We start from the raw sequence: 72089 nt of genomic DNA, 5'->3' as shown, positions 1-72089 counted from the left end.
AATAAAGTCCATAGACAGATGAGTCCAAGGACGCTCCGGGATCTTCAAAGGTAAGAGGGCCCCAGACGGACGGGTATGTGAGGTCTTAGAGCGCGCACAAACCCCACAGGACGCGACAAAAGTTACCACCTCCCTATGTAAGTTAGGCTACCAAAACCGAGGAGATCCACCGTTGCTTTACTCCCCGGGTGTCCTGCAAAAACTGAGTTATGGTGTGCCTCGATCACCTTTTGTCGCAACTGATCTGGAACAAACAGTCTCCCTGGAGGTCCAACAGGGGCGTCCCCCTGAGCCTCCAATACCTCCTCCTCAAGCTCAGAGCATACTGCCGAAACCACCACCCCCTCCTGAAGGATAGGAACCGGGTCGTCCGTATTCCCGGCCCCAGGGAAACTACGAGATAAGGCATCCGCCTTTACATTTTTTGACCCAGGACGATATGTAACGACAAAATTAAACCTGGTAAAAAACAATGACCACCTAGCTTGTCTGGGATTCAGACGTTTAGCGGACTCCAGATATAGCAGGTTCTTGTGATCGGTGATGACGGTGACCGGATGGACTGCCCCCTCTAAAAAATGGTGCCACTCCTCAAAAGCTAACTTAATGGCCAAGAGTTCCCTATTGCCGACATCGTAATTCCTCTCAGCGGACGACAATTTTTTAGAGAAAAAGGCGCACAGATGCCACTTACCAGGGGACGAACCTTGTGACAATACTGCTCCCACCACTACCTCGGAAGCGTCTACCTCTACAATGAATGGCTGTGACGCATCAGGTTGAATGAGTATGGGTGCTGAGGCAAAACATTTTTTCAAGGAGGAGAAAGCTTGACAAGCCTTGTCAGACCACCTAGAAAAATCCGTCCCCTTTTTTGTCATGTCTGTGAGAGGTTTAACCATGGACGAGAAATTACGAATGAACTTCCAGTAATAATTAGCAAACCCCAGGAAACGTTGTATTGCCTTAAGATTCTCTGGCAGATCCCACTCAAGAACTGCCCGCACTTTCCCAGGGTCCATACGAAAACCGGACGCTGAAACCAGGAAGCCTAAAAACTGGAGTTCCTGTACGGCGAACACACACTTTTCCCATTTGGCATACAGTTTATTATCCCGCAAGATCTGTAACACCTGCCTAACATGCTCCTGATGAGACACCAGATCCGGCGAGTAAATTAAGATATCATCCAGATATATGACAACAAACTGTCCCACCAGGCGGCGAAAAATGTCATTAACAAAGTGTTGGAACACCGCCGGGGCATTAGTCAGACCGAATGGCATGACAAGGTTCTCATAATGCCCCTCCGGAGTGTTAAACGCCGTCTTCCACTCATCCCCCTCCTTCATCCTAATCAGATTGTACGCCCCCCTGAGATCCAACTTAGAGAACCATTTGGCGCCCATGATCTGATTAAAGAGATCGGGAATAAGTGGGAGCGGATACGGATCTCGGACCGTTATCCGATTAAGTTCATGGAATCCAGGCAAGGGCGTAGGCCTCCATCTTTCTTCTTCACAAAGAAGAACCCCGCGGTCACCGGTGAAGATGAAGGTCTAATATGCCCCTTAGCCAGACTTTCAGAAATATAATCCTTCATGGCCTGCCTCTCAGGACCAGAAAGGTTATACAACCTAGCTTTAGGCAACTTGGCCTCAGGGAGCAGTTTTACAGAACAGTCATACTCGCGATGAGGAGGTAGTTCCTGACACCCTTTCTCCGAGAATACATCCTCAAAGTCCGCCAGAAATGGAGGTAAGACCCTAGGAGTAACCGCACCGAGGACCGTATTCATGCAGTTTTTATTACAGAATTTACTCCATTGGCTTATCTCTCTAGATTGCCAATTAATAACCGGGTTATGCTTAGTTAACCAAGGAAGGCCCAACACTATAGGAGTGGGAAGACCCTCCAACACGTAGCAAGACAACAGTTCCTTATGTATCGCCCCCACTTGAAGTTTTACGTTATGCACAGCTTGCAAAAAACTTCCCTGACTGAGGGGCCTGGCATCGATCGAGAATATGGGGATGGGTTTAGCCAACTCACTCAATCGCATACCTTGAACCCGGGCAAACCGAGCGTCCACCAGATTAGCCCCGGCCCCACTATCCAGAAGAACAGATATCCTCTCAGTTCTTGTACCCACCACCACCTCCGCCGGTACGAGAAACTGAGATGAACCTAGGGACGAAATACCTACTCCCAGATTGCCGTCCACCACACAACCTGGGATCAACAGTTTTCCGACGACTCTTCACTCTGCAAGGGACGGGATGGACAGCCCCCAATAAAATGTCCCTTTCTCCCGCAGAAGAAACACCTTCCTGTCTTATGGCGCACCACCGGTCCCCTCCCCCGAAATGATGTCCCTCCTAATTGCATAGGCTCCTCTGGACTGACCAGGGGACCCTCCATATAAGGAACCATTGTAGAAGGTGGAGTCATCACAGGGGGCGGAGTTGCCCCGCACCTCTCCCGAAGCCGTCTGTCAATGCGAATAGCTAGGGCCATAGCGGCTTCCAGCGACGCGGGAGGGTCATACTGAGCCAACACATCCTTTAATTTGTCGGATAAACCTTGACAAAACTGGCTCCTAAGAGCCGGGTCATTCCACTGGGTGTCCGTGTCCCACCTACGGAACTCCGAACAGAATTCCTCCGCCGGACGATCTCCCTGCTGGATCCTACGTAACTTAGATTCAGCAAGGGAGATCCGATCCGGGTCATCATATACGAGACCCAGAGCTGCAAAAAACCTATCCACTGACTGGAGAGCCGGGGAGCCTGGGGGAAGAGAGAACGCCCAAGATTGTGGGTCCCCTTGTAGGAGCGAGATGACAATTCCCACCCTTTGTTCTTCACTCCCCGACAACCGAGGCCGCAACCGAAAGTACAACTTGCATGCCTCCCGGAAAACAAAAAACTTGTCCCGCCCCCCCAGTGAACCTGTCAGGGAGAGCTACTTTAGGTTCTGGTCTGGCTTGCTCCTGGGGATACAAAACCTTGGACCTAACGTCCGCCAGCTCCATGGACAAACTCTGCAACTGCCGAGCTAGACTGGCTACTGGATCCATGGTAGCTGGAGAGAATCTTAGTGGGTCGGTGAAAATGTCACACTGACACTGCGTACAGGAGGTCAGGGGCCTAAGCTGACCCTAAGCTGGGGCCCTGACTAATCCCTCTACCTGGAGGTACTGTTAAAGGTACAGAGGTCCAGGCCGCCAGCGTAACCCCTACCTCCTGAGGATCCCTGCACCTCAGTAATCTAGTCCTGAGAAGGACCCCGATCACAACAATAGGGGACAGGAAATAATATGCCAACACACAGTACTTAGACGAACGGGACAGTACAAGGGTCAAACCAAAAACCACCTTGCATACAAAAACTACACCACAACTACAGAGGGAACACCAACGGGAAAGGAGATAAATGATAAAGCGAGGAAGGGAAAAACCACACCAAATACACTTAGCTCAGAACTCCAAAATACCACGATCCGCTCTGTTTGTCTGTATGAAATGCTTTCACCGACACTTCCCTAACAGACCGGCAGGCATTTGAAGGAGTCCCACTACTGCAGCATTGATTGCAGCTGGGCGAGGCTGGACCTCGTCTAGCACAGAGAGAGAGAGTTAACTCCCTCACTGCCGAAAAACACAAAACACCAAAAACTCAGCTGCGAGAAGTCAGGCTGTGTAATCGTGACGATCTCCGTGGCGACACACCCGTGACAGAGATGTTGTGATGCTGCAGATGTATTACGTGTTGTGGGGCCAAGAACGTCCCTAACGTGTTCCTCAATGCGGTGACTTAAAGGGGTACTCCCATCTCCAAGATCCTATCCCAATATATAGTAGGTGTAATAATAATAATATTAGCAAATGCCTCTAATTAGGAATGTATTACATTTCTCTGATTCCTCTTTCCTCATGTACAGGCAATGCAGGACCTTAGGTATCCATGGTTACAACCACTAGCAACTAACTAACTGTCACTATATCAGTGGTCGTAACCATGGATACCTAAGGTCCTGCATTGCCTGCACATGAGGAAAGACACAGCGAATCAGAAAGGCTATACTACATTTCTAATTGGAGATATTTTCTCATATTATTATTATTACACCTACTACATATTGGGATAGGATCTTGGAGATGGGAATACCCCTTTAGGTTCTGACCGTGCCCCCCACATATTGCAGCAGACAAGCTTCACATTGTATGGTGTCAATGACGTGTGGAGCTACAACTAATGAGATGTCGGATATTATAGGGTTTATTATGGTTAGTAGATGCAGACATTTTTGCTTTGTGCACAGACTTGCACAAACCACATTTATTTCTCCCACATTCAATGAAACCTTTGGTGTTTGTCCTCCACGTGTCAGTTGTCTTTCTTGTTGCTGGATCCTTGTCGGTGTATAACATAGGTAAATGTTTTCTGGTAATATTCACTATATTATAGGAATCTTCTCTGCAGCCAGTATTGAATGTATCTCTAGACTGATGGATGTTTCCTTCTTTGTGTATTTTCGGTAATGTATGAAATATTGGACATTGTGGGTGATTTTCCTTTAATCGTTCTATTTGTTTGGCATTAAGTACAGCCGATACCAAACCCTCCTCCAAAAGACAATGTAAGGGGGTATTGTATGAATTAGTAGGATCTCCATCTAGAGTGCGGCATATATTAGTATCGTCATCCATGTTCATAACCTCCGGCTCATACAACCACTATCCAGAGCTGTAATCGAGCCCCCTTTATCTGCAGCTCTAATGACTTTATTAGGGCTGTGCTCAGGGCCGTATCTGGCATTCATGCTGCCCTAGGCACTTTAAGTGATCACGCCCCCTACTGGTAATTCATACTAGAAGTGCTCATACCCTTTAGGCCCCCTTCACACGTACCGGAGACACACACGTACACCCATTATAATCTATAGGCTGCGCACATGGTCACACGGACCGGACATGTCCGTTTTTTGCCTGCAGCTCAGACGTCAGTACGTCCTGTACACAGATGACAAAGTGTGACATCCGCACACACGTCTGTGTGACACGTGCCGGAAGAGAGTGCAGAATAGAAATGACAGATATTTAGGTGTTAGATGTGCAAAGATCGAGATAGATGATCGATATCCGTGAGATATATAATTAGTGCCCTGTGTGTGGAGTTTACTGTACTTGTGTTTAGCTAATAAATGGAAAAAAACGACGTGCAGTCCCTTTCTTCCCAGCCTAAAAATTCCAGCCCTCAGCCGCCCCAGAAATGGCGCATCCATTACATGCTACAATTCTGACGCTTCGCACGGCTCTTCCCGATTGCCCTGGTGCGGTGGCATTCGGGGGAATGGTAGTTGGGGTTGATGATTTGTCAAAAATCACAGCTGTCTTCAAGCCCTCGGGTTAGTAGTAGAGAGGGGTCTATCAGACGCCCCCATTACTAACCCGGCAATAAAAAAAAAACACATAAAAAATACTGTGAGTAAAGACTCCCCGCACTATCCCTCATTCACCAATTTATTGAAAAAAAAAATCCCCTGCAGGTCCGCCGTATCCCACCGAATCCGATGTAGTCCAGAAATGGAAACCTGAAAAATATAAAACAAGAGAAATAAAAACGAGAGACAGTCCCTCATTCACCAATTTATTACCAAAAATTTTCCCACAAAGCTCCGATGTCGTCCACGTTCCCTGAAACTGGCTCCGGTGTCTGTGAATAGCAGTAAAGTGACCGCTATCCACAGGCGCCAGGTACAGACTACAACTCTCATCAGAGCCGGCGGGTCTCGCTGAGCGCAGTGTGAGCCAGCGACTCTTTAAGATGCATCTAAACCGGCCAATAATCGGATACAGATCGGCCGATCTAAACCGGCTGACAGTCACCCGATGTACGAGCAAAACATTAGTTCATCAGGTGAAATCATTAAGCTTAAATATCACTGCTCTGGGCAGCAGATCATCCTGTGTAAATGTGCTGCCGAGATACTGCGCAATATGAAAGATCTGACTCAGATTATTCAGGAGGATCTAAAGAATTTCTCTACATTTGAATCCTCTTGGATGAGTAAATTAATAATATTCAAAATGTGTCTACTTCCCAAAATTTTAGGGCGATTCCTTTACTTTATCCACTTAAATGTATTAAAAATCTTCAAGATCTGTTGAAAAAATTAATTTGGAATCAGGGTGAACCTAGAGTTTCAAAAATTACTCTTACGAAGAGCAAATCAACAGGAGGATTTGGACTTCAAAATTTGGTAGCATATTATCACACCAATTTGATTAAACCAACACAAAACTGGTTTAAAAATAATTATTTATCGGCTTGGGTAGACTACGGATCTTCTCTAAGTGAAAAATTACCACTAAGCTCTCTTGTGCTATCCTTTTTATTAAAATCTAACTTTCCAATACCAATCTCACAAACTATCCTTGCTTCATTGACTGCTTGGATCTTCCATTAAAACTGATCATTATAATAATTAACAAGGATATTTTGTCTTCATGGAACGGACTAGGATTAAAATTTATGAAAAACGTTCATGAGAGTTCAAGAGAAATGAGAGCGACCCTTGATGGGCCAGAGGCTGGATCAGTAAAGGGCTGAGAGCGCCACTCCGACTCAGACGCCAGCAAGGTGGAGGTGGGATACTGGTATGGGCTGGTATCATCAAAGATGAACTTGTGGGACCTTTTCGGGTTGAGGATGGAGTGAAGCTCAACTCCCAGACCTACTGCCAGTTTCTGGAAGACAACTTCTTCAAGCAGTGTTACAGGAAGAAGTCGGTATCGTTCAAGAAAAACATAATTTTCATGCAGGACAATGCTCCATCACATGCATCCAACTACTCCACAGCGTGGCTGGCCAGTAAAGGTCTAAAAGAAGAAAAAATAATGACATGGCCCCCTTGTTCACCTGATCTGAACCCCATATAGAACCTGTGGTCCATCATAAAATGTGAGATCTACAGGGAGGGAAAACAGTACACCTCTGGGAACAGTGTCTGGGAGGCTGTGGTGGCTGCTGCACGCAATGTTGATCAAAAACAGATCAAGCAACTGACAGAATCTATGGATGGAGGCTGTTGAGTGTCATCATAAAGAAAGGTGGCTATATTGATCACTAATTTTTTTGTTTTTGCATGTCAGAAATGTTTATTTCTAAATTTTGTGCACTGATATTGGTTTACCTGGTGAAAATAAACAAGTGAGATGGGATTATATTTGGTTTTTATTAAGTTGCCTAATAATTCTGCACAGTAATAGTTACCAGCACAAACAGATATCCTCCTAAGATAAACAAATCTAAAAAAAAAACACTCCAACTTCCAAAAATATTAAGCTTGGATATTTATGAGTCTTTTGGGTTGATTGAGAACATAGTTGTTGATCAATAATAAAAATAATCCTCTAAAATACAACTTGCATAATAATTCTGCACACAGTGTATGACCACCACACCGTTTCTCCATCTGCTCTAGATGCAGACAATATGGCGCCGTGCTAGTGGCAGCCCATTGCAGCAGCTCCCTTGTTTGTTCTAGTTACAGTTTGTTTGTTTTTATGTTTCTTTTGGAACTTTTTTCTTTTTTTCTGAACCTTTCATTCTGAGCTTTGGATCCTCTGGAATTGTTCTATTCTGTGGATTGCACTGTACCTGTGTGCTGGACGGTGGTGGGATGGAGGAAACCAAACACCCTGGGGAGGATGGAGGAGAGGACAAACAAAGCACGGTGGAGTGAACCAGGGGGTCAGGAGAGAGCCAGGGTACCGCGAGAAGGTGGCACAGTGAGACTGAATACCAAGCGCTACCTGCACCTGGGAAAGCACGGTATGGAAGAACATGGCCGCACTGATGCTATATCCAAGGTGAACCCCAGGAAGTTGCGGAGCGGCAAAGTCCAGAAGAAGATGGATTAAACCTGTGGTCCCGTCCATTATCATGGGTAATGTACCCTCACTTGGAAATAAGTCAGATGAACGGCTGGCACTGATTCACACCCAGAGGGATACAGAGAATGCCGTCTGATGTGTTTTACCGAAACTTGGTTACATGGAGAGGTCTCTGATTCAAATGTCTCGGTGCCAGGGTTTCACATGGTCCGGGCGGATAGAGACATGAGGAGCGGCCAGACGAAGGGTGGTGGGGTGATACCCTACATAACCCACAGATGGTGTAATCAGGGGCTTGTGACTGTAGAGAAGCGTCACTGCTGCCCAAATATTGAGCTGCTAGCTGTTCGCCTCAGGCCTTACTATCTACCTAGAGAATTCTCTCTTGTAATTGCATTAGTGATGTATGTACCACCATCAGCGAACCATGAGGCAGCTGGGGAAGTGCTGTCAGGGGTTTTGGCTCGGCTCCAGGCGAAACACCCTAACTCTGTAACTGTAATTTCTGGGGATTTTAATAGAGCTAAGATCTCAACTGCTTTATCAAAGTTCTATGAATACTTCAGATGTACGACACATGACAACAGGATATTGGATCTCATCTATGCTAATGTTAAGAATGCTTATTCGTCATCTGCCCTGCCCCCCATGGGGAAATCCCACCACAAGCTTATACTATTGTCACCAGCTTATGAACTAGTTATTAATAGACAAACTGCTACAATTAAAAAAAATCTGTAATTGGTGTCCGGAGGCAGAAGAAGCGTTACAAGGATGCCTTCATCTTACAGACTGGGACTTGTTGTGTGCAGCTGGGAGAGAGGATGTTAATGAAGCTGATGTAAATGAGGTGGTTGGTAGAATTACTGATTGCATTAGCTTTTGTACTGATATGCTGGTGCCTGTAAAGGAGATTAGGTGTTTTGCAAAAAAAAAGCCCTGGATAACAAGAGAATAAAAATACTTACTAAACAGGAAGAAACTGGCATTTAAAATGAGGGACAAAGAGAAAATTAAAATGATACAAAGAGACTTGAAGAACAGAATAAAAGATGCTCGGTAGGCGCTTTCAGAATGAAAGTAGAAAGTAGTGTTTTTCAAAAGATTAAGCAACACATGCGCAGAACCAACAGGGAGGGGAGATGGAGCTAGGAAACGATCTGCAACATTGATATTGGGGGACGAACGGACTGATTTCAGAGTCTCCTAAAATCATGTGAGGAGACAGTTTAGGAAACTAAACGTAGGCAAAGCAGCAGAGTCAGATGGACTCAGTCCACGTGTCCTTAAAGTGTGTGCAAACCAGCTGTGTACTGTATTTCGGTACCTGTTTACCTTGAGCCTACAATCACAGAGGGTACCAGTGTTATGGAAGACTTCCTGCCTGGTTCCGGTTCCCAAGACTACTTTCCCAGCATCCCTAAACGACTATCGCCCTGTAGCCTCAACATCGCGTGCGATTAAGTCCTTGGAAGGATTAGTGCTGCTTACTTGAGTCCGAGGGTGAGGGTTTTTGCTGACCCCCTATAGTTTGCTTACCAGCACAGATTGGGAGTGGACGATGCTGTTATGTCTCTGTTACATACAGTACATTCATTTTTGGACAATGATGAAACCACTGTACGTGCAATGTTCTGTGACTTCTCCAGTGCGTTCAATACCTCACAGCCACTATGTCTTACTATGCAAAGAGATGACTGATATGAAGATGGAGGAGGGGATAAGAAATTGGATAACGGACGACCTGTCCGACGGGCCACAGTGTGTACAGGTGGGAGTAGTTGTGTCTGACAGATTATTGAGCAATGTAGGTGCCCCTCAGGGAACCCTGCTGTCGCCCTTTCTTTGCACGTCGTATACAGCAGATTTTTTCAGTATAAATCTGATTTTTACAATCTCCAAAACTTCTCGGATGACTCCGTGGTAGTTGGATGCAACAGGGGGGAGGGGCCGAGGTGAGGAGAAATATGGGAAGGTTGTATCGGATTTTGTGGATTGGTGCCAGGCTGACTATATACAACTAAACACAAAGAAAACTAGGGAGCTGGTGGTGAACTACAGCAGGAGAAAGGTGGACGGTTCACCGGTCACTATTGCTGGTCAGGAAGTGGAGCAGGTCGAGATTTACAGATGTTTGAGGGATGAGCAAACTCTACTTCCTACGGAAACTAAGGTCATTCAATGTGTGCAGCAAAATGTTAGAAATGCTCTACCAGTCCGTAGGGGCAAGTGCCATCTTTGTTTGCAATCATATGCTGGGGAAGTCGTGTGCAGGTGTCTCATGCTAAGAAATTGAAAAAATCTTATCAAGAAGGCGAACTCCACTGGTGTCCGCCATCTTGACGCTTTTGAGGAGGTAGTGGAGGAAAGAATTCAGAAGAAGTGTTTGGTGATAATAAGCAATAACGCACACCCATTATACGAGCTGTTGTTCATGAGGTAGAGGAGACCTTCAGTCACTGTCTAATCCTACTAAGGTGTAAGAAGGAAAGATACAGGAATCATTGTGCCGACTGCTACGGGAATGTGCAACAACTGCCTAAGTGTGAAATTCTCCAAGTGACTGGTGTATTATTGGCGTCTAATTGTATATCGCACTGACCGCTCATCAATAGGAAAGTATGAGATTATACCTGAGAAATTCTACTGTTATGTTGTAATTCATGTCTATGTTCTGCTGTTGTGATTTCCCTCGGGATCATTAAAGTGTATAATATTGTATCGTATAAACTATGGCCGCCACTCTGTCCTCTCTTATGAACAATAACTGTCAAACCATCACCCCCTTAACAACTATGGACACACACGGTCCATCCTACACACTACACCTACATTATTACCTATAGCCTCCACACTGTATCCATCTGCCGTGCCCCTCCCCACAATGCCCCCTCTCCATACTGTGCCCCATCTTCACACTGTACTCCCTCCATACTGTGCCTACACAATGTCCCTCCTTATATACTACCCCCTATACTGTGCCCTTAGTGAATATTCAGCTCCACTTAGGAGCACTTAGCTTCTCCTCTTTTTGTGGCGCTCTATCACACAGCCAGTACCCCATGTACCCCCCAAATACAGCCAGCACCTCATGTACCCTCACATGTATCCAGCACCCCATGTACCCCCACACAGCCAACACCCCATGTACCCCCCTAGTAGCCAATACACCATGTACCCCTTAAGCAGCCAGCACCCCATGTACCCCCCGATGTAGCCAGCACCCTATGTACTTACTACACACATCCAACACCCCCATTAAACACCATCCCAATGCACCCCGCATACAGCCTGCCACCCACTATGTACCGCCCTTATACAGCCTGCACCCATGTACCACCCATATACCAGCTGCACCACATGTATCCCCCAGTGTTAGTTTTCTGCCACACATGGCATTTTGCATTCTTCTCTAATTGGTGCTCTCCTGGCTTGGGATGTCAGGTTAGGTGGACGGCCATGTCTTGGTGGGATTGCGGTTGTGCCATACTCCTTCCATTTTTGGATGATGGATTGAACAGTGCTCCATGAGATGTTCAGAGATTGGGATATTTTTATAACCTAACCCTGCTTTACTCTTCTCCACAACTTTATCCCTGACCTGTCTGGTGTGCTCCTTGGTTTTCATGATGCAGTTTGATCCCTAATGTTGTCACACAACTTATGAGGCTTTCACATAACAGCTGTAGTTATACTGAGAAGAAATCACACCCATGTGGACTCAATGTACTAATTATGTGACTTATGGAGACAATTGGTCACTCAGGACATTATTTGAGGGCATCAGACTACAGGGGGCTGAATACAAATGCTCAGATTTATATTTTTTAAATACTGTAAAAGCCCTGTACCATTTCCTTTATACATCACAAATACTTGCAACTAAGTGTTAATATCCTATAAAATCCCAATAAAATACATCTTCTATTCTGCTATACCCCTAAATAAAATCCTGAGTCACCAATTACCTTTAAAAGTCACATAATTAGTAAATTGAGTCCCTCTGTGTGTGATTTATTCTCATCATAACTAATATGGAGTTGTTGTACGGAGAATGTCCTTATAGACAGTACTGTGTGCGCAGACATCATGAGCCTCTGTGCAGCAACTCCAATCTAGTCATCTCTGTAGTGAGACAGCGAGAATGGAGTTGCTGTATGGAGTTTGATTATTCCTTGGGAGACAATTACACAGGATTACTGCCCAGATACCATGGCTGTGAAGTCAGAGTCGGTGTCCATTTTGGTAGAGTCAGTACAAAATGGACTGACTCCGAAAATATATAATAAATTGGATTCAGTACAATGCAGCATGTGCTGTAAATGTTTTCATAAGAATTTGGCAAACTTATGAAATGTCCTATAAATGTCTGTTCTATTCCTGATCTAAGGATCTCGGCTTTTAGTTGAGATAAATCTGTGCTGCACTTTATGTACATGCTCAGTAATGAGGCAGTGCTGTGGAGTTGGAGTCGTGAGTAAGGGAAATTGAGGAGTATGTGCCGATAGTTTGGCTTATCGACTCCACAGCCCTGCCCGATACATGAAAACTGACATTTAACATGCCAGTAGACACGAGCGAACCCATGGATGTTCGGGTTTTACGAATGTTTCACGCACGTTGCCTAAGTTCAGATAGGGGCGAGACCGGTTACATGAATTTGTTGGAATCCTGGGAGAACCGTTACTCAGGGCAACCATAGGCTGCAGCTTCTCTCAGGCACACGATAGATTCAGTTGCTGACCAGACAGATCTGACAAGAGTTCTCAGAAACGGTAGAACAGTAACATTTAATGAGGCACGGCCAGTGCAAGGTAAATGTCTCTTTGAGCAACAGGCTCCAGTAATAACAGTACAATCTCCTTTGCAGCACAGCAGTACACAGTCTATTATCCTGAAGCACAGTACAGCACAGCTTTAATGCATACACAACCACAGGCTTTTCCTTCACAAGGACTCAATTGTACACAGCATTCTTTATCCTGCATGGAGATAGAGGGGGGAGGGTTTTATGAGGCAGATGATCTCTGTGACACAATTCCTTCCAGTCCTTATCTTCCTACCCGATGATAGACTTTCTGAACTAAATGTGCAGGGTATCTGACCTGTGTTGAGCTTCACCCTGGACTTGAATCCTGTTCTCTTTCCTGCACTTCTGTGAGATACAGATCACACACACCACTTCTCCCTTTGGCTGCAGCCAGAATGTAAACAACTTCCCCACAATCCCCCTGGGGCTCTGCTAAAACACGCCCCTTCTCGTGTGACTGTGTTAACCCCTCTAGTTGCTGAATGCTGCTGGAGCACAACACTTCCTGTCTCATGTGCTTGTGTTACTTCTAATAATTGCTGAATGCTTTTAAAGCAACAGCGCTACTTCTGCATGTCACACTCTTCCCTCCTTTTTGAATGTCGTCCTCAACATTCGTCTTAATTGGTCAATCTGACCAATTCTGAGACAGTGGTGAAAGTTGGATAACTTTATATACTAATTGGTATTGTGAAATTGGTATAACATTCATAAACATTGATAACAACCTAATCTCACAGCCTTTTTCTTGTAGGACGCCTGTAAGAAATAAACAATTAACACAATTACAACAATCAGTATCTCTTCAGCTGGAGCTTTTCGTACGTCTTCAACCAGCTCTCTCTCTCTATGCTTTAACAGTTCTTTGTTTCTACAGAGTCTTTTAAGGAAAATCAAAGCATGAAAACAAGTCTTTCCACCAGGCAACATCTTCCATACTGCATTTCGATGGTGAATACCACTCAAGTGGGCTTACCTGGTCCGCAGGCAGAGATACCTGTTTCCTGTCGACAGTCCTTGGCACTTGACTCGGTTCATCAAGTGTCTCATACGTCAGCATCACGGGCCTCCTCACTTCTCGAGTCGACATACTCCTGGTGGGTTGTTTGTCAGAGACCACGGGTTCTTGGGTCACAGAAGTTTCTTCTGCCACACTCATTTCCCGTGCTTCCTCAGATGCTCTTGGAGCTGTCTCTGTAAGTTCCTGTACTTCTCCTGAGTCGCTTGTTTCCACATGGTCTGGTAATTCCGCTCCTCCTAAGTGTCGATTGGTCTCTTCAGGGGCCGGTGTTCGATCATCAGATCTGAATTGGACTTCATCTGTACTCCTTTGTACAAACTCTGGAGCCTCAGGACTTAGTTCACTCTCCTGAGGATGGTACATCCCTCTCCTTGCCGGTCTGAGAAATACAACGGTGTGTTCTTCTCCATCGGAACTTTCAAGGTCACTATCCACCTCTGGAGCTTCAGTCTCTGGTGGTCCCTTAGTCGATCTCGGACGATGTCGGTCTACTTCTGGGAAGTCCTTGTTGTGGTGGGAGATAATCGCAGGGTAGCAGTAAATTCTGATGGACTATTCTGGTTTTCTTGTCTCCCGTTTCCAATTGGATTTCATACACTGGGCTGTCATAAGCTGTCCTCCTTACGACCACATACACCTTGTCTTCCCAGTATGAACGAAGTTTTCCTGGATCGCCTTTCTCACGTACGTTCTTGACTAGTCCCCGGCTTCCCGGTGCCAATTCTGCTCCATAACATTTTCGATCATAGTACTCCTTACTCTTGCTCTGTCTTTGCGTAGCCACTTTGGACGCTATGTTGTTTGCCTCTGCCATCCGTTCCTTCCATTTCCAAACGTCCTCCGGATACATTCTGTAAGTCTCTGACACCGGAGTATCGAACATGATGTCGATTGGCAGTCTTGGCGATCATCCATACAATAGGAAGAAGGGTGAGTAACCCGTTGCAACGCTCTTTGTACAGTTATAGGCATGTACCACTTTTGACAGAGAACTCTTCCAGTCTTTCTTCTCATCAGCTGTTAAAGTGCGCAACAATGACAATGATGTCCGGTTAAAACGTTCCACTTGTCAATTACCATATGGGTGATAGGGTGTTGTGTGGGATCTCTGAATTCTACTGTACTTTCCTAGCTTTGCATAGAGCTGGTTCTCAAATTCTCTTCCTTGTTTGTGGTGTAACTTCGAAGGGAACCCAAACCTCAAAGCAAAATCATTGAAGATCTTCTCTGCCGCTGTTCGACCCAATTTATTGGTGGTGCCATATGCTTGAGCAAATCAAGTGAAATGGTCCATCACCACCAAGATGTATTTGTAACCACCCTTGCACGACTCGAGATGTAGAAAGTCTATTGAGACCATCTCAAACAGATACGTAGTTTGGATGTTGCCCATAGGTGCCCGGGTTGCTGTGCTGGGACGTTTATCTTTCAGACACCCACACTCCCTGGTCACGTACCTCTCAATATCTCTCTGCCTGTACGGCCAGAAGAAACGTTCATGGATCAAATTTGTTGTCCTTTCCACTCTCAGGTGTCCCATGTTTTCATGGAGTTCTTTGAAGACCAACCTACGGAATACTCTGGGTAGTACCAACTGCTGGTTTTGTCCTCCTTTACTATACAGGATACCGTCTTCACTGAGGCAGAGCTTCGTCTATTCTTTAATTAAAACAGATACTGCTGGTGACTCATTGTCTCTCTCCCGTTTACTTGGAAACTGATTTTGGTCCACATAAAGAAGTATTCTACCAATTATCTGATCTTCCAGTTGTGCTTTACAGATTTTCCCTTTTGGTAGTTGTTGAATAGACAGGGGGTGATCTTGTTCTCTCGCTTTCATGGTGGTTTCCACCATCAACGGACATCACAATGGTGTGTCTTCCTTCTAATAAGCTTGTACTGCTTAGGTAGTGCTCTCAATTGTGTCCAGACTGACTTCCTCCAAGCATTCTTGCATGAACTTCTCAGGCTCTAGTGGCCACGACAATCCGTCAGCATCCGCATTGCATTTTCCTGGCCTGTACTTGATGATGAAATTGAAGTCAGCTAGTTCAGCGACCCATCTCTGACCCGTTACATTCAGTTTGATAAAACTGAAACCAGCCGTACTATGGTGGCTGCTCCATCTCCAACCGATTAATTATGCCTATAGACAAGTGAGTAGGGCATATGTGGAAGGCTGATTACTGGTTTCAGTTTTATCAGACTTTATCCTATATCCATCCATTTTTTTATGCGTGTACATATTGATGCTATCCAACTAGGTACACTTTCTGGTGTGTTTAGGGAGCACGGTAGTACGGTTTCAGTTTTTCCTTTCTTTTCAGGACAGGTTATTCACACAGAGCCTGTGTCACTACCAGCAGCTGCCCACAGTTCAAGCAGTGCAGCGCAAGCGTGTTTTTATATATTATTTGTTGTTTATTCTGTGTGACACACTCTGCAGCACGCACGTGGCTATTAATTCCCTGTTTGATGACAGGGGCAATAGGATCAGGCATATCCATGATTTTTTTTACCCAGAGCTACCCACCTATGGTAGAGACCGATGAGGCTGAAGCTCTACTTAGATCCCTGGAACGTCTTTTATTTAGTGAAATGAGAGACCTATGGGAGGTGGCATCATTAGAGAGATACCAACAAGTAGGGGTTGTCCCCAGAGGTTTGGTGGTGTCCAAAACACTTGCCAGTGATTTTGGGGATCCATCTGTTCAGAGTGAGAGGGAGGAGATGTTCTCCAGTTTTTCAAGTAAAACACTTCAATTTATATTAGATAAACGATGGGATCATTTAATCAAAACTGGGACTCGTATTTCCCAGTTGTTTGAACAACTCAAACCTTTCAATCACCTTAATGAAATTCAGGACCTTTCAACTAGCATCATGAATAGGTTGAAAGGCACGGAGAAAACAATCATCCAAAAAAAATTAAAGAAATTCTCCCGGGACAATATAGCCCATGAGGTACACCCCCATTCACCTTACACCACCACTTCGCCGGCGATACCAACCCATGTCCAGAGCAAATCGAGAGAATTGATTGTTCTGGACGAGTATAATGCCACACCAGTACATAATGTGTCCAATATTTCAATAGTTTTTTCCACATGAAAAAGTATTTGCGCAATTTAGCTCTTAAAAATAATTTATGAAAAAAGAGAACCATAGTACTGGTTTTACAGACACTAATCAGAGGGACAGATTTGTCCACACTACGTTGTCCAAGAATTCAATCTTTAATCCATTGAATGAGTATTCCGGCGCATTTGTCACTTTTGACAACATGGTTACCTCCGACATCAGGAAAATTAAAAAGAGAGACCCCAAGTATATCCTTCAGAACCTGAGTAAAAAAGGAAAAATGGCAATTACGCAATTACAAGATCACCATGATATAGCTATTCGACCAGCCGATAAAGGAGGCGGGATTGTCATTTTAAGTAAAACCATGTTTGACGATGAATCTTTACGTCTCCTAAGGGATTAAATTACCTATAAAAAACTGCTAAGTGACCCCACTGCAAAATTTATAAAATAATTAGGTGAATTAGCATCCAAAGGGAAATCCTTGGGTGTTTTAAATAAAAAGGAGTATTATTTTATACTCAATAAAACTCAGAGTCTAGCGGTGTTCTATCACATCCCCAAACTCCATAAGAACATCACATGCCCACCGGGTAGACCTATAATTTCAGGTATAAATTGCCTTACGGCGAAATTATCAAAATATGTGGACACACATCTACAGAAATGTGTTCCACTTTTACCTGCATTTCTAAAGGATACTGGTCATGTTCTTCAAATCTTAGACTCACTCAAGTGGAAAAATGGATATACTTTAGGGACTTTGGATATTAAATCCCTATATACAGTCATTGATCAACAAAAAGGGTGTGAATCAGCGGGTTATTTTCTGCATAAGACCAATATATATGAGAACACCCAAATTCAATTAATTGTTGATAGCATTAAATTCATCTTAACACACAATTATTTCGTGTACAACCGTCAATTTTATTTGCAAACGTGGGGGACCACAATGGGGACGCGTTTCGCCCCGTTATGCAAATTTATATGTGGCCAAGTGGGAGGAAACCTGTATTTTTACTAACGGACAACTACAGAACAGCTTAGTTACGTGGTGAAGATTTATTGATGATGTCCTCTTTATCTAGGATCTCAAACTAGTCCAACATTCATTACTAGTTTAAACAAAAATAGTTTTGGAATTCACCCCGACAATAAGCCAAGTTGGTGTAAATTTTTTAGACCTGACTATTTTTGTAGATCAGGGTAGACTCATTACTAAATGTTTCCGTAAACCTGTGGACTCCAATAGTTTCATACATATTACCAGCTGCCACCTACCAGTATGGTTAACTAACATCCCGAAAGGACATTTTACACGCATTCGGCATAACTGCACTAAGGTGGAGGACTACATTGTGGAAACTGATTATTTGAAACATCAATTTTTAAGTAAAGGGTATGAGGAGCACCATCTGGAAAATTCTATTCAGGAAGTATTACACATTCCCTGTGAAGATTTGGTGTTCAAACAAAAAGGGTACACCAAACTGAACAACATCGCTGAACAGATTAATGAATTACCAATAATTACTCAATAACATTCAAACCACCGGATATTATTAGCAAATATTGGCCAATCTTAAAACAAGGTAGATCCATAGGCCACTTATTACCGGACCACCCTCGGTTTGTGTACAGAAAAGCTCAAACTATTGGTAATCTTGTAGCCCCGTTAATAAAAGTAAAACCTAAAGCTGGGAGTATCGAATATAGGTTTTACTCCATGTGGAAAGTGCCCCTGTTTTACCCCCACGAAAATGCATAAGAGAGTTCAGAGTACTTTTTTCTAACTTTAATGAGACTCGGCTCTTTTCTATTAAGGAAGCCATCTCCTGTTACACAATGGGGGTAATCTATATGATTCGTTGTCAATGTAACAAAATATATATAGGTCGAACTAAACGGAAACTCTCGGTACGTATTAAAGAGCATTTGGACAATGTTTAAAAGGGGTATAAGGTACACCTGTTATCTCGCCACTTCTCCGAATATCATGGTCGATCATGGATAGGTATTTACTTTTGTGGGATTCAAAGAGTCCAACCAAATTGGGGGGGGGGGGGATTTTTTAAAACAAATCTCAAGGGTGGAATCCAAATGGATTTTCACACTATACAGTTTGGCTCCTAGAGGACTCAATCATGAGATCGAATTATACGCTTTTGAATAGTATTGTTAACTATAGGGCCCTCTTTCCGGGTCGTATTTTGGGGGAACTCCCCTCCTCACTGCTTGTCTTTTATTATATATATGTACTACATGGTTTTATTTACCCTCTTGTCTTTGCAGGATCAATAAGGGTGATTACGGATTGATCCATCTAGTGGCATAATACCACTTTTTATTATATTTTTTAATCATCCTGCAATGGGAGTTGTTTAAGCGTATAATCATACTGATGAATAGTACAAAAAAACTAAAACAAATCCAGTCCATATTTAGTAGGGATTTTTTAATCGTTAATTATATAATTTTATGTACTTATTATAATAAAGAATATTTTGTAACAGTAAACTTTTTTTATCAGTGTTTACAGTGGGGAAAAAAAGTGTTTAGTCAGCCACCAATTGTGCAAGTTCTTCCACTTAAAAAGATGAGGTCGGCCTGTAATTGACATCATAGGTCGACCTCAACTATGAGAGACAAAATGAGAAAACAAATCCTGAAAATCACATTGTCTGATTTGGAAAGAATTTTTTTTCAAATTTTGGTGGAAAAATCTGGTGTGTTTAGGCAGTGTGAGTGTGGTAGTACAGTTTCAGTTTTTCTGATAAATAATTATTTTTAAACCAGTTTTGGGTTTGTTTAATCAAATTGGTGTGATAATATGCTACCAAATTTGGGAAGTCCAAATCCTCCTCTTGATTTGCTCTTCATAAGAGTAATTTTTGAAACTCTAGGTTCACCCTGATTCCAAATGAATTTATTCAACAGATCTTGAAGACTTTTAATATATTTAAGCGGATAACGTAAAGGAATCGCCCTAAATATATATAAAATTTTGGGAAGTAGACAAATTTTTAATTTACTCATCCAAGAGAATTCAAATGTAGAGAAATTCTTTAGATCCTCCTGAATAATCTGAGTCAGACTTTTCATATTGCGCAGTATCTCGGCAGCACGTTTACACAGGATGATCTGCTGCCCAGAGCAGTGATATTTAAGCTTAATGATTTCACCTGATGAACTAATGTTTTGCTCGTACATCGGGTGACTGTCAGCCGGTTTAGATCGGCCGATCAGTATCCGATTATTGGCCGGTGTAGATGCATCTTAAAGAGTCTCTGGCTCATGCTGTGCTCAGCGAGATCCGCTGGCTCTGACGAGAGTTGTAGTCTGTACCCGGTGCCAGTGAATAACCGTCACTTTACTGCTATTCACAGACGCCGGAGCCAGTTTCAGGGAACGTCGACTACATCGGAGCTTTGTGTTTTAGTGATAAATTGGTGAACGAGGGACTGTCTCTCGTTTTTATTTCTCTTGTTTTATATTTTTCAGGTTTCCATTTCTGGACTACATCGGATTCGGTGGGATACGGCGGACCTGCAGGGGATTTTTTTTTTCAATAAATTGGTGAATGAGGGATAGTGCGGGGAGTCTTTACTCACAGTATTTTTTTCTGTGTTTTTTTTTTATTGCCGGGTTAGTAATGGGGGCTCTGATCGATGCCTCTCCACTACTAACCCCAGGGCTTGAAGACAGCTGTGATTTTTGACAAATCACAGCTGCCATCAACCCCAACCACCATTACCCCGATCGCCACCGCACCAGGGCAATCGGGAAGAACCGTGTGAAGCGTCAGAATTGTAGCATGTAATGGATGCGTCATTTCTGGGGCGGCTGAGGGCTGGTATTTTTAGGCTGGGAAGGAGGTGTGGACCCCATGTAGTTTTTTTTTTATTAGCTAAACACAAGTACAGTAAACTCCACACACAGGGCAGTAATTATATATCTCACGGATATCTATCATCTATCTCGATCTTTGCACATCTAACACCTAAATATCTGTCATTTCTATTCTGCACTCTCTTCCGGCAGGTGTCACACAGACGTGTGTGCGGATGTCACACTTTATGTCATCTGTGTGCAGGGCGTACTGACGTCCGAGCTGCCGGCAAAAAACGGATATGTCCGGTCCGTGTGACCATGTGCGCAGCCTATAGATTATAATGGGTGTACGTGTGTGTCTCCGGTACGTGTGAAGGGGGCCTAAAGGGTATGAGCACTTCTAGTATGAATTACCAGTAGGGGGCGTGACCACTTAAAGTGCCTAGGGCAGCATGAATGCCAGATACGGCCCTGAGCACAGCCCTAATAAAGTCATTAGAGCTGCAGATAAAGGGGGCTCGATCACAGCTCTGGATAGTGGGTTGTATGAGCCGGAGGTTATGAACATGGATGACGATACTAATATATGCCGCACTCTAGATGGAGATCCTACTAATTCATACAATACCCCCTTACATTGTCTTTTGGAGGAGGGTTTGGTATCGGCTGTACTTAATGCCAAACAAATAGAACGATTAAAGGAAAATCACCCACAATGTCCAATATTTCATACATTACCGAAAACTCACAAAGAAGGAAACATCCATGAGTCTAGAGCAGGGGTCTCAAACTCGGACTAAGTATATGGGCTGCACATAGAAAAAAATGTGAATTTGAAGGGCAGTGTTCTTTGCAGAATGATATGAAATTTTTAATGATACCCTATTGTTTTTCTCTATACACCATTTGGATAATTTTTTGAAAAGTTTTGGCTTTTTTATTCTATTCTTTTAAATGGCATTCATTTTATGGGCTATGGTACAGTTTGACAGTTTTACAATTTTTATTTCCTTTTTGTGTTTCCTAATTGGCCATATACAGTGATTTTACTTTCTTACAATTAGCAGCATTTCTGAACAACTTCTTATAGCAATGTCCCCATATTGTAGTTGTTTCCCCATCTTGTAGTAATATGCCCATCCTCATCCCAAACTTATAGTAATGCCTCATCCTGGTCCTCATCTCGTAGTAATGTGCCCATCCTGGTCCTCATCTTGTAGTAATGTGCCCATCCTCATCTCTAACTTGTAGTAATACCTCATCCTGGTCCTCCTCTTGTAGTAATGTGCCCATTCTGGTCCTCATCTTGTAGTAATGTGCCCATTCTGGTCCCTCATCTTGTAGTAATGTGCCCATCCTGGTCCCCCATCTTGTAGTAATGTGCCCATCCTGGTCCTCATCTTGTAGTAATGTGCCCATCCTCATCTCTAACTTGTAGTAATACCCCATCCTGTTCCTCATCTTGTAGTAATGTGCCCATCCTGGTCCTCCTCTTGTAGTAATGTGCCCATCCTGGTCCCCATCTTGTAGTAATGTGCCCATCCTGGTCCTCCTCTTGTAGTAATGTGCCCATCCTGGTCCTCCTCTTGTAGTAATGTGCCCATCCTGGTCCTCATCTTATAGTAATGTGCCCATCCTGGTCCCCCGTCTTGTAGTAATGTGCCCATCCTGGTCCCCCATCTTGTAGTAATGGCCCATGCTGGTCCCTATCTTGTAGAACTGTCACGGGTGTGTCAGAGGTGACAGACAGTCGCCCTGCAGTGGTTTGCAGGAGATCTCCACGTTTGGCATTGCAGACAGCTCCCTAGATAGGAGGCTGTGTTTAGGACCCAGCGACTACCTCCCTGTAGTCTGGGTGTATATATACCTGGTGTGTCTAGGTGGGCGTCGCCGGTTATATTCATTTCTACTTGGAACTTGGCTGAAGTAGCATCACGTCCTCTCTGGAGTCTTGAGGCCGTGTACCCTGTTGGAGTTTCTTCTAAAGCTAAGTTATTATTTCTCTGTGTTGTCTTCTCCTTTTGTCTTTAGGCTGCGTGCCCACGTTGCAGATTACAAGCGTTTTTGATGCGGAATTTCCGCAGCGGAAACGCTTGTAAAACGCTAGGTAATCCGCTCCCCATGGTCCCCAAGGGGATTCCGCAAGTTCTATGCACATGCAGCGTTTATGCTGCGTTCAAAAATCCGCAGCATGTCAATTAATTTTGCGTTTCCGCATGTGGAAAACGCGCGATAAACGCACGAAAAACGCACGATAAATGCGTGCGGAATTCCGCATGCGTTTTTCAAGGGGGAGGACTTGCAGAAATGAAGCAGAAATTTTCTGCTTCAATTCTGCAACGTGGGCACATAGCCATAGAGTGCTAGCGTAGGTTGACTAGTGCTCATCTCCTTCCACCCCCAGCTATAGCCTTATGCCAGGGATAGTAGGGTGAGGAACGTGATCGGCGACAGCTGCGGAGGCTGTATAGGGACGTTAGGGGGAGACAGGGTGACGCTAGTCCAGATTAGGAGTCACCTCTTCCACCTTTCCCTTAGTTTCTGGGCTCCCTTTCCCTTCTGTATTGCACTCACACCTGGCGTGACAAGAACATTCAACTGAAAAGAATCACTCACTTGGATGGCAGTCAGGACCAGGCCGCAATCATTACAGGGGCTCTGGTTCCTGCGGGCCCCATTAAGCAGTCTTAGGGGCCGCGTGTTTGAGACCCCTGGTCTAGAGATACATTCAATACTGGCTGCAGAGAAGATTCCTATAATACAGTGAATATTACCAGAAAACATTTACCTATGTTATACACTGACAAGGATCCAGCAACAAGAAAGACAACTGACACGTGGAGGACAAACACCAAAGGTTTCATTGAATGTGGGAGAAATAAATGTGGTTTGTGCAAGTCTGTGAACAAAGCAAAAATGTCTGCATCTACTAACCATAATAAACCCTATAATATCCGACATCTCATTAGTTGTAGCTCCACACGTCATTGACACCATACAATGTGAAGCTTGTCTGCTGCAATATGTGGGGGGCACGGTCAGACCCTTACGTCACCGCATTGGGGGACACGTTAGGGACGTTCTTGGCCCCACAACACGTAATACATCTGCAGCATCACAACATCTCATACAACACAATAGGGATTAATCACTTTACAGTTGTGGGTATTGAATATGTCACCAGACCAGCTAAGGGGGAGATTGGTATAAAAAGTACACCCCAGAGAAGCCTTGTGGATTCTGGAATTGGACCCCAGATTCCCCAGTGATATGAAGCTTCGTTCACACCTTGTATCCATTTACTGAATTGTGTTTTTCCTCTTTTATAGTAATTATACATAATATACACATTATAGATGCAGACACTTCATTCTTCTATTGCACGGATGCTTTTTGTTGTGGACATATGATCATCCATAGGGGTAATGTAGACATACTTGCACTCGTCCATTTGGGGCTGGGGGTCTCCGCTGTGCATTAGACCCTATGATGTGTATAAGAAGCCGGTTACTGGTTATTTATTATGTCATGAAGAAGAACTGAACACAAATACCAGGTAGAAACGCAGAGATGTTTTGCTCCTATCTGTTTTTTAATGTTTCTATGATTTTAATTTGATTTGTTCAATAAAAGTTTTTGTTTTTATTCACATCGGAAAACAAGTGCTGGATTATCAGTAACTTTCTAAGTCCCGTTCATTCCTTCTTCCTCCGAGCACTTCCCATGGATCTCACCAAGCACTGAGAGATGAGCTGAAAGCAGACAATGTTTTCTATAGAGGAATGGCAGACATGGGTGTTGTCCACATAGAAAGCCTCTCCTAAATCCCATGCACAAAAAAGCCGCCCTACAATCTGCCAGGACACATGCGGAAACATATGAAGACTCCTGGGACTTTATACTCTGGAGTGATGAGACCAAGATAAATGGTGGATAAATGAGGAATACAATGAGAAATGCATGATGTCTACAGTGAGACTTGGATCTGAACCCAACCAAACACCTATGAGGAATTCTGAACAGACAATTTGTCATTAGTGATGAGCGCACATGCACGTTACTCGAGATTTATGAGCCTGCTCAGGTACTTTCCGAGCATCTTCGACGTGGTCGGGTGTTTTGTTTGAGTCACTCCATGCACATGATTTGCGACTGTTTGACAGCTTAAATACATGTGAGGAATGACTGTTTCTTAGGCATTCCTCACAAGTATTAAAGCTGTCAAATAGTCGCACACAGGAGTGATTCAAACATAACACCCGAGCACGCTGAAGATACTCGGCAAGCACCTGAGCATGCTCTCCAAAAGGGTTAACAGAACATGCTCCCTCATCACTAGTTGTCATCACTCTATATCCAGAATCCAGGCTCTAAGAGAGCTTGTTCTTGAAGAAGGGAAGAAAGATAGATGATGCATTATATCACTAACTTGTTCATTCCAGGACTAGAAGATTTGGTGCTGTCCTTAAAAATCACGGAGGCCATACAAAATACTAGATGTAGTAGCTTTTTTTTTTTTTTTCTGTAAATATATTTATTAAAATTTTGTCAAAGATAAGATACAACAATCAAGAAAAATAATCAAGAAAAATAGTATACATATGAATACATATGAATTCACATTCAGGTATAATGCAACTTTATGAAGAAACAATCAAACTTGTAATCCAAGATATCTCAGATTGGACTCATCTTGCCCAAACACCACTTAGTAAATTTTAAACTAAACATTCTTAAATGGTGTAGGAAAAGGGCAGTGAAGAAGAGATAAAGTCAAGTAAAAAGAAAGCAAAGGAAATAGAGACAAAAAGATTGGAAGTGGGGAAAAGGGGGGAGGGACTAAACCATCCTCGGTCCCAATTACCTTATATGGGGGTTAAGAGGACTCACTTAACCAGTCCCGAAACTCTAAGCTCACCTTGAATGTCTCCCAAAGGAACCATGTTTGGCCCTGAACGGTCACAGAGTCGCTATCTTGAGCCATCATCGACTCCATGCGGCCCAATCTATCCATTTCGGACACCCACTCAGCCGCAGATGGAACCCTCACTGCTCTCCAGTATCGGGGGATAATTGTTCTGGCCGCCACTAAGCAGAACCTCAGAATTCCTTTCTTTATGGTTGTTATAGACCCAGGAATCAATGAAAGGAGGGCAATTTGAGGGGATGGTTCACAGTGGACACCCGTCATCAAGCGAAAGGCATTAAAAACCGCACCCCAAAATTTACGCAGAAGCCTACAAGACCACCATATATGAAGCATAGACCCTTCCTCATTGTCGCATCTCCAGCATGTATTCGGGATTGCAGGATTGAATTTATGGAGAAGCACAGGACACCTATACCAACGTGTTAAAATTTTATAATTTTTCTCTTGTGATCTGCAAGAGACAGAGATCTTGTGTGTAAGGGTAAAGATCTTCAGGCAATCAGCCTCAGAGAGGGTAGTCTGCAAGTCTCTCTCCCATGCTGTAATAAAGCTAGGGGTGTCAATAGATACTGTTTCCAGGATCAAATTATAAAGCAAGGAGACTGTGTGGGTCGGGCCCTCAGTAGACAGCATCAAGGACTCAAATCGGGTCGATCTGTTAAAAGAAATACCTGAGAGGAAGTCCTTCAACTGGCATATGTCCCCTAACTCCCCCACATCGGAGAGCCCAGAGAGCCCGGTCATGAGACCTCCAACATAAAAACGTAGTCCTATCCACCGCTGGAGGGAAATCAATGTTGCCGAAGAGGGGGCTCAGTCTGCACGGTGTATTACTGAGTTTCAGTTTCCCCCGATTTCTATCCCAAAATCTCAGCACTATCTGCGTAAGTGGTGGAAAGTCTGAGATCGGGGGCCTAGAATTGGCACTACACCATGGTACCCAATATAGAGAGCCAGGGGAGAGGAGTTTTTCTATAGTCACCCACTAATTGTGCAAGTCATTATATCTCCAGTCAACCAATCTAGACAAGAGAATAGCTTGATAGTATCGTTTGAAATTAGGGAGACCTGTGCCCCCCTGTGTCTTGGATCTAGTCAAAACCGAGAGCCTAATTCGGGGTCTACGAGCGCCCCAAACAAAACTATTGATAGCAGATTGTAAATGATTAAAGAAATAATCAGGTATTGCTATTGGGGCAGTTTGAAAAAGATAAAGGAAACGAGGGAGAATATCCATTTTAATAACGTTTATACGGCCGAACCATGAAAGCTGAGGTCTACTGTATTTTTTAAGATCCAAAAACGTTTTGTGTAAAAGTGGGACATAGTTCAATGAAAACAGGTCTACCCCATCTCTGAGGATCCAAACTCCCAGGTACTTTATTTCTTTATCCTCCCATTTAAATGAGAAGGAAGTTTGAAGTCTCCGAACTAAATCGTCAGGGAAAGATATATTTAGGGCATCTGTCTTGGAATAGTTAACTTTAAAATTAGATACTTCTCCAAACCGTTGGAACTCTCTCATCTGCACTGGGAAGGCAGTGGTTGGATTAGTGATGTAAATCAAAAGGGCATCTGCATAGATGGACAATTTGAAATGATTCTGACCAACATTGACGCCTTTGATGTCTGATGCATTCCTCAGTGCTACCGCTAGATGCTCCATTGCAATGATGTAGAGTAAGGGAGAAAGAGGGCACCCCTGTCTTGTGCCATTAGCTATATGAAAAGGGGATGAGAAAATACCATTAACTTTAAGTCGGGCTGTGGGACCCCGATATAGTGCCATAATCCTACCCAGCATGTCCGGACCCAAGTTGTGTCAAGGCAGACCTTAGAAAGCTCCACCACAAGCGATCAAATGCCTTTTCTGCGTCAACAGATAATAGACATGCTGGGATCTTATGTTTATGCATATGGGAGGTAAGGAGCAATGTTTTTATAGTATTATCTCTAGCCTCTCTGCGGTGTACAAAACCAGCCTGATCTCCATGAATAGAGCTAGGAAGTAGTAAGCTTAGTCTGTTTGCAATTGCTTTGGCATATACTTTTACATCTACGTTAATTAGGGAGATAGGCCGATAATTTGCGCATACCAAGGGGTCCTTTCCTGGTTTGGGAATAACGACAATCGTGGCAGCTAAGGTTTGAGGGGCAAAATGGCAATTCTCAGAGATGGAATTGAAGAGCTTCGTCATAAATTATATTAAATTTGGAGCAAATAATTTATAAAAATTAGCCGGGAATCCATCCAGGCCGGGGCTTTTGCCATTTGCCAAAGACTTGACTGTAGTCAGTACCTCCTGTTCCGAGAACGGGGTCTCAAGGGCCACCACGTCCTCAGATGGCAGAGGGGGAATCGGAGTGCAATTTACATAATCATCCACTCTTTCCTGGAAGTCGGACATGGCCATGTCTGCCAAAGGTCCCCTAAGGTTGTAAAGGGAGTTGTAAAGGGAGTTGTAATAATCCCTAAATGAGTCTGCAATCTCCAGAGGAGAATGAAGAGATTTACCTGATTTAGATTTAATGATGGGTATATATGTAGTAGGAATTCAAGGATGCAAAAATCGTGCTAAAGCTCTACCAGGCTTGTCTGAGTATTCATATAGATATCTACGGAAGCGGTCTCTCTGTCTCGCTGTTGCTGTATCTAGCAATGAGCTCAAGTCAGTTCTAGCTTTCAACAGATCAATCATGACCTGTGGATTTTGTGATCCAACTCTAAAGCCTGAATATGCGTCAGCAGATTAGTAATGGCAGAAGCCCTATCCTTCTTCAATCGTGCCCCTTGGATGAGTACTCCCCGTATGACTCCCTTTAGGGCCTCCCACTGAAATGGCAAAGCTGTGGAGTCATCTTTGTGATTATTGGAGAAATCTGAGATGGCTGTCCTGATTGCCTCTTGGCAAGTAGGATCTTTAAGAAGCCCCGGGTGCAAGGACCAAGTCCACTCGCTCAATGAGAGTTCTGGTAATGTCAAGGATAGTAAAACCGGGGCATGGTCCGACCAAATCATTGGGTCAATTTGTGTCAATGGGTGAAACGAGAGCAGTCTGTGACTAATTAAAAAATAATCTATTCTGCTATATGAATCATGTACCGTGGAGTAAAAAGTATAGTCACGTGTGGAGGGATGGGTCAGTCTCCAAACATCGACCAATCTAGATTCCATTAGTTTAGCTCTCAGGCTCTCCAACTGGGAAGGGGGGATGGCCGACCTACCCGTAGATGAGTCCAGGACCCGATCCAGCGTGAAATTGAGGTCTCCTCCAACTATTACCGCACTCTTGGCGAATGCTGCAAGGTCGCGTAAGTATGCTTTACAAGTTCTAATCTGATCCTGGTTAGGGAGATAAAAGTTAGCGATGGTAAATACATCTCTGATAATTTTAATCTTTAGGAACAAATACCTTCCTTGCGTATCAGGTTTAGAGGCAAGTACTTGAGCCTGTAGCGACTTGTGCAGGGCAATACTGACCCCTTTCGATTTTGAGTCTGGGTTGCTGCTATGGAACCAATGTGAATAATATTTATGGTTGAGTGATGGTATCCGATCTGACCTAAAGTGTGTCTCCTGAAGAAGTAATATATGAACCCATTTTTTATGCATATGGTAAAGTACCTGTGAGCGTTTTTCTGGGGTATTAAACCCTCTAATGTTCAGAGAACAAAGTTTCAAAGTGGACATCGTGAATTAATACAAGAATCAGTGATGGGACCGAGTGGTGGTATGAGGAAAAGAGGTATTGGGTGTAGAAGAGTAAGCCCTTACGAAAGAAGAAATGGAAGAAAAATCAGTAGGAAGATTAGAAAGGACAGAATATGAATAAAAGGTTCAGACGGAGAAATACCATCTTATTAGACCACAGGTAGCTACCCCTATGGACTAAGATTAAACAGAGAAATCTCTGTAAGTAGTGTCAAAGACACACCCTAATTTGGGAGGTGACTGTACCCTAAAACACGAGCAATCGGCCAGGCCCCCACAGCAAATTAATTATACATTGTTAATTAATTTATGCAACTAAACAAATCCAGTGCCCCTGACTTATCCAAATTCCCTTTAACGCTACATAAAACCAGAGGCAACTAAAAGGTGGTGGAAATCCTGTGGGCTATTTTCTAGACATAATAAGCCAATGCAATGCATAGTGAGGTTCCACCCAAGGACTGCAAAGCCCCCCATAAGAAATCTACTAATATTAAAATTAGACAATGTGAACTGAGGTCTAAGATGGCAGACATACAAGAAACAGAGGCATGTTCACACTAGCAAAAAAGAAGCAAGACAAAAATATATCTCATACCCTACCATAATTATATATAATTGTAAAGCAAAATTGCATAATAAATATAGGGTACTTAGTGAACTATTTTTGATCAAAAAAAGTATACAAGCCGTCCCACCAGCGGCAAGGTGACCCTAAATTGGGACGGTACCTATACTGCCTATATTAAAAACCTTACTGTATATCAAAGTTGAAGTAATGCATATAAAAGGGTAGACAAATAGGACCGGGTCCCAACTCCAGACCACCTAGGCCCGTGGTAAGCTACATATATACCAATCAGCTCAACAAAGGGCATGCCACACCCTTAAATTGCACAGAATGCAAACAAGTCAAAAAACCGTCCCAATTTAGGGTCACCTTGCCGCTGGTGGGACGGCTTGTATACTTTTTTTGATCAAAAATAGTTCACTAAGTACCCTATATTTATTATGCAATTTTGCTTTACAATTATATATAATTATGGTAGGGTATGAGATATATTTTTGTCTTGCTTCTTTTTTGCTAGTGTGAACATGCCTCTGTTTCTTGTATGTCTGCCATCTTAGACCTCAGTTCACATTGTCTGTTTTTTTGACTTGTTTGCATTCTGTGCAATTTAAGGGTGTGGCATGCCCTTTGTTGAGCTGATTGGTATATATGTAGCTTACCACGGGCCTAGGTGGTCTGGAGTTGGGACCCGGTCCTATTTGTCTACCCTTTTATATGCATTACTTCAACTTTGATATACAGTAAGGTTTTTAATATAGGCAGTATAGGTACCGTCCCAATTTAGGGTCACCTTGCCGCTGGTGGGACGGCTTGTATACTTTTTTTGATCAAAAATAGTTCACTAAGTACCCTATATTTATTATGCAATTTTGCTTTACAATTATATATAATTATGGTAGGGTATGAGATATATTTTTGTCTTGCTTCTTTTTTTGCTAATATTAAAATTAATAAACTCCGATATGAGGAAAAAGACAGTGGAGAGAGCGAGTGACTACGATAGGACAGACTCCTAAGGCTCAGGAGTCACCAGAGGGACCAGTGGAGTCACTGCGTGGGTATCTTCTCCTCTTCCTCTCAGTTCCCATTATCACTCTTCCACCTCTCCTTGCTCCTCCGAACCCAAAAGAGGATAAACGGGGCCACTCTCCCAGGGTGACTGGTGGCAACCCCAGAGACGATGAAAAATCCAAAAGATCCAATGGCGATCTCAGGGTCACCGTCCCAGTGTCCCCACAAGCATGAAGCTGAAAGGGGTATCCCCATTTATAAGTAATGTTCTTCGCACGCAGAGCCTCCAAAAGAGGTCGGAGAGCCCTTCTTTTAGCCAGAGTTATAGTGGAGAGGTCCGCTAGAAGTTGAATGTTTGTGCCATTAAAGTCTATGGCATCGTTCTCTCTAGCTTTACGCATAATGTCTTCTTTAATTTGGAAGAATTGGATCCTGCAAATGACATCTCTAGGTCTAGATGGGTCAGGGTGTTTGGGGCCCAGGGATCGGTGAGCTCTGTCCAGCTCGAGATGTTCCTCCGTGGAGCTACTCAGCAATGAGTTGAAAAGGTGCTGTAGGGCTGAATTCAGGTCCCGTGGAGCCACCGACCCCGGGAGACCTCGGAGTCTAATGTTGTTTCTCCGATTTCTGTTTTTGGAGTCTTCTGGCATATCCAGAACTAGATCAAAATTCTCGGAGTGCTGATCCAAAATATGCTGCTGGGTGTGGAGCTGGGTAGATAGTTCATCCACTTTAGCTTCAAGTGCAGTGACGGCAGAGTTTATATTAGAAACATCCTCTTTGAGGGAGCCAATTTCCCCCTTGCATACGGCCTCCAATCGCTGGATATAACCCTCCATATCGGTCTTAGTGGGGATAGCATTTAAATGGGCCCGTAATTCCCCAGCATTCATAGTCAGGAGCGAGGGATCCCCGAGGTTTGCAAAGCTAATAGGGGTCCCAGGGCCATCCTGGGTAATCATACTGCTATTCTCAGTCACGCCAGTGTCAGATGCAAGGGGTCCCAGAACTATGCTGCTTGTAGCTCCTGCACTCCTCAGAGATTCAGTTGGGGTAGAGGAATGGGTTAACTGAGTAGATGGTGAAGCTGACTTGGAGGGGGAGGGGTGGGACCCGGATCTCTCCACTCTCTGCATGCCTGCATTACCACTGTCAATAACACCGGATCCCACTTGAACTGCCTTCCCCTTTCCCTGTGTCTGTCTCCCCGGAGTGCGGCCTCCACGTGATAATCTGGCTTCAGCAGCAGGTAAGCTTGCTCCCCTCAGGCTCTGCACACTAGTTCCTCCCACAGCAGCAGCCATATCTACACGTGTGAGCTGTTTTCCCGCGCTGCCTGAGACTGATAAATACCGAGTGATGCCAGGGTCAGTGGGTCCAGAGATGAGCTCCCGTGGTGCCTGGGAGCGGAGACCGGATTTTCTTCTCATGTAGAGGTTGGGATCTGCTTGTGCTGGCTAATGATTTGCTGTAAGGGCTCTGGAAAGCACGAGCTCTCTCTAAGTGTGACTGCTCTGCTTCATGGGCAGGCCACGCCCCGATGTAGTAGCTTTTGATTTGGGGTGTACGCATTTTTTGCATTAACTAATTTGAGTTAAACTGAAGATTTTGTAATGATAGTTATATTATTACCCTTACGTTCATGTTTTGATTACAAAAAAATGTTCTATGTAACTCAGTTTTGGCAAAATGTTAGAAATATTTATTGTGTTCAGTGAAATATTAATTAAAATCTTACTTATCAAAGGGGGTGTACTCATTTATGCTGAGTAATGTTTATTAAAATTTATAGAACATAATTACAGTTTCTTTCCTGTATGACTTGTCTTATGTTTTGCAAGGTATGATTTATGTATAAAAGATTTCCCACAGTCTGAACATGAATACGGCTTCTCTCCTGTGTGAATTCTCTGATGTGTATTGAGATTCCCTTTCTTTGTGAAGGACTTCCCACATTCTGAACATGAATACGGCTTTTCCCCTGTGTGAATTCTCTGATGTGTATTAAGACTCCCTTTATCTGAGAAGGACTTCTCACATAGTGAACATGAAAATGGCTTCTCTCCTGTGTGAATTCTCTGATGTGTACTAAGATTCCCTTTCTTTGTGAAGGACTTCCCACATTCTGAACATGAATATGGCTTTTCTCCTGAGTGAATTCTCTGATGTGTAACAAGTTGTGATTTCTCTGTAAAGCACCTTCCACATTGTATACATGAAAACGGTTTTTCCCCTGTATGAATTCTTTGATGTTCAACAACAATGATTTATATATAAAAGATTTCCCACATTCTGAACATGAAAATGGCTTTTCCTTTGTGTGAATTCTCTCATGTGCAGAAAGATTTGATTTATTTATATAAGATTTCCCACATTCTGAGCATGAAAATGGCTTTTCGCCTGTATGAATTCTCTCATGTGTAGCACGGTGTGATTTACTTACAAAAGATTTCCCACATTCTGAGCATGAAAATGGCTTTTCTCCTGTATGAATTCTCTCATGTGTAGCAAGGAGTGATTTATATATAAAAGATTTCCCACATTCTGAACATGGATACGGCTTCTCTCCTGTATGACTTTTCTCATGTTTCCTAAGACTTGATTTATTTGTAAAGCATTTCTCACAGAATGAACATGAATACGGCTTCTCTCCTGTGTGAATTCTTCTTTGATGTCTAACAAGCTCTGAATTATCTCTAAAACATTTCCCACATTCTGAACATGAATACAGCTTTTCTCCTGTGTGAATTCTCTGATGTGTATTAAGACTCCCTTTATCTGTGAAGCATTTCTCACATAGTGAACATGAAAATGGCTTGTCTCCCGTGTGAATTCTCTGATGTCTAATAAGATTCCCTTTTTCTGTAAAGCATTTCCCACATTTTGAACATGAATATGGTTTATCTCCTGTGTGAATTTTCTGATGTCTAATAAGACTTCCTTTATCTGTAAAGGACTTCTCACATTCTGAACATGAAAATGGATTTTCCCTTGTGTGAATTCTTAGATGTGTAATAAGATTCCCTTTAACTGTAAAGCATTTCCCACATTCTGAACAGGAGTATGGCTTTTCTCCTTTGTGCTTTTTTTGTGTTAAAAAAATCTAAACTTCTAGTAAATTGCTTGTCACACTGAAATCTTGAATCCACTTTGTGACCTGGAATAGTGGTAACAATGTGAGATTGCTCAGGAGATGATTCCTCATGATCAGCAGGATTATAAGAAAGTGAAGTGCTGTGAAGTCCAGGAGGTGCAGGAAGGGTGATGAGGTTTCCTCCATTAGAGTGCTTCCTGATATCTTCTTTTTTCCAATTTAGCGATGAACCGTTATTCTCACAAGGATTTCCTATAAGGATGAAAGATAGATTAGACTCACTGAAATGGATGCTAGAACATAACTTTTATTCAAACTTTTTTATAAAATAACCCCTATGACATACAACATGACGCACTCATGTGTTTCAATTCCTAGAGTGACAGAGAATTGACAAGAGACAACAAAAAACAAAACCACAAACTACCCACAAATCTATTCTAGATTAGAATACGCGGTCTCTGTCCGATTAGGGAAACTCATCAGGAGACACACACTAAAGAAATGGAGACAACCTGGTTAAAAACAAAATATATATAGTGGATTCCAATCCTCTCATATGTCGGTTTCTCAAGTATAACAGACCTAGAATCTCCCCTCTAGAATGGGGAGAACACTATGCTTTTAATTAGCTATATTAACCCATTAACGACCACCGTAGCGCATTTTTATGGTGGAAGTTAAAGGTGCTTACGACTCAGCGCTGCCCTTTCACGGCATTGAGGAATAAGTGAATAGCACCACCTGTCTGTGACAGCTGACACCCTGCAGTTTCGGCCCCGGCCAGTTTCGATGCTGATCGGGGCCAATTAACTCCTTAAATACCGCTATCAATTGTGATAATGCTATTTAATTGGTGAAAAGGGGGTCGCAAGACCCCCTTAGTAACTATCGGACCCCCGCAATGATAATTGTAGGTCCCGATCGTTACCATGGTACCATGAGATCATGTGAAAAAAACAACAACAACCCAACGAACAAATCGGTCTTATCACTTTTACCGCACCGTGAACGGTGCAAAAAATAAAAAGCAATAACTGAATTCCTGTTTTTTGTTCATTCTGTGTCTGAAAAATCTGAATAAAAAGCGATCAAAAATTACTATGTGCCCCAAAATGGTACCAAAAAAATCTGCAACTCGTCCCGCAAAGAATTAACCATCATACAGCTCTACTCACCAAAAAATAAAAAAGTTACAGCTCAGAGAATATGGCGACGAAAAAAACCCACTACTTTTTATATATATAAAATATATAAAAAAAGCATTTTTACTGTGTGACAGCTGCAAAACCTAAAAAAAAACACCATATCAATATGTTATCGCTGTAATCGCAATGACCCGAAGAATAAATCCGACTCAGTCACTGCGCAGTGAGCGGCGCAAAAATAAAAATAAGAAATATTCTGGAACTGCTGTCTATATGTTCATTCTGCCTCACATTTATCCTGCGTTCTCCGCTGAGCGCTTACGTTGGGGTTTCCATGTAAATTCCCCAAAACTGCAATTCAGACAAACCCCAGAAGGAGATGGAGACACTCACTTATGAGGTCAGTGGAGTCCCTTTAGACTGGTCTGTGTTCTGGCTGCGTCCCATCATTTTAGGCTTTTTTTAGCGCATAAGTGTGGACGACCACAGATCTGTGTTCACCTAAAAAGATGGAGACCACTGGAGCAGACGTCAAACTGACTCTACCGTGTCTCCATCTACCTCATTATGGTGGGTGGTTCCATCGGGGGTTTCGTCTGAATCACATTTTTGTGGGATTTACATGGAAACTCCGACGTAAGTGCTCAGCGTAGCCTGGCGATCCAGTCTTATTCTGGAAGCAATCAAAAATTATGTAGTCCAAAATGTTATCAATAAAACCCCTAATTTATCCCACACAAAACTAGCCCCCTCTCAGGTCCGTCATCTGTCACTGCAACTATAGGAGGTCCCACATTACTGGAAGAATAAAGACTCTGGAAAAGCGACAGCAGCCACCCCATCAAATAAAAATCCAGTGAATTCTGCGCTCCCAAATCCAAATGCCCCCCTCCTTCTGAGCCCCACTGTGCCTAAACCGAAGTAAGCAGTCACATGTTTGGCATTATTGTAGTGGGGAGAGTACTTAATTTACGGGGTGCATTTCACCAGGAGAAATGTATGGGGGCGCTACAGTATATGGGGGCACAATATGTGGGCACTAAACTTGCATATCTGCAATTCTCCAGAATAAAGCCTGGAATGGATGTTACATAATAGTCACTGCAGCAGTAGATGAATTCATTGAGATGTGTAATTTCTACAATGGGGTAACTTTTGGGGTTCTGGCACCTTTGGGGCTCCGCAAATGTCGTCCATAAACCATTCTACCAACATCTATGCACCAAAAGCCAAATAGCGCTCCTTACTTCTCAGCCCTGACGTGTGGCCTAACAGTAATTTCTGACGACATATGAGGCATTATCAAGTTCTGAAGAAAGTGCATAAAATTATAGGGGTCCGTTTTCTTCTATTATCCATTGTAAAAATTACAAATTTGGAGCTAAAACTACATTTTCGTGAAAAAATGAAAATTCTCAATATGACGACCTAATGTTATCAAATTCTGTGTAGTACCTGTGGGTTCAAAATGCTCACTATACCCCTGGATAAAATCATTGAGTGGTGTAGTTTCCAAAATCGGGTAACTTGTCAGAGTTTTCCACTGTTTAGGCATATCAGGGGCTCTCCAAACGCGACAGGACGCCAGCAGACCATTCCATCAAAGTCTGTGTTCCAAACGTCACTCCTTCATTTACAAGCCCTGCCGTGCGCCCAAACAATGGCTTTCCCCCACATATGGGGTATGTCCGTACTCAGGAGCAATTGCACAACAAATTTTGGGGTCCATTTTCTCCAGTTATCCTGGTATGGGGTTAAAAGTAGATTTTTGTGGGAAAAATGTGAGATTTTTTATTAGGGCGTTGAAGGTTCCTTGGGAAGGCAGCCCCCTCCATACTGGGGAACCCAACAGGGGGCGGAGGCCCAAAAGGGGGCGGGCGTCCATGGTCCAAAGGGGCAGGGGAGGTAATGCCAAAAGGTCCCTGCTAGCGATATTATATGCTGGAAATGCCACGGCCCAGGCCATATAGCAGCCCGTTGTGCCCTGACCACCAAGCAAATGGACTGCAGCCTGGAATGCCACTGTTCAAACTATGCGTATCCGGCCTGCAGTGTGAGCTGTCCACCCAGCGAGGGGCCACAAGCTTGTCCCGTAAAGGTAAATAGTTGGCAAGTAACTGGACTGCTAGACTCAGGGAGCCTGTGACCCTTGTGAGGGCCACTTTTCTCTCCACCTGATCCCAGGGAAGAAGGTTGGCGTCCGGTGCATTCATGGTGATGCTAAAGACTACCCCTTGGACAGAGTGGACACTGAAACTGCCCATGGTATGGAGTGCCACGAGGTCGGCGTCGTCCAGGACTTATTGCACCCCATTATTATATGCTGGGAATTTTGTTTGTTTTGGGGATCTGTGGTGGAAGGGTTCAGGGCTCGATGGTTGGATACGAAACCGATTGGCCCTAAAGAGGTATCAACACACCCAGAGTCGGACGGGTTTCCTTTCTGTCTCCTTGTGGGGGATGAGGAGGTAGTGTTCCCTGAAACTGACATTCCTGAGTTAGGTGTGACCAGCGAAAATTTTAGCTCCACCCAACATAGGGACCTGACTCTGAGGGAAGCATTTAACAATGTCACAGTCATAAATGGTATTGCGCAGGAGCCAGGGGCTGAAACGAGATTTCCCTATTTTATGCTGAGTGGGGAGTTATTGTACTGGGTTACAAAGGTGAGGAGGAGCTTTTGGAACATTTATTAGTACCAGGGCCTTATAGACGAAGGTGTCACGGGTGTGTGAGATGTAACAGACAGTCGCTCTGGATCTGGCTGCAGAAGGTCACTGCGTTTGACATTGCAGACGCCTTCTTAATTTTTGACCCAGCGGCAACCTACCTCCTCTGATTGACAAACCCTGGTCTGGGTGTTTATAAACTCTCAGTATGCTTCAAGGAGTAGTCGGTGATATTCTCATTTTCCCTTGTGAAGGCACGGAGCAATAGCAGTCGGGTAGCTTCCTCTCTGGTGCCCTTGAAGGACGTTTGGTGTTATCTCTCTGGTGTCTACTCAAGATAAGTTTTCCTCCCTTTGTTTGCCTCCCTTGTTGTCTTTAGTTTATAGTGGGACTGACCAGTGCTCACCCCCTTATTTGGGCCTAGCTCTAGGAATATACAGGGATTATGTTTCCTGTTCCGCGATAGGTGCGGAACCTATATAGGGACGGTAGGACAAGTAGGGTGATGTTAGATCTGCTTAGGGGTCTCCACTCCCCCTTTCCCTAGTGTTTGGGCTACCCTCCCCTCATCCCTTGCACTTAGTCTTTCCCACACCATGCATCAGGGCTGTGGAGTCGGAGTCGGTGTCCATTTTGGTGGAGTCGGAATCGGTATAAAATGAACTGACTAACTCCTATAATATATAATAAATTGGGTACAGTAGTTCAATGCAGTTTGTGTGGAAATTTTTTTTCATATGAATTTGGGAAAGTTATGAAATGTCCTATAAATGTCTGTTCTATTCCTGATCTAAGGGTCTAGACTTTTAGCTGAGTTGAATCTGTACTACAGTAAATTTATCATTTAAACATGAGCCATGTATGAGGGAGTCAGAGTCATGGAAATTGAGGAGTTGGAGTCGGAGGTTTGGCTTACCAACTCCACAGCCCTTCCGTGCGTGACAGAAGGTTGTTGGACATGGCCCATTTACATGTCTTGGGTGGCCATCTGGGGGTGTAAAAAAATCGGAAACGGATCATGCAGAGGTTCTATTGGCCTGGATGTCACCGGGAAATCTTAAAGTATTGTAGGTCCTGTCCTACTTGCCAGTCAACCGCCCCACCTCTCACTTTCGAAAGTCCGCTTATGCCATTGCCCATCATTGAAGTGCCGTTTGAGAGAATTGCCATGGACTTGGTCGGTCCCCTGGTTAATTTTGCTCATGGGCATCAATATATATTAGTCATCTTGGAGTATGCCACATGCTATCCAGAAGCGATTCCCCTGAGAAACTCTTCGGCAAAGGAGTATAGCTCGTGAATTGGTCCACGTTTTTCCCCGGACAGGATTACCAAGGGACCAACCAAGGAACACCCTTTATGAGGAAGGTGATGAGGGAATTGTGTAAGGCCCTGCAAATCACCCAACTAAAGACATCAGTATACTATCCTCAGACCGATGGCCTTGTGGAAAGGTTCAATAAAACTCTGAAGAGTATGTTTAGGAAGGCCATAGAAAAGGATGACAGAGACTGGAGCTGTCACCTACCTTATTTGTTGTTCTCTATCAGAGAGGTACCACAGGCCTCTACTAAGTTCTCGCCATTTGAACTTCTGTATGGCCAGCATCCGTGGGGGTCTCCTTGATATAGCAAAGGAAACCTGGGAAGCCGAAGTCACGCCCCACAGGAGCGTCGCTGAGCACGTCGCACGCACAGATGCAGGAGAGGATTGCGAAGGTAATGCCCATCATAAAAGGACATCTCCTCCAGGCACAAGAGGCTCAAGCTAGGGTCTACAACTGATCAGCCAGAGTGAGGCAGTTCAATCCTGGAGACCAAGTCCTCATACTGATTCCTACTGTGGAAAGCAAATTCTTGGTCAAGTGGCAAGGGCCGTAAGAGGTGGTGGAAAAGCTTGGTGAAGTGAATTACAATATTCATCAACCGGGAAGCCGTAAACCCTACCAGATCTACCATCACTGATGATTATATTAATGAAACATGATGATAGGTTCTACCTTATGCCCAACCCCCCTGTACTACTCTATGTATTCAGCTTGCACACTGCCTCAGTACCCCCCGAGGAAGAAAACACACAAAACGCGCGTAGGGGTACTGGTGTAGGGCTATCACTATGGCATATGGTTTGTATTCTTGTGATTAACTATATACTGTCTAAGCCGGTGCCCAACTGGTCTTAGAAACCTATTTATTATGTGTATTTATGATCTGGCAATTTGAACTGTATACAATAATGTACACCTATATAATGGTATATATACTTACCTGTATGCCATAAGATTGTTTGTAGACCACACTGCCTATTGGTTTTAATTGGGATTTTTTAGGGGCAGTACATTTTTAATTGGTTTTGCTTGCTGTGTTAAATAAAATACTATGAATAATTAACTATTATATGACTACTTCAGATGATTTTATTAATATAGCAAAAGGAGGAACTGTTTTGGTATATAGTTCTGAGAACAGGTCCATGTTCTTCTGCAGCAATCCCTGACATTGCTGTTTTTAAGCCTTTGACAGCGTCTCCGATATTGCCACTCCTCCAACCTCAGCTTCTGGCTTGATCAGCAAACATGGAGTTTCAACAGGCTCTCTCTCTTGCCAATGCTTGATGATTGAATTGGGATACTCCTTATGTACAGCTAATGGATCTATATATCCTTTTTGTGCTAATTAATTCTGTTCTCAGAACTGCCTGGATGTACAAAGGTCATAGAACATGCGATTTCTACGAAGCCACATGTGCGGGTGAACTTGAAACCCTATCAAATTCCCGAGGCCCGACAAAAGCTGATCTCCAAGGAAGTGAGTTGTATGTTGAAATTTGGAGCCCGATTGTCCTGGTTCCAAAACCCGATGACGAATAGAGATTCTGAAACGATTATAGAAAGTTGAATTTAGTCTCTAAAGTCGACGCATATCCAATGCCGCGTGTCGATGATCTGATCGAGAGACTTGGGCCGGCAAGGTACATAACCACGTTGGATTTAACGAAAGGATATTGGCAAATCTCCATGTCACAGGGAGCCAAGGAGAAGACTGCTCTTTCTTTTTACACCCGACAGGTGCTTCCAATATGTCCGGATGCCATTTGGACTGAAGGGAGCTCCGGCCACCTTCCATAGGGCCATGGACTGGATCCTCATACCGCATAAGAAGTACACCATGGCATACCTGGACGATACTGTAATCTTCAGCCCGGACTGTGGAAGTCATCTAGAAAAGGTCCAGGCGGTGTTTGATATGCTTAAGAAGGCGAGGTTTACGATAAATTTAAAAAAAAATGCCATGGGGAAAGACGAGGCCAAATACCTGGGATATGTAGTGAGTAGAGGTGAGATCAAACCCCAAATCAGTAAAGTGGATGCAATCCAAAACTGGCCAAGACCACTCTCAAAGAAGCAGGTTAGGGCCTTTCTAGGAATCGTGGGATACTACAGGAGATTCATCCCAAACTTTGCTATGATGGCCACACCCCTGACGGACCTCCTTGAAGGGACAAAATCAGTTATGGCCAAATGGACTGCGGAGGTAGAGATGGCCTTTCAAAAACTGAAAGTGGCTCTGTGTAAGCAACCGGTCCTGCTTGCCCCAGTGTTCAAGAGGGAATTTGTACTCCAGAAGTCGGTTTAGGAGCAGTCCTTTCTCAAGAAATACATAGGGAGGAGCACCCTGTTCTCTACCTGAGTAGGAAGCTATCTGCATGTGAAAAGAATTATTCCATTGTAGAAAAGGAATGCTTGGCCATAAAGAGGGCGGTGGACACATTATGCTACTATCTGTTACGGCGAAAGTTTAAATTAGTATCAGACCATGCCCCACTCAGGTGGATGAGAGAGAAAAAGGGAAAAATGCTAGGGTCACCAGCTGGTTTTTATCCCTACAGGATTTCAGCTTCCATCTGGAACATAGAGCTGGGAAGCTACATGGTAATGCCGATGCCCTCTCGAGAATCTCCTGTCTAGTAGTAGAAGGTGCCAAGCCCCACGGCTTTAGGCAGAGGGGGGAGGTATGTAAGGCAGCTACCGGACATATAGTTGACGGAAGGTATGTGTCACAGAGATGGTTCTCATCTGTGATGTAATCCTGGAGTGTTGCTCTAGTGCACATAGCACTAAGAGGATTGTTTGGTGCATCCGGGCCCAGGTTTTACGGGCAGCCTGAGAGATGGGCGAGTCTGGCTGCTCAAATGCCTCACCTCTGTGTGTGGTTAAGAGGTTAAATGGAGTCCTTTGTTTGACACATGGTCTGTGTGTGTGGAGGGAAAAGGCCTCCTGTGTAATATCCAGACTGAGCTAGTGTACTGGATGCTACCCATCCCGCCTGTGTGGCCACAGGACTGGCTAACCAGAGACTTTGTCTAAGGAACTGTTTTCTTTGTTTTGCCTGCTCTGAAGGCCGTTTGTTTTCCCTTTTGCTTGTGGACGGTTTATGGAGCAATAAACCGACTTGATCATTTAAACGTAAATGCTTCCGGTTTTGCCTCCCGATGCACCCAAGTGAGTAGAAACCCCACAATATATAGTGGATTCCAATCCTCTCATATGTTGGTTTCTCAAGTATAACAGACATAGAATTTCCACTCTAGAATGGGGAGTAAAGTACAAACACTACGCTTTTAATTAGCTAAATTAAGCCTAAGTGGTGTTCCTCAATTTCATTCAAAGGGGTAGTAGCACTTTATATAGCAGCATCTTACTGACGTGCAACAATTGGAGCTGATCTCATAGACAATAAATCTCTGTGCTTATCTTTATGCAACAAAGATGGTCTAGATACTGAGTATAACTCAATGTACCGAGCAGCTATTAAATATTGCTGTAATACTTAACCTCCTCTAATAAGGTGAATATTACTTATTGAACCCTAGTCCTTACATTGCAGCTTCACCCTTTGCTGCCTGATGCTCTCAGCCTCCTATTGCAGAGGTCACTATTGCTCTTTATCCATTAATCCATATATTGCACATTTGCCCCAGCGGCTTCATGCTCTAATGCGACCTGCTGGGGCTCATCCTCGCCGGACCACCACCACATCAGTGATTCACTCTCCCTAGATATAAGTGCTTCTCACTAAATCAGAATATCAAAGAGTTAATTTATTTCAGTTCTTAAATAAAAAGTGAAGCTCCTATATTATATAGAGTCATTACACACAGAGGGATCTATTATATAGAGTCATTACACACAGAGGGATCTATTATATAGAGTCATTACATACAGAGGGATCTATTATATAGAGTCATTACACACAGAGCGATCTATTATATAGAGTCATTACACACAGAGGGATCTATTATATAGAGTCATTACACACAGAGGGATCTATTATATAGAGTCATTACACACAGAGGGATCTATTATATAGAGTCATTACACACAGAGCGATCTATTATATAGAGTCATTACACACAGAGCGATCTATTATATAGAGTCATTACACACAGAGCGATCTATTATATAGAGTCATTACACACAGAGGGATCTATTATATAGTCATTACACACAGAGGGATCTATTATATAGAGTCATTACACACAGAGGGATCTATTATATAGAGTCATTACACACAGAGGGATCTATTATATAGAGTCATTACACACAGAGCGATCTATTATATAGAGTCATTACACACAGAGGGATCTATTATATAGAGTCATTACACACAGAGCGATCTATTATATAGAGTCATTACACACAGAGCGATCTATTATATAGTCATTACACACAGAGGGATCTATTATATAGAGTCATTACACACAGAGGGATCTATTATATAGAGTCATTACACACAGAGGGATCTATTATATAGAGTCATTACACACAGAGCGATCTATTATATAGAGTCATTACACACAGAGGGATCTATTATATAGAGTCATTACACACAGCGATCTATTATATAGAGTCATTACACGCAGAGGGATCTATTATATAGAGTCATTACACACAGAGGGATCTATTATATAGAGTCATTACACGCAGAGGGATCTATTATATAGAGTCATTACACGCAGAGGGGTCTATTATATAGAGTCATTACACGCAGAACGATCTATTATATAGAGTCATTACACACAGAGGGATCTATTATATAGAGTCATTACACACAGAGGGATCTATTATATAGAGTCATTACACACAGAGGGATCTATTATATAGAGTCATTACACACAGAGGGATCTATTATATAGAGTCATTACACACAGAGGGATCTATTATATAGAGTCATTACACACAGAGGGATCTATTATATAGAGTCATTACACACAGAGCGATCTATTATATAGAGTCATTACACACAGAGGGATCTATTATATAGAGTCATTACACACAGAGGGATCTATTATATAGAGTCATTACACACAGAGTGATCTATTATATAGTGATTACACACAGAGGGATCTATTATATAGAGTCAATACACACAGAGGGATCTATTATATAGAGTCATTACACACAGAGGGATCTATTATATAGAGTCATTACACACAGAGGGATCTATTATATAGAGTCATTACACGCAGAGGGATCTATTATATAGAGTCATTACACGCAGAGGGATCTATTATATAGAGTCATTACACACAGAGAGATCTATTATATAGAGTCATTACACACAGAGGGATCTATTATATAGTCATTATACACAGAGGGATCTATTATATAGTCATTACACACAGAGGGATCTATTATATAGAGTCATTACACACAAAGGGATCTATTATAGAGTCATTACACACAGAGCGATCTATTATATAGTCATTACACACAGAGGGATCTATTATATATAGTCATTACACACAGAGGGATCTATTATATAGAGTCATTACACACAGAGGGATCTATTATATAGAGTCATTACACACAGAGGGATCTATTATATAGAGTCAATACACACAGAGGGATCTATTATATAGAGTCATTACACACAGAGCGATCTATTATATAGAGTCATTACACGCAGAGGGATCAATTATATAGAGTCATTACACACAGAGGGATCTATTATATAGAGTCATTACACACAGAGGGATCTATTATATAGAGTCATTACACACAGAGGGATCTATTATATAGAGTCATTACACACAGAGGGATCTATTATATAGAGTCATTACACACAGAGGGATCTATTATATAGAGTCATTACACGCAGAGGGATCTATTATATAGAGTCATTACACACAGAGGGATCTATTATATAGTCATTACACACAGAGGGATCTATTATATAGAGTCATTACACGCAGAGGGATCTATTATATAGAGTCATTACACGCAGAGGGATCTATTATATAGAGTCATTACACACAGAGGGATCTATTATATAGAGTCATTACACGCAGAGGGATCTATTATATAGAGTCATTACACACAGAGGGATCTATTATATAGAGTCATTACACACAGAGGGATCTATTATATAGAGTCATTACACGCAGAGGGATCTATTATATAGAGTCATTACACGCAGAACGATCTATTATATAGAGTCATTACACACAGAGGGATCTATTATATAGAGTCATTACACACAGAGGGATCTATTATATAGAGTCATTACACACAGAGGGATCTATTATATAGAGTCATTACACACAGAGGGATCTATTATATAGAGTCATTACACACAGAGGGATCTATTATATAGAGTCATTACACACAGAGCGATCTATTATATAGAGTCATTACACACAGAGTGATCTATTATATAGTCATTACACACAGAGGGATCTATTATATAGAGTCAATACACACAGAGGGATCTATTATATAGAGTCATTACACACAGAGGGATCTATTATATAGAGTCATTACACACAGAGGGATCTATTATATAGAGTCATTACACGCAGAGGGATCTATTATATAGAGTCATTACACGCAGAGGGATCTATTATATAGAGTCATTACACACAGAGAGATCTATTATATAGAGTCATTACACACAGAGGGATCTATTATATAGTCATTACACACAGAGGGATCTATTATATAGTCATTACACACAGATGGATCTATTATATAGAGTCATTACACACAAAGGGATCTATTATAGAGTCATTACACACAGAGCGATCTATTATAGAGTCATTACACACAGAGGGATCTATTATATATAGTCATTACACACAGAGGGATCTATTATATAGAGTCATTACACACAGAGGGATCTATTATATAGAGTCATTACACACAGAGGGATCTATTATATAGAGTCATTACACACAGAGGGATCTATTATATACAGTCATTACACACAGAGGGATCTATTATATAGAGTCATTACACGCAGAGGGATCTATTATATAGAGTCATTACACGCAGAGGGATCTATTATATAGAGTCATTACACGCAGAGGGATCTATTATATAGAGTCATTACACGCAGAGGGATCTATTATATAGAGTCATTACACACAGAGGGATCTATTATATAGAGTCATTACACACAGAGGGATCTATTATATAGTCATTACACACAGAGGGATCTATTATATAGCGTCATTACACGCAGAGGGATCTATTATATAGAGCCATTACACACAGAGGGATCTATTATATAGAGTCATTACACACACAGTGATCTATTATATAGAGTCATTACACGCAGAGGGATCTATTATATAGAGTCATTACACACAGAGGGATCTATTATATAGTCATTACACACAGAGGGATCTATTATATAGAGTCATTACACACAGAGGGATCTATTATATAGAGTCATTACACGCAGAGGGATCTATTATATAGAGTCATTACACACAGAGGGATCTATTATATAGTCATTACAGAGGGATCTATTATATAGAGTCATTACACACAGAGGGATCTATTATATAGAGTCATTACACACAGAGGGATCTATTATATAGAGTCATTACACACAGAGGGATCTATTATATAGAGTCATTACACACAGAGGGATCTATTATATAGAGTCATTACACACAGAGGGATCTATTATATAGAGTCATTACACACAGAGCGATCTATTATATAGAGTCATTACACGCAGAGGGATCTATTATATAGAGTCATTACACACAGAGGGATCTATTATATAGAGTCATTACACACAGAGGGATCTATTATATAGAGTCATTACACACAGAGGGATCTATTATATAGAGTCATTACACACAGAGGGATCTATTATATAGAGTCATTACACACAGAGGGATCTATTATATAGAGTCATTACACACAGAGGGATCTATTATATAGAGTCATTACACGCAGAGGGATCTATTATATAGAGTCATTACACGCAGAGGGATCTATTATATAGTCATTACACACAGAGGGATCTATTATATAGAGTCATTACACGCAGAGGGATCTATTATATAGAGTCATTACACACAGAGGGATCTATTATATAGAGTCATTACACACAGAGGGATCTATTATATAGTCATTACACACAGAGGGATCTATTATATAGCGTCATTACACGCAGAGGGATCTATTATATAGAGCCATTACACACAGAGGGATCTATTATATAGAGTCATTACACACACAGTGATCTATTATATAGAGTCATTACACGCAGAGGGATCTATTATATAGAGTCATTACACACAGAGGGATCTATTATATAGTCATTACACACAGAGGGATCTATTATATAGAGTCATTACACACAGAGGGATCTATTATATAGAGTCATTACACGCAGAGGGATCTATTATATAGAGTCATTACACACAGAGGGATCTATTATATAGTCATTACACACAGAGGGATCTATTATATAGAGTCATTACACACAGAGGGATCTATTATATAGTCATTACACACAGAGGGATCTATTATATAGAGTCATTATACACAGAGCGATCTATTATATAGAGTCATTACACACAGAGGCATCTATTATATAGAGTCATTACACGCAGAGGGATCTATTATATAGAGTCATTACACACAGAGGGATCTATTATATAGAGTCATTACACGCAGAGGGATCTATTATATAGAGTCATTACACACAGAGGGATCTATTATATAGAGTCATTACACACAGAGGGATCTATTATATAGTCATTACACACAGAGGCATCTATTATATAGCGTCATTACACGCAGAGGGATCTATTATATAGAGCCATTACACACAGAGGGATCTATTATATAGAGTCATTACACACACAGTGATCTATTATATAGAGTCATTACACGCAGAGGGATCTATTATATAGAGTCATTACACACAGAGGGATCTATTATATAGTCATTACACACAGAGGGATCTATTATATAGAGTCATTACACACAGAGGGATCTATTATATAGAGTCATTACACGCAGAGGGATCTATTATATAGAGTCATTACACACAGAGGGATCTATTATATAGTCATTACACACAGAGGGATCTATTATATAAAGTCATTACACACAGAGGGATCTATTATATAGAGTCATTACACACAGAGGGATCTATTATATAGAGTCATTACACACAGAGCGATCTATTATATAGAGTCATTACACACAGAGGGATCTATTATATAGAGTCATTACACGCAGAGGGATCTATTATATAGAGTCATTACACACAGAGGGATCTATTATATAGAGTCATTACACGCAGAGGGATCTATTAGATAGAGTCATTACACACAGAGGGATCCAACAAAATTTACAAAACTAATTTTTCTTAGGGACCACATCACATTTGAAGAGACTTTGAGGGGCCTATGTGACAGAAAATACCCAAAGTGACACCATTCAATAAAACTGCACCCCTCAAATTGATCAAAACCACATTCAATAAGTTTATTAACCCTTCAGCTGCTCCACAGGAATTAAAGCAATGTGGAAAGAAAAAAATGAAAATTTTACTTTCTCCACAAAAATGTTGCTTTAGCCCCAAATTTAGCATTTTCACAAGGATAACAGGAGAAAATGGACCATACCATTTGTTGTGCACTCTCTGCTGAGTACGCCAATACCCTATATGTGGGGGAAAACTACTGTTTGGGTGCACGGCAGGGCTCAGAAGGGAAGGAGCGCCAATTGACTTTTGAAGTGCAACATCAGCAAAAATAGATAGCGGACGCCATGTTGTGTTTGCAGAGCCCCTGATGTGCCTAAACAGTGTAAACCCCACATAAGGGACTCCATTTTGAAAACTACACCCCCTGATGAAATTTATCTAAAGGTATGGTGAGTATTTTGAAACCACAGGTGCTTCACAAAGTTTCAAAACATTGGACTGTAAAAATCAAAAATGATGTTTATTCCCAAAAAAAAAAGGTTGTTTTAGCTCCAAATTTTCTATTTTCACAAAGAAATCATCTAGGGGTGCAGTGATCATATTGACTCCATATGTATTTTACAAAGTATTATACCATTGAAGAGAAGAAAAAAATATACATTTTTACCACTATAATGTTGTTTTAGCCCCAGATTTTACATTTTCACAAAGGGAAATGGGTAAAGATGACCACATAATTTGTTCACAACTTCTGCTGAACGTGGCAATACCCCATATGTGGCTGTACTGTACTGCTTAGCCACATGGCGAGACTCGGGAGGGAAGGAGCAATATTTGACTCTTGGAGAACAAATTTGTATAGAATAGTTTACGGTCTCCATATACAGAGCCCCTAAGTGGCAGAAGAGCAGAATCCCCCCTCAACTGACTCCATTTTTGGAAATAACCCCCCCTCTGGGAATTTATTTACAGGTGTAGTGATGAATTTGACTCTATGAATGTTTTCCAGAAACTATCAGCAATGGATGTTGCTAGGTGAAAATGCAAATCTGCCATCGTAGGGCCTGGTACATTGCAGTACCTTTACATTGCAGTACCTTTACATACATCATGCCCAGCTCGTGCTTCACACACCCTAAAAATTTAGTGGGCTCTCCTCGCTACAGTAATGACAAACGTGGACGCTAACTGAACACTGTGGGGCCCAGGAGGAGGGGGTATTTGGATTTGGGAGTGCAGATTTTGCTGGATTTCTTTTAGTGGGAACCACATCACTTTTCCAGAGCCTTTGTTCTACCAGTAATGTGGACACAACCTATACTTCTGTTTACAGATGATGAACCTGAGTAGGGACTTGTTTTTTGTGGGTTGAGTAGAAGCTTTTATTGGTGGCATTTTGGGGTACAGAACATTTTGGATCACATTTATCCTGTGCTCTACGCTGAGCACTTACATCAGGGTTTCCATCTAAATCTACAAAATACATAATTCAGATGACACCCGAGAAGAATCCATTCATTATAATGAGGCAGCTGAGTTACTCTGGACTCTGTCTGGCCTCTGTGCACCAATGTCCTTCTTTTGAGAAGTGCACAAAGCTGTGGCGGTCCGTGCTTTTATGCACGCTTAAAAAGACGGACACCGAGGGATCACAGGTCAGACGGCGTTCACAATGTCTCCATCTGCCTCATTATAGGGAATCTGTCTCGGAAGCTCTGTCTGAATCACAAGCTCAATCATTTACATGGCAGCACGGGACTTGTGTAAGAACAATATGGAAGTAAAGGATGGAAGTAATATTAAAGCCAGTAATTATTATACCCTGGACATTATTACACACCTGTGGAAACATCTACCGGAATCTCCTCCTTCCCGTCACTCACACACGGCTGATCCCTCGTCATCACTTCTTCTTCTGTCTCATCCTTCACTTTATTCTTAGTCGGATCTTCCTCCTGATATATCAGATGTAACAATCAGCACAATACAAGAAACCACCAAAATCTGTGACATCTATGACCTCGATCAGAAATGTCCCTCATATACAGATCCAGTACAGGGCTCAGCACCGTCTACCTGATGACTCTCCGGGATGTTGTGATTCTCCTCTGGACAGTCCTGGGGATACAGAGGACGGGGACATCTCTCTGGTGGATTTCTTTTCATGAATCCATCTGTAGGAAACACACAGTGATGGAATACATTGGGATGTAAAAGTTTGGGCACCCCTGGTCAAAATTACTGTTATTGTGCACAGTTAAGTTGAAGATGAAATAATCTCTAAAAGGCCTAAAGTTACAGATGACATTTCCTTTCAATTTTAGGCAAAACAAGTATATATTTTCATCTTTTACATTTTAAAAATTTCAAAAAGGAAAATGGGCCGATACAAAAGTTTAGGCACCCTGCATGGTTAGTACCTAGTAGCGCCTCCCTTTGCAATTATCAGATTTTGTAAACACTTTTTGTAGCCAGACAAGAGGCTTTCAATTCTTATTTGAGGAATTTTCATCCTTTCTTCCTTGGAAAATTCTTCCATTTCTGTGAGATTCTTAGGTCGTCTTGCATCCTCTGTTATTTTGAGGTCTAGCCACAGATTTTCAATGATGTTCAGATCAGGTGATTGTGAGGGCCATTGTAAAAGCTTCAGCTTGCGACTTTTGAGGTCGTCTATTTTGGATTTTGACGTGTGTTTAGGATCATTATCCATTTGTAGAAGCCATCCTCTTTTTACTTTCACCTTTCTTATACAACCCCTGGCAAAAATTATGGAATCACCGGGCTCGGAGGATGTTCATTCAGTTGTTTAATGTTGTTGAAAAAAAGCAGATCACAGAAAATGGCACAAAACTAAAGTCATTTCAAATGGCAACTTTAGGGCTTTAAGAAACACTAAAAGAAATCAAGATAAAAAATGTGGTACTCAGTAAGGGTAATTTTTTACTGACCAAGCAGAGGGAAAAATGATGGAATCACTCAATTCTGAGGAAAAAATTATGGAATCATGAAAAACAAAGACACAAAAGAACACTCCAATACATCACTAGTATTTTGTTGCACTACCTCTGGCTTTAATAACAGCTTGCAGTCTCTGAGGCATGGACTTAATGAGTGACAAACAGTACTCTTCATCAATCTGACTCCAACTTTCTCTGATTGCTGTTGCCAGATCAGCTTTGCAGGTTGGAGCCTTGTCATGGACCATTTTCTTCAACTTCCACCAAAGATTTTCAATTGGATTGAGATCCGGGCTATTTGCAGGCCATGACATTGACCTTATGTGTCTTCTTTCCAGGAATGTTTTCACAGTTTTTGCTCTATGGCAGGATCCATTATCATCTTGAAAAATGATGCCATCATCCCCAAACATCCTTTCAATTAATAGGATAAGAAAACTGTCCAAAATATCAATGTAAACTTGGGCATTTATGGAAGATGTAATGACAGCCATCTCCCCAGTGCCTTTACCTGACATGCAGCCCCATATCATCAATGACTGTGGAAATTTGCATGTTCTCTTCATGCAGTCATCTTTATAAATCTCATTGGAACGGCACCAAACAAAAGTTCCAGCATCATCACCTTGCCCAATGCAGATTCACGATTCATCACTGAATATGACTTTCATCCAGTAATCCACAGTCCACAGTTGCTTTTCCTTAGTTCATTGTAACCTTGTTTTTTCTATTTAGGTGTTAATGATGACTTATGTTTAGTTTTTCTGTATGTAAATCCCATTTCCTTTAGGCGGTTTCTTACAGTTCGGTCACAGACATTGACTCCAGTTTCCTCCCATTCGTTCCTCATTTGTTTTGTTGTGCATTTCCTGTTTTGGAGACATATTGCTTTAAGTTTCCGGTCTTGACGCTTTGATGTCTTCCTTGGTCTACCAGTATGTTTGCCTTTAACAACCTTCCCATGTTGTTTGTATTTGGTCCAGATTTTAGACAAAGCTGACTGTGAACAACCAACATCTTTTGCAACATTGCGTGATGATTTACCTTCTTTTAAGTGTTTGATAATCCTCTCCTTTGTTTCAATTGACATCTCTAGTGTTGGAGCCATGATTCATGTCAGTCCACTTGGTGCAACAGCTCTCCAAGGTGTGATCACTCCTTTTTAGATGCAGACTAACTAATTTGATGCAAGTGTTAATTTTGGAAATGAAAATTTACAGGGTGATTCCATCATTTTTTCCTCAGAATTGAGTGATTCCATAATTTTTTCCCTCTGCTTGGTCTGAAAAACATTACCCTTACTGAGTACCACATTTTTAATCTTGATTTCTTTTAGTGTTTCTTAAAGCCCTAAAGTTGCCATTTGAAATTACTTTAGTTTTGTGCCATGTCTATGATCTACTTTCTTTCAACAACATTAAACAACTGAATGAACATCCTCTGAGCCCGGTGATTCCATAATTTTTGCAAGGGGTTGTAGATGGTGTTATTTTTGCATCAAGAATTTGTTGAAATTTCATTGAATCCATTCTTCCCTCTACCCGTGAAAGGTTTCCCTTGCCGTTGGCTGCAACACAACCCAAAAGCATGATTGATCCACCACCATGCTTAATGGTTGGAGAGATATTCTTTTCCTGAAATTCTGTGCCCTTTTTTCTCCACACATACCTCTAATCATTGGGGCCAGAGTTCTATTTCAACCGCATTGGTCCACAGGACTTGTTTCCAAAATGAATGCATCAGGCTTGTTTAGATGTACTTTTGCAGACTTCTGACGCTGAATTTCATGGTGAGGTCGCAGGAGAGGTTTTCTTCTGATGACTCTTCCATGAAGGCCATATTTGTACAGGTGTCTCTGAATCGTAGAACAATGTACCACAACTCCAGAGTCTGCTAAATCTTTCTGAAGGTCTTTTGCAGCCAGGCGGGGGTTCTGATTTGCCTCTCTAGCAATCCTACGAGCAGTTTCACTGAAATTTTGCTTGGTCTTCCAGACCTTATCTTGACCTCCACTGTTCCTGGTAACTGCCATTGCTTAATTACATTTCAAACTGAGGAAAGGGCAACTTGAAAACGCTTTGCTATCTTCTTATAGCTTTCTCCTGCTTTGTGGCCTCCTCCATTTTCAGAGTGCTCGGCAGCTGCTTAGAAGAACCCATGGCTGCTGTTTTTGGTACAAGGTTAGAGGAGGCTGGTTTTTATAAAGCTGGGAAATTTGCATCACCTGGTCTTTCTTAATGATGATTGTGAACAAGCTATAAGTTATCTGAGCACACAAATCTCCAAGGGTGCCCAAACTTTTGCATCAGCCCATTTTCGTTGTTGTAATTTTTAAAATGTAAAAATTGACATATATAATATTATATATATATATATTGCCTAAAACACAAAGGAAATGTTTCATCTTTAGGCCTTTTAGAGATCATTTAATCTTGCTTAACTGTTCACAATACACTGTGTGCAGCATTATTAGGCAAATGAGTATTTTGATCACATGATACTTTTTATACATGTCGTCCTACTCCAAGCTGCATAGGCTTGAGAGCCAACTACCAATTAAGTAAATCTGGTGATGTGCATCTCTGTAATGAGGAGGGGTGTTGACTAATGACATCAACACCCTATATAAGGTGTGCTTAATTATTAGGCAACTTCCTTTCCTTTGGCAAAATGGGTCAGAAGTGAGATTTGACGGGCTCTGAAAAGTCCAAAATTGTGAGATGTCTTGCAGAGGGATGCAGCAGTCTTGAAATTTCCAAACTTTTGAAGTGTATTCACCGAACAATCAAGCGTTTCATGGCAAATAGCCAACAGGGTTGCAAGAAGCGTGTTGGCCAAAAAAGGTGCAAAATAACTGCCCACGAATTGAGGAAAATCAAGCGTGAAGCTGCCAAGATGCCATTTGCCACCAGTTTTGCCATATTTCAGAGCTGCAACGTTACTGGAGTATCAAAAAGCACAAGGTGTGCGATACTCAGGGACATGTCCAAGGTAAGGAAGGCTGAAAAACGACCACCTTTGAACAAGAAACATAAGATAAAACGTCAAGAATGGGCCAAGAAATATCTTAAGACTGATTTTTCAAAGGTTTTATGGACTGATGAAATGAGAGTGACTCTTGATGGGCCAGAGGCTGGATCAGTAAAGGGCAGAGAGCTCCACTCCGACTCAGACGCCAGCAAGGTGGAGGTGGGGTACTGGTATGGGCTGGTATCATCAAAGATGAACTTGTGGGACCTTTTCGGGTTGAGGATGGAGTGAAGCTCAACTCCCCAGACCTACTGCCAGTTTCTGGAAGACAACTTCTTCAAACAGTGGTACAGGAAGAAGTCGGTATCGTTCAAGAAAAACATGATTTTCATGCAGGACAATGCTCCATCACATGCATCCAACTACTCCACAGCGTGGCTGGCCAGTAAAGGTCTAAAAGAAGAAAAAATAATGACATGGCCCCCTTGTTCACCTGATCTGAACCCCATAGAGAACCTGTGGTCCATCATAAAATGTGAGATCTACAGGGAGGGAAAACAGTACACCTCTGGGAGCAGTGTCTGGGAGGCTGTGGTGGCTGCTGCACACAATGTTGATCGAAAAAGGATCAAGCAACTGACAGATTCTATGTATGGAGGCTTCTGAGTGTCATCATAAAGAAAGGTGGCTATATTGATCACTCATTTTTTGTTTTTGCATGTCAGAAATGTTTATTTCTAAATTTTGCGCACTGATATTGGTTTACCTGGTGAAAATAAACAAGTGAGATGGGATTATATTTGTTTTTTATTAAGTTGCCTAATAATTCTGCACAGTAATAGTTACTTGCACAAACAGATATCCTCCTAAGATAGCCAAATCTAAAAAACCCCACTCCAACTTCCAAAAATATTAAGCTTGGATATTTATGAGTCTTTGGGTTGATTGAGAACATAGTTGTTCATCAATAATAAAAATTATCCTCTAAAATACAACTTGCCTAATAATTCTGTACACAGTGTAAGTCATTTTGACCAGGGGTGCCCATACTTTTACATGACACTGTAGATTGTGTCACGTGATGATGGGAGTAGTAGTAGAAGACCACAGAACAGACATGACAGTCTGCCCTCCTCACCCTGCTGATCGGCCCATATTGCGGTCGCCTCTTCTGCTCCATGCATAACCTCAACCTTAATATCAATCAGATCTTCACCCTAAAAAGAACCATGTAAGATGAGCTCAGGTCCGATCACTTCATGGTCAGATGTTGTGGGGACTTCAGTGTCATCTACCTGATGATCCTCCGGGATGTTGTGATTCTCCTCTGGACAGTCCTGGGGATACAGAGGACGGGGACATCTCTCTGGTGGTTTTCTCCTCCTGGATCCATCTGTGGAGACACAGAGACTGAATACATGACCTGCCGTGTATCTGTCCATATATGAGACTCATCTCTCAGAACCGGTAATTCTATGTTTATGTATCAGGGAATAAATTACATTGTTGTGGTCCTCACCCCCGGTACCAAGGACCCAGCACATTGTGGGCCTCAAGTATGATAATCAGCGAGGCCAAAGCCTAATGCTCTCTGCTCTGCACTCGGGAGGATGAAGACCCTGAGGAGAGGGACAGAGAAGACCCTCGTTAGTCAGAGGATATCTGGTGTTCATGTGGAGCGAGCTCCAAATGCTGCCATTTAACCACTTCACTGCTGCTGACAGCCTGACAGTGCCATTTAAAGGGAATCTGTTGTGTAAAATAACACTATTAACCTGCAGATATGGGGTTAATCTGCAAGTTAATAACATTTTGAACCTCCCCGGCGCCCGCGCTGAGAGCCCCGCTCAGCTCCCCCGGCACTGACTGACAGCCAGCTCAGCATTAGGGCTCAGCATTACAGCCGGCTGTCAGTCAGTGCCGAGGGCGCGGTAACCGCCATAGCTCTATATACAATGAGCAGTGACTGTAGCTGCGCCGGCCGAAACTATGACTGAAAGCCGAACACTGCGAAGTGGAATAAGGTTCATTTCCTCCTGGCAGCGGGGCTCTCTGTGCAGGCGCCAGGAGGGTTCCAAACACTATTAACCTGCAGGTTAACCCCATATCTGCAGGTTAATAGTGTTATTTTACATAACAGGTTCCCTTTATGTGGTTGGGTGTCCCATTCTTCTGTCAATCAGTCACTAAATCGCAGTGTCCCAACAACGGGGGCCTGCAGAAGACCCCTGTCCCTGCCGCCAAGGTTTTCCTATGAAGCCCGGTATGAATAGGATCTCAGGTTGAAGTCCGCATTATTTTTGCTTTGTCTCCAAAAATGAGAGCAAAAAAAAATTTTTTATAAACAAACATATTTGGCATTGTCACGTCAGGATTTATCCCACAAGAAAAAAAACATCAAAAACACCAAAAACACCTCCCCCAAACTGCAATGAAAAAACAATGATCAAAAAGTCACAGGTTCCCCCAATATGGTACAATAAAGGGTCAGCGGCCATTCAAGAAGAGAAGCCCTCACACAGCTCCGATAAAGGAAGATAAAGTGATGGGTGTCAGGAACAGTTCTGAATATTTAATTCTGGGAAATATATTCTAAAAAAAAAAACAAACACATAAGATTGGTGTCGCCAAAACTAAACTGGAAAATAGCAGCGAGGTTATTCTTACCGCCCAATAAATGCCGAGAAACAAAACCCAAAAAAAGACGTGTAATTGTGGGGGGTTTTCTATTTGTTGTTTTTTTTTTATTAACTGTATCAGCTCAGCTGGAATTTTTTTCCTGTTTTTCAGCACATTATAAGGTAAAATGCAAAATTCATCCTGCAAAAAAACACAGAAGACGTCAAACATCTGTGGATGAAAAACTACAAAAGTTCTGTCTTATAGAAGAAGGAGAAGAAAAAATGCAAAAATGGAAATTGGCCCCATCAGGGTGGGGTTGAAACATTGATATTGACCCCTAGAATTGCTGTGTCCTATAGGTGGCGATACACACCCAGTTATCTGCATCTAGGAAAAAGAAATTTGCATATTGTATTTCCCATGGAGCACTGCATGGCCTATCCTCAAGGAGAAACATTACCCCTATAGAGAGGAGTGCGCGGTGATCCGACCTTCTCCTCCAGTACGGAAAGTTCTGTGCTTCTCCGCCTGCAGAGCGAGTGGTGAATAGACGCGGGGGCCGAGAACTGCTGGAGCCTCCATGTCAGGCTCTGGGGGGTGATCGGCTCCACCACGCTCCATCTTCATGTCAGGACTCGTGTTTCGAGGTCTGAGGGACGGTCCGGTGCCGATATTTATCCAAGACTTTGTGCTCTGTACGGAGAAAGTGATTTGTCACAAAGAAAAAGAATGAACGGAGGAGACCAAGGAAGGTCACACAAGTGTCAGCCAAGAGGGAGGAGCCGGACGCCCGACCACGACTGATGAAAATCATCATTAAGGCTATGTGCCCATGATGCAGAAATGCTGCATATTTTTTCCGCTTCTCCCTGGCAGGAAAAAAGCATACGGTTTTTACATGCGTTTTTCCTGCCAGGTAGAAGCGTTTGTCGAGCGTTTTTGCAGCATTTCCGCATGCGGGTTATCAAGCGCTTTTCCAAGCGATTTTAGCATCACTTGGAAAAGTGCTTGACAACTTGGTCACACTATATAAATCCATGCAACCGGCATATATAGTGTAACCAAGTAATAGTTAAAAAAAGAATAAAAATGGTAAAAAGTAAAGATTATACTTACCTTCCGATGGCCCCTGGTATTTTCTCTGCTACGTCCGGTCTGTTGTACAGCTCACGGTGGTGTGAAAGGACCTTCCATGATGTTATTGAGCCATGTGACAGGTTCTATTGTACCCGGGTCTGGATGAGAGTCTCCTCTTCTCCAGACCCGGGTACCATCGGCACATAGAATCGCATAATATCCGCTTGTGCACATGTAGTCATGCGGATATTATGCAGCTCAATGCAAGTCAATGGCGTCAATTACGCTGCGTGTCCGCAAAATTAATGGACATGCTGCGTATTTTTCCGCAATGATAATCCGCAGCGGAAAATTCCGCAGCATGTGCACAGCACATGTGGATTATCATTGGGGACCATGGGGCACGTATTACCAAGCATTTTCGCGGCGGAAATTCCGCGGCAAAAACGCTTGAAAAACGCATAGTGGGCACGCAGCCTGAGCCAGCACAGATTCTGAGGGACGGACGAGCGACAGCGGATTAGGTGGAAAATCATCAGTAAATTAACCCTGACTCTGCTGAGTAACAATAAACGACAGACTCAGGTACCGAAATATCTCACAGGAGAGAACGGACAGAAGCGCTGGGACATCTGCAGACAAAATGTGACCGATGCTCTAAGGAAGGTGAAAGATTCTGAAAGAAGACGCCGAAGACGAAGACTCAAGACTGATGAAGACGACAGCGGAGAAACCGCGACTCACAGATCAGAAGAGAAGAATCAGGGAATGAAAGCTGTGAGAAAATGTAGAGAAAACCAGAGCAAGTCTGGAGAAAAATCATCTACTATAGGACGAGGCCGAGAGACGTCATCACATCCACCGGAGCCAACAAGAGTCTCCTCTTACCTGGTGATGTCAGAGGCCGGAGCTCCTCCATCATCACCTCCTTGTACCGATCCTGGTGTCCTTCTAGATACTCCCACTCCTCCATGGAGAGATAGACAGCGACGTCCTGACACCTTATAGGAACCTAACAACAACGACACCGTCATCACCCAGAATCCTCCAGTGCCGTCCTGTATAATGTCCCAGCAGTCACCTCTCCGCTCATCACTCAGAATCCTCCAGTGCTGTCCTGTATAATGTCCCAGCAGTCACCTCTCCGGTGATCACCCAGAATCCTCCAGTGCCGTCCTGTATAATGTCCCAGCAGTTACCTCTCCGGTCATCACCCAGAATCCTAAAGTGCCGTCCTGTATAATGTCACAGCAGTCACCTCTCCGGTCATCAACTAGAATCCTCCAGTGCTGTCCTGTATAATGTCCCAGCAGTCACCTCTACGCTCATCACCCAGAATCCTCCAGTGCCGTCCTGTATAATGTCCCAGCAGTCACCTCTCCGGTCATCACCCAGAATCCTCCAGTGCCGTCCTGTATAATGTCCCAGCAGTCACCTCTCCGGTCATCACCCAGAATCCTCCAGTGCTGTCCAGTATAATGTCCCAGCAGTCACCTCTACGCTCATCACCCAGAATCCTCCAGTGCTGTCCTGTATAATGTCCCAGCAGTCACCTCTCCGCTCATCACCCAGAATCCTCCAGTGCTGTCCTGTATAATGTCCCAGCAGTCACCTCTCCGCTCAGCAGCTCAATCATCTTGTTGCTGAGCTCTAGGATCTTCTTCTTCTTCTTCCTCTCATGTATCGGGGGGTGCGGGGGAGGCTCTGTGATGGGGTCCGGGCTCCGCCCTCCTGACTCCTGGAGATGGATGATGGGAGTCACACCCTCCCCCGGTGTCTTCCTCACTACTGTGTAATCCTGTGTATGGAGAGAGACACTTAGGGAGAAGAATTCCTTCCCGACTCCAGATCTGACAATCAGTAGAAATCCCGGGATCAATAACCGTCTCCAGTAATCTGGGGCCATAACCTGGAATATTATTACACTCAGGACAGACATCCAGGCCCCTCTACAGCTCTTATAGGGAATCCCCATGACAACTCCTCCTGGCAGAGAGCTGCACACAATCACTGCTCTTACAGTAAAGAATCCTTCTCTTCCTCCTCTGGATTTCCTCTTCCCGATGTCGGACTTGTTACATAACACAATAAAGCTGATAGAAATGTAGAGGAGTTACCTCTCTGCTCAGCAGGGAGATGATCTCCAGGGTGAAGTGTAATAATCTTCTGGTGGTCTCGTCCTCGTCCATCCTCGGGGGTCATTCGGGAGAAGGAGGGATGAACACTGGATCAGCTGGAGGGATCTCGTCCTGCCGGCGTCTTCATGATAAAGGAGAAGATGGAGATCACAGGGGACGATATAACGACAATCACTGAATTCTGCCCCAAATATCCGACATTTATCAGGAAGAATCTGGAGGAAAAGCCACAAACTCCACCACGGCCTCCTCCACCGACCTGACCGCTCATCATCAGCCTCGTAGGAGGACGGTCACCATGGTAGCTACACTGCTAGTGGGGGTCGGTCAACGTGGTAACTACACCGCCAGCGGGGGACGATCAACGTGGTAACTACACCGCCGGCGGGGGACAGTCACCGTGGTAACTACACCTCTAGCGGGGGACAGTCACCGTGGTAACCAGCAGGGGTCAGTCATCGTGGTAACTACACCGTCAGCAGGGAGAGGTCACCGTGGTAACTACACCTCCAGAGGGGGACGGTCACTATGGTAACTACACCACCAGCGGAGGTCGGTCACCGTGGTAACTACATCGCCAGTGGAGGTCGGTCACCGTGGTAACTACACCGCCAGCGGGGGACGGTCACCATGGTAACTACACCTCCAGCGGGGGACGGTCACCATGGTAACTACACCGCCAGCGGGGGACGGTCACCGTGGTAAATACACCTCAAGCGGGGGACGGTCACCATGGTGACTACACCGCCAGCAGAGGACGGTCACCGTGGTAACTACACCGCCAGCGGAGGACGGTCACCGTGGTAACTCCACCTCCAGCGGGGGACGGTCACTGTAGTAACTACACCTCCAGTGAAGGATGCTCACCGTGGTAACTACACCACCAGTGGAGGACGGTCACCGTGGTAACTACACCACCAGTGCACCGTGGTAACTACACCTCCAGCGGGGGACGGTCACTGTGGTAACTCCACCTCCAGCGGAGGACGGTCACCATGGTAACTACACCTCCAGCGGGGAGCGGTCACCGTGGTAACTCCACCTCCAGCAGGGGCGGTCACCGTGGTAACTCCACCTTCAGCAGGGGCGGTCACCGTGGTAACTCCACCTCCAGCGGGGGACGGTCACCGTGGTAACTCCACCTCCAGCGGGGGACGGTCACCGTGGTAACTCCACCTCCAGCGGGGGCGGTCACCGTGGTAACTCCACCTCCAGCGGGGGCGGTCACCGTGGTAACTCCACCTCCAGCGGGGGACGGTCACCGTGGTAACTCCACCTCCAGCGGGGGACGGTCACCGTGGTAACTCCACCTCCAGCGGGGGCGGTCACCGTGGTAACTCCACCTCCAGCGGGGGCGGTGAGGTGAGGAGGAGCCGCTGCACATCCCCCATACAACACTGAGGAGCCGCAGTCACATGGAGCAGGAGCCTCCACAGGAACAGCTCTGATCTCACCCCACACTCTCCTCTCACAGATTCACCACAAACCCTCCCTGTAATCTCACCGGAATGGCGGGAAGCGGAAACCTGCTGCTGGCTGATACCAGAGAGCAAGAGCTGCGCACACCCAGGACGGAGCTGCTGCACTGAGAGCGGGAGGACCTGTGGTGACGTCACCACCATGTGATCAGGGGGCGGGGCTGAGCAGTGTGACTTCGGTTGGTGATTGGCTCCCGCAGTGTTTCCTCACAGACTGTAATGATTCTATAAACTATGGAGTTCTTCTAAGTGGTGAAGGAGCTGTGATGAGGATCCAGTCATGTGACAGTGATGACGTCAGCACAGCTCCCTCCCCCTCAGTGCTGCAGACACTTCCTCCTTGTTCTGGCTCTTGAGAGATTCTCCTCCAGTGTAGACGGCTCAGCGGTGACAGGAGCAGAATGGAGGAGATTCCGGCAGCTCCAGTGTAGACAGCTCAGCGATGACAGGAGCAGAATGGAGGAGACTCCGGCAGCTCCAGTGTAGACGACTCAGCGGTGACAGGAGCAGAATGGAGGAGATTCCGGCAGCTCCAGTGTAGACGGCTCAGCGGTGACAGGAGCAGAATGGAGGAGATTCCGGCAGCTCCAGTGTAGACGGCTCAGCGGTGACAGGAGCAGAATGGAGGAGATTCCGGCAGCTCCAGTGTAGACGGCTCAGCGGTGACAGGAGCAGAATGGAGGAGATTCCAGCAGCTCCAGTGTAGACGGCTCAGCGGTGACAGGAGCAGAATGGAGGAGATTCCGGCAGCTCCAGTGTAGACGGCTCAGCGGTGACATGAGCAGAATGGAGGAGATTCCGGCAGCTCCAGTGTAGACGGATCAGCGGTGACAGGAGCAGAATGGAGGAGATTCCAGCAGTTCCAGTGTAGACGGCTCAGCGGTGACAGGAGCAGAATGGAGGAGATTCCAGCAGTTCCAGTGTAGACGGCTCAGCAGTGACAGGAGCAGAATGGAGGAGATTCCAGCAGCTCCAGTGTAGACGGCTCAGCGGTGACAGGAGCAGAATGGAGGAGATTCCAGCAGCTCCAGTGTAGACGGCTCAGCGGTGACAGGAGCAGAATGGAGGAGATTCCAGCAGCTCCAGTGTAGACGGCTCAGCGGTGACAGGAGCAGAATGGAGGAGATTCCAGCAGTTCCAGTGTAGACGGCTCAGCGGTGACAGGAGCAGAATGGAGGAGATTCCGGCAGCTCCAGTGTAGACGGCTCAGCGGTGACAGGAGAAGAATGGAGGAGATTCCGGCAGCTCCAGTGTAGATGGCTCAGCGGTGACAGGAGAAGAATGGAGGAGATTCCGGCAGCTCCAGTGTAGACGGCTCAGCGGTGACAGGAGCAGAATGGAGGAGATTCCGGCAGCTCCAGTGTAGACGGCTCAGCGGTGACAGGAGCAGAATGGAGGAGATTCCGGCAGCTCCAGTGTAGACGGCTCAGCGGTGACAGGAGCAGAATGGAGGAGATTCCGGCAGCTCCAGTGTAGACGGCTCAGCGGTGACAGGAGCAGAATGGAGGAGATTCCGGCAGCTCCAGTGTAGACGGCTCAGCGGTGACAGGAGCAGAATGGAGGAGATTCCGGCAGCTCCAGTGTAGACGGATCAGCGGTGACAGGAGCAGAATGGAGGAGATTCCGGCAGCTCCAGTGTAGACGGCTCAGCGGTGACAGGAGCAGAATGGAGGAGATTCCGGCAGCTCCAGTGTAGACGGCTCAGCGGTGACAGGAGCAGAATGGAGGAGATTCCGGCAGCTCCAGTGTAGACGGCTCAGCGGTGACAGGAGCAGAATGGAGGAGATTCCAGCAGCTCCAGTGTAGACGGCTCAGCGGTGACTGGAGCAGAATGGAGGAGATTCCGGCAGCTCCAGTGTAGACGGCTCAGCGGTGACTGGAGCAGAATGGAGGAGATTCCGGCAGCTCCAGTGTAGACGGCTCAGCGGTGACTGGAGCAGAATGGAGGAGATTCCGGCAGCTCCAGTGTAGACGGCTCAGCGGTGACTGGAGCAGAATGGAGGAGATTCCGGCAGCTCCAGTGTAGACGGCTCAGCGGTGACTGGAGCAGAATGGAGGAGATTCCGGCAGCTCCAGTGTAGACGGCTCAGCGGTGACTGGAGCAGAATGGAGGAGATTCCGGCAGCTCCAGTGTAGACGGCTCAGCGGTGACTGGAGCAGAATGGAGGAGATTCCGGCAGCTCCAGTGTAGACGGCTCAGCGGTGACTGGAGCAGAATGGAGGAGATTCCGGCAGCTCCAGTGTAGACGGCTCAGCGGTGACAGGAGCAGAATGGAGGAGATTCCGGCAGCTCCAGTGTAGACAACTTAGCAGTGACAGGAGCAGAGTGGAGGAGATTCCGGCAGCTCCAGTGTAGACGGCTCAGCGGTGACAGGAGCAGAATGGAGGAGATTCCAGCAGCTCCAGTGTAGGCGGCTCAGCGGTGACAGGAGCAGAATGGAGGAGATTCCGGCAGCTCCAGTGTAGACGGCTCAGCGGTGACAGGAGCAGAATGGAGGAGATTCCGGCAGCTCCAGTGTAGACGGCTCAGCGGTGACAGGAGCAGAATGGAGGAGATTCCGGTAGCTCCAGTGTAGGAGGCTCAGCGGTGACAGGAGCAGAATGGAGGAGATTTCAGCAGCTCCAGTGTAGGAGGCTCAGCGGTGACAGGAGCAGAATGGAGGAGATTTCAGCAGCTCCAGTGTAGACGGCTCAGCGGTGACAGGAGCAGAATGGAGGAGATTTCAGCAGCTCCTCACAGACTCCATTCTAGTGGCCACATTACAGACCAGACTGGAGTCACTGCAGGGAACTGGATAATGACCATCTGTAATCCACTCTCCCCATCTACTTCCCCCCGTTTATCTCTATCCTCCTCCTTTGGCCTTTCACAGCTTACTAACTCTCCTAGTCACAAAGATGGAAACATGCTGGACCTAATCAGTGCATGATTTTACTAACTCCCACTCTCTGACCACAACCTTCTTTCATTCTCTGTCAGTAACTGTCACCCCGGTCAGAACACCCTCACTTTCCACACTTATAGGAATATACGCGCCATTAACACCCAGAAACTTATTAAGAAATTGCAGTCATCATTGGCCTGATCTCTTCCCTCTCATTTCCTGACTCTGCACTGAAACATTTTAATGATACATTGCAGACAACCCTGGCTCGCGCTGCAAACGTGTATATTCTCCAGCGTTGTTCAAGGTGCACTGATTGTCTGTGGACAAAATCCAATCTGGCCGAAGATTTCATCCATTATAAGTTTATGCTTAAAACATACAACTCCGCCCTTCACTTCTCCAAACAAACCTCTTTCAACACCTTCATCACCTCACTTTCCAACAATCCTAAATGCCTCTTTGACACTTTTTATTCCCTCCTCCATCCAATAGTGAAAACCCTGACTACTGACCTCAGCACTGACGATCTGTCCAATTATTTCAAAGAAAAATTGACCATATCAGACAGGAAATCTTCTCCCAATCCCCTAATACCATGCACGGTCTTCCCTCCCCCATTGCATCTATCTCACTCTCTGTCTTTGAACCTGTCACGGAAGAAGTGACCCAGCTCCTTGCATCTTCTCGCCCTACTACCTATACCAGTGACCCTATTCCTTCACATCTCCTCCAGTTCCTCTCCCCAGCTGACACCACTCACCTAACTAAAATATTTAACCTCTCTCTCATCTGGGATCTTTCCCTCATATATACACTCTAGCATACATCCATTACTTAAAAAAACATTCCTCAACCAAAACTGTGTTCCCAGCTACAAACCTGTGTCTAATCTTCCCTTCATCTCTAAACTCCTGGAACGCTTGGTCTACTCTCGTCTAATCCGCCATCTCTCAGATAACTCCCTTCTTGACCCTCTACAATCCAGTTTCTGCTCTACACTCCACTGAAACTGCCCTCACTAAAGTCTCTAATGATCTACTAACAGCTAAATCTAATGGTCACTGCTCCCTGCTGATTCTTCTGGATCTCTCTGCAGCATTTGACACTGTGGATCACCAGCTCCTCCTCATGATTCTCCGCTCTATCGAGCTCAAGGACACCGTTCTCTACTTGTTCTTCTCCTACCTCTCTGACAGCTCCTTCACTGTATCTTTTGCTGGCTCCTCTTCCTCCCCTTTTCCCCTTATTGTCGGTGTTCCTCAAGGATCAGTCCTAGGCCACCTCCTCTTCTCCTTGTATACTGCTCCTATTGGACAAGCAATCAGCAGATTCGGTTTTCAGTACCATCTCTATGCTGATGACACCCAATTATACACATCGTCTCCTGACCTTACCCCTGAGTTATTACAAAACACCAGTGATTGTCTTTCCGCTGTCTCTAACATTATGTCCTCCCTCTATCTGAAACTGAACCTGTCAAAAACTGAACTTCTTGTTTCCTCCCTCCACTAACCTATCCTTGTCCAATATTGCTATCTCCGTGTGTGGCTCCACCATTACTCTCCAGCAACAAGCTCGCTGTGTTGGGGTCACACTTGATTCAGATCTTTCATTCTCCCCCCACATCCGATCAATCGCCCGCTCATTTCATCTACACCTCAAAAACATTTCTAGAATTCGACCTTTTCTTACCTTTGACTCTGCAAAACTCTTACTGTCGCTCTGATTCATTCTCGTCTGGAATGCTGAAACTCTCCACTAATTGGTCTCCCTCTTACTAAACTCTCCCCTCTCCAATCTGTCCTAAATGCAGCAGCCGGGATCATAATCCTTGCCAACCGCTATACCGATGCCTCAACCCTGTGCCAGTCTTTGCACTGGTTACACATCTGCTACAGAGTTCAATATAAACTCATCACTCACCCAGAAAGCTCTCCATGCTTCAGCACCGTCTTACATCTCCTCCCTCGTCTCAGTCTACCAAACTACACGTGCCCTCAATTTTGCTAATGACCTAAGGTTAACATCCTCAATAATCCGAACCTCCCACTCCCGTCTCCAAGACTTCTCACATGCTGCGCCAGTTCTTTGGAATGCACTACCCAGGACACTTCGATTAATCCCCAATATCCACAGTTTTAAGCGTGCCCTAAAAATATATTTCTTCAGACTGGCCTATCGCCTCACCTCACTTATCTAACTATCCCTTTTTTTCCCGTACAACATTTCCTTACAAATCAGGACCCTCGTATCATCTGTTCAAACCCCCCATGCACTTAATAGACTTCTGTGTCTGTACTTGTTCACATATTGGTTGGTGACCGGTACATTCAGCATTATGTGATTACCCTATCTATTACATTGATGGTTGACCGTATACACTGTGTTCCAAATTATTATGCAAATAATATTTTCTCAGATTTTCCCAAATTACCTATATGAATTGCAGTCATTGTAATTTTCCAGTCAAATAACTATTAGAGTACAATTTAAAGGTTTTTGTACAAACTGCCTATGATAACAGTATATTTTTAAAAAAATAAAAAACTAAAAATGCATGTTCCAAATTATTATGCACAGCAGAGTTTTCAACCTTTTCATTTTAATAAAGAACAAAAAAATGGTAATTTTTTAAATTATAAGCATTAGCAGGTTATTACAAACTGAAATCAAACAGTTTTCAACTCAAAACTTTATTCAAGGTGATTTTACATTGGCACATAGGACACCTTGTTCGAAAGGAGCTTCTGAACTCTCTCGTCCATTGAATTTGTCAGCTTTTGGATGGTTTCTGCTTCAATTGTTTTGCATGAAGACAGAATACCCTCCCAGAGCTGTTGCTTAGATGTGAACTGCCTCCCGCCATCATAGACACTCCTTTTGATGATGCTCCACAGGTTCTCAATGGGGTTGAGGTCAGGGGAGCATGGGGGCCACACCATAAGTTTGTCCCCTTTTATGCCCATAGCAGCCAGAGATGCAGATGTGTTATGTGCAGCATGAGACGGTGCATTATCATGCATGAAAATGATCTTGCTGCGGAATGCACGGTTCTTCTTCTTGAACGATGGCAGGAAGTGCTGTTTGAGAAACTCAACATGCATTATGGAGTTCATCTTTACCCCTTCAGGGATCCTAAAGGGGCCGACAATCTCTCTCCCCATGATTCCAGCCCAAAACATTACTCCACCTCCTGCTTGTTGGCGCCGTAGCCGTGTTTGCATGGGGTGTCCATCAACCAGCCATCCTCCACTCCATCCATCTGGACCATCGAGTGTTGCACGGCACTCATCGGTGAACAAAACAGTTTTGAAGTCAGTCTTCATGTATTGTTTGGCCCACTGGAGCCGTTTCTGCTTGTGTGCAGTGGATAGAGGATGTCGACAGGATGGCTTACGCACAGCTGCAAACCTCTGAAGGACCCTGCATCTTGTTGTTCGGGGGACGTTGGAGGCACCAGCAGCTTCAAAAACGTATCTGCTGCTATGACAAGGCTTTTTGCCGCTGCTCTTTTAACCTGACGTAATTGCCTGTAGGAAAGAGTCCTCAATTTTCCCTTATCAGCACACACACGTGTGTACTGTGAATCAGCTACATACTTCTTGATTGTGCGATGATCACGATGAAGTGTCTTGGCAATGTTGATTGTAGTCATGCCTTGACCTAAACACTCCACAATTTGTTGCTTCTCAGCAGCCGACACATCCTTTTTCTTTCCCATTTTGGCAGAAAATGTAGGTTGCTTAATAATGTGGGACAGCCTTCTTAAGTAGTCTTGCCTTTCATTGGACACACCTGCCAAACTAATTAGCACAGGTGTCTGCAATTGCTTACAGTGATATAAAGAGCCCTGACACACATCACCATCAATGAGTTTAACTGACAAACAAAAAAATTCTTACCATATCACACCGAAACACTTTTTGCATAATAATTTGGAACACAGTGTAATAAGCACTTGTTATCATCCACCTTTCATGTCTCCCCTATTTCCTCATAGATTGCAGCTTGTGAGCAGCAGGGCCCTCTCTCCTCCTGGTATCTGTTAATTTATGTGATTATTGTTATTCTGTAACGTCTTTTATTGTCTGTACAAGTCCCCTCTAAAATGTAAAGTGCTGCGGAATATGTTGGCGCTATAAAAATAAAAATTATAATGAGGAGGCGCGGGGAGGAATTCTATAGGAATTCTGTATATTTGTACATGGGATTATTTAGTGGCTTTTTTTTGTTATTGCTAAAGTTTGTAATGCAGTAAAGATCAGAGGTTTTACATGAGGTTTTTTTTACACTTTTATATTTGTTTCTACAACAAATTCAGGGAAAATATATATTATTGTACCGTGTTAGCCAGTAGATAGAAAAATATTTAGATTTGAAAGTCCTCAGTGGTTGATACCTTTTAATGGCTAACTGAAAAGATGGTAACAAATTGCAAGCTTTCGAGACTACTCAGGTCTCTTCATCAGGCTAGTATAACACAAAATCTGAAGAGTCACATATTTATACACAATAAGACACACAAGAGAAAAAAAAAATTTAAATGCAATAGGTAAGACAGGTGATGAAAAGCAGAGTTATTATGGAAGAAATAAACAGTTCTGGCTATAAATATTTTAGCAGTTAATAGATAAGGAGTGTGAAGGTTTTATTGTCCTGTGTCCCGTGTTGTGATGACCTCACAGGTCTGAGAGTCTGAGGAGCACATTCCTTAGTTGATGTAGAATGACATAAATCCATGCGACACATTCATTCCTGCTCTGAAAGTGATAAAGGTCATCATCAGTTTATATTCTGAGATTCTTCTTTCTGTTTGAGATTTGAAGTTACCTTTTAATACTAGTAATTTCATATCTTTTATGCTGTGATCAGGGGAACAAAAATGCTTGGCTACAGGCAGATCTATTCTTTTTTCTTTTATTGTGTGGCGATGATGATTCATCCTTGTTCTAAGTTTTTGCCCTGTCTCCCCTACATAAAGACCCCCAGCTGGTGCATATAATTAAGTACACTACATTAGATGTGATACAGTTGAACGTACCTGGGATCTTATAGTCCTGATGTGAATTGGGGATCTTTATCTTGTCTGTGGTCATTATACATGGACAGGTTTTACATTTTTTCTGGTTGCAAGGAAAGGTACCTGTAGCTGATGGAGATGACAGGGAGCTTCTGACAATGACGCTTCTTAGATTTGGGGGCTGCCTGAAAAACAGAAGTGGGGGGTCTGGAAACATGGATTGTAATCGGGCATCTTTTTGTAGTAAGGGTTGTAGTTTCCGTGCAGCTCTTCTTAGCGCCTCCAGATTTGGATTGTAGGTGACTACTAGAGGCACCCGATTGCTTTCTTGTTTAGTAATGTAGGAGATGATTCCTCGATATTCTGGTGGCTCTTGTAATCTGGTTCTCAATTGTTCTCTTATGGTAGCCCTGTTTCAAAAAGGTCTTTCTGAGGCCATCAAGGTGTTTGTCTCTATCCATCTGGTTGGAACATATCCGATTGTATCTGATGGCTTGGCTGTAAAGAATAGAGTTTTTTATGTGTTTTGGATGGAAACTGTCCCATTTAAGGTATGTAGGACGGTCGATTGGTTTCCGGTACGAGGATGTCTCTATTTCATTGTTCTGTAGCTTGATGATGCTGTCCAAAAAGTTAATTTCAGTACAGGAGTAGTTGAGTGTTAGGTTGATGGTGGGATGAAATTGATTAAAGTGTTCATGGAACGTCTTCAGCTGTTGCTCAGACCCCGTCCAGATGATTAAAATATTGTCAATGAAACGATAGCAGGCCAGAGGCCTGATGGGACATGGGGACAAAAAGTCACTTTCAAGCTTGGCCATGAAAAGATTTGCGTACTGTGGAGCCATTTTACTTCCCATCGCTGTACCAGTTTCCTGTAGAGATACAGTTATATGTAAAAGTTTGGGCACCCCTATTAATCTTAAGCTTAATGTTTTATAAAAATTGGTGTTTTTGCAACAGCTATTTCAGTTTGATATATGTAATAACTGTTGGACACAGTAATGTTTCTGCCTTGAAATTAGGTTTATTGTACTAACAGAAAATGTGCAATCTGCATTCAAACAAATTTGACAGGTGCATAAGTATGGGCACCCTTATCATTTTCTTGTTTTAATACTCCTACCTACTTTTTACTGACTTACTAAAGCACTTTTTTTTGGTTTTGTAACCTCATTGAGCTTTGAACTTCATAGCCCGGTGTATGCAATCATGAGAAAAGCTACTTAAAGTGGCCACTTGTAAGTTGTTCTCCTGTTTGAATCTCCTCTGAAGGGTGGTATCATGGGCTCCTCAAAACAACTGTCAAATGATCTTAAAACAAAGATTATTCAACATAGTTGTTCAGGGGAAGGATACAAAAAGCTGTCTCAGAGATTTAACCTGTCAGTTTCCACTGTGAGGAACATAGTAAGGAAATGGAAGAACACAGGGACAGTTCTTGTTAATGCCAGAAGTGGCAGGCCAAGAAAAACATCAGAAAGGCAGAGAAGAAGAATGGTGAGATCAGTCAAGGACAATCCTCAGACCACCTCCAGAGAGCTGCAGCATCAACTTGCTGCAGATGGTGTCACTGTGCATCGGTCAACTATACAACGTACTTTGCACAAGGAGAAGCTGTATGGGAGAGTGATGCGAAAGAAGCCGTTTCTGCAAGCACGCCACAAACAGAGTCGGCTGAGGTATGCAAAAGCACATTTGGAGAAGCCAATTTCTTTTTGGAAGAAGGTCCTGTGGACTGATGAAACCAAGATTGAGTTGTTTGGTCATACAAAAAGGCGTTATGCATGGCGGCAAAAAAACACAGCATTCCAAGAAAAACACTTGCTACCCACAGTAAAATTTGGTGGAGGTTCCATCATGCTTTGGGGCTGTGTGGACAATGCCAGCACCGGGAATCTTGTTAAAGTTGAGGGACGCATGGATTCCACTCAGTATCAGCAGATTCTTGACAATAATGTTCAAGAATCAGTGATAAAGTTGAAGTTACGCAGGGGATGGATCTTTCAGCAAGACAATGATCCAAAACACCGCTCCAAATCTACTCAGGCATTCATGCAGAGGAACAATTACAATGTTCTGGAATGGCCATCCCAGTCCCCAGACCTGAATATCATTGAACATCTGTGGGATCATTTGAAGAGGGCTGTCCATGCTCGGTGACCATCAAACTTAACTGAACTGGAATTGTTTTGTAAAGAGGAATGGTCAAAAATACCTTCATCCAGGATCCAGGAACTCATTAAAAGCTACAGGAAGCGACTAGAGGCTGTTATTTTTGCAAAAGGAGGATCTACTAAATATTAATGTCACTTTTCTGGTGAGGTGCCCATACTTATGCACCTGTCAAATTTTGTTTGAATGCAGATTGCACATTTTCTGTTAGTACAATAAACCTCATTTCAAGGCAGAAACATT

The 72089-nt window shown here is 43.6% G+C and overlaps 1 protein-coding gene and 1 pseudogene across 1 annotated transcript; both read right to left on the bottom strand.

Moving 5' to 3' along the window:
• Positions 1–32561: 32561 nt before the first annotated feature.
• Positions 32562–38925, bottom strand: LOC141150207 (uncharacterized; annotated as a pseudogene).
• A 17713-nt stretch (positions 38926–56638) lies between these two features.
• LOC141272315 (gastrula zinc finger protein XlCGF66.1-like) lies at positions 56639–61920 on the bottom strand. The gene is made up of 5 exons (XM_073682896.1): positions 61790–61920; positions 60265–60406; positions 59760–59945; positions 59036–59159; positions 56639–57763 (listed from the first exon to the last, which is right to left on the bottom strand). The coding sequence occupies exons 2-5, from the start codon at positions 60334–60336 to the stop codon at positions 57699–57701; spliced, it is 447 nt and encodes a 148-aa protein (XP_073538997.1). The 5' UTR covers positions 60337–60406; positions 61790–61920; the 3' UTR covers positions 56639–57698.
• Between the last annotated feature and the right edge of the window lie 10169 nt (positions 61921–72089).

Source organism: Phyllobates terribilis, unplaced genomic scaffold (genome assembly GCF_046119375.1).
Source record: "Phyllobates terribilis strain yellow unplaced genomic scaffold, ASM4611937v1 Scaffold_1__5_contigs__length_1240528914, whole genome shotgun sequence".
Lineage (NCBI taxonomy): Eukaryota > Metazoa > Chordata > Amphibia > Anura > Dendrobatidae > Phyllobates > Phyllobates terribilis.
This window is presented reverse-complemented; position numbering and strand designations above follow the sequence as displayed.

Coding starts and splice junctions, on each gene's coding strand:
- LOC141272315 (XM_073682896.1), bottom strand. CDS start 60,336: ATGGACGAGGACGAGACCACCAGAAGATTATTACACTTCACCCTGGAG. Junction 59,946..60,264: donor TCTCCCTGCTGAGCAGAGAG/GTAACTCCTCTA, acceptor CTCCATACACAG/GATTACACAGTAGTGAGGAA. Junction 57,764..59,035: donor CCGGCCTCTGACATCACCAG/GTAAGAGGAGAC, acceptor TTCTCCGTACAG/AGCACAAAGTCTTGGATAAA.